Source organism: Carya illinoinensis, chromosome 5 (genome assembly GCF_018687715.1).
Source record: "Carya illinoinensis cultivar Pawnee chromosome 5, C.illinoinensisPawnee_v1, whole genome shotgun sequence".
In the NCBI taxonomy this organism is placed as follows: Eukaryota; Viridiplantae; Streptophyta; class Magnoliopsida; order Fagales; family Juglandaceae; genus Carya; species Carya illinoinensis.
Genome location: NC_056756.1, coordinates 39434953 through 39507041, shown reverse-complemented (window position 1 = coordinate 39507041; position 72089 = coordinate 39434953). Strand labels below are relative to the sequence as shown.

At 35.7% G+C, this 72089-nt stretch overlaps 5 protein-coding genes across 17 annotated transcripts in view; 1 reads left to right on the top strand and 4 right to left on the bottom strand.

The window, feature by feature from the left end:
• The window catches only part of LOC122311813 (receptor-like protein EIX1), a 3639-nt gene extending 1421 nt beyond the window's left edge, over positions 1–2218 (bottom strand). For all 3 annotated transcript variants that reach the window (XR_006242871.1, XM_043126502.1, XM_043126503.1), the window contains exon 1: positions 1–2218. This exon is cut by the window's left edge. Coding sequence is in view for 2 of the 3 variants with exons in the window: in XM_043126502.1 (XP_042982436.1) it covers positions 1–2151 (2151 nt within the window). In the remaining variant the exon portion in view is untranslated.
• Positions 2219–14521: 12303 nt separating this feature from the next.
• Positions 14522–18628, bottom strand: LOC122311362 (chloroplastic import inner membrane translocase subunit HP30-2-like). Its single transcript, XM_043125911.1, has 6 exons — positions 18183–18628; positions 17706–17821; positions 15820–15952; positions 15110–15258; positions 14950–15012; positions 14522–14869 (listed from the first exon to the last, which is right to left on the bottom strand). Exons 1-6 carry the CDS (start codon positions 18465–18467, stop codon positions 14830–14832), a joined length of 786 nt encoding a protein of 261 aa, XP_042981845.1. The 5' UTR covers positions 18468–18628; the 3' UTR covers positions 14522–14829.
• Positions 18629–27545: 8917 nt separating this feature from the next.
• On the bottom strand, positions 27546–30652 carry LOC122311600. 2 transcript variants are annotated; one of them, XM_043126207.1, is made up of 4 exons: positions 30462–30652; positions 28390–29710; positions 28254–28292; positions 27546–28152 (listed from the first exon to the last, which is right to left on the bottom strand). In XM_043126207.1, exon 2 carries the CDS (start codon positions 29636–29638, stop codon positions 29201–29203), a length of 438 nt encoding a protein of 145 aa, XP_042982141.1. In that variant the 5' UTR covers positions 29639–29710; positions 30462–30652; the 3' UTR covers positions 27546–28152; positions 28254–28292; positions 28390–29200. The 2 variants fall into 2 exon arrangements, with proteins under 2 accessions (XP_042982141.1, XP_042982140.1); XM_043126206.1 differs by having other exon boundaries at positions 28254–29710.
• A 19815-nt stretch (positions 30653–50467) lies between these two features.
• LOC122311495 lies at positions 50468–52074 on the top strand. The gene is made up of 2 exons (XM_043126071.1): positions 50468–50759; positions 51101–52074. The coding sequence occupies exons 1-2, from the start codon at positions 50589–50591 to the stop codon at positions 51665–51667; spliced, it is 738 nt and encodes a 245-aa protein (XP_042982005.1). The 5' UTR covers positions 50468–50588; the 3' UTR covers positions 51668–52074.
• A 1240-nt stretch (positions 52075–53314) lies between these two features.
• Positions 53315–70403, bottom strand: LOC122309686 (endonuclease MutS2). 10 transcript variants are annotated; one of them, XR_006242500.1, is made up of 21 exons: positions 70043–70402; positions 69811–69939; positions 69110–69277; positions 68932–69015; positions 68589–68639; positions 67887–67943; positions 67719–67801; positions 67437–67560; positions 67295–67354; positions 66664–66906; positions 65945–66025; positions 65668–65815; positions 59064–59191; positions 58160–58207; positions 57931–58061; positions 57658–57740; positions 56550–56653; positions 55968–56038; positions 54905–55209; positions 53882–54727; positions 53315–53733 (listed from the first exon to the last, which is right to left on the bottom strand). XR_006242500.1 is itself a non-coding variant. In XM_043123256.1 (21 exons), the coding sequence occupies exons 1-20, from the start codon at positions 70307–70309 to the stop codon at positions 54573–54575; spliced, it is 2520 nt and encodes an 839-aa protein (XP_042979190.1). In that variant the 5' UTR covers positions 70310–70402; the 3' UTR covers positions 53315–54462; positions 54547–54572. The 10 variants fall into 10 exon arrangements, 7 of the variants coding, with proteins under 7 accessions (XP_042979190.1, XP_042979189.1, XP_042979193.1 ...); XR_006242501.1 differs by having other exon boundaries at positions 53315–53554; XM_043123256.1 differs by having other exon boundaries at positions 53315–54462; positions 54547–54727.
• Between the last annotated feature and the right edge of the window lie 1686 nt (positions 70404–72089).

Sequence of the window (72089 nt, the reverse complement as noted above, 5' to 3'; positions counted from 1 at the left end):
TTTCCATACCAAGGATGCATAGTCCATATAAGATATGCTTGTATTATACCTGAACATGGCGCCAGACATTGTATCCATTGTAGTAGACATTGCAGTCAAATTGTATATACATTCTGGAATAGCTCCCCTGATCTTGTTCAAAGAAAGGTCCAAGATCTGAATATGTTGTAGATGACATAGATTTAAAGGCAAACTTCCAACAAACTGATTAGATCGTAGGCCAAGAATAACCAAATTCGGTAAACTATCACCAATCCATGGAGGTACCATTCCAGAAAAGTTATTTGCTCCCAAGTCAATGATTATTAACTGGCTACAGTTTTGAAGGGATGTTGGAATCTTTCCAATAAATCCATTGTTGCTTAAATGCAAAAGTTGAATCGAGACTAAGGAGCCCATTGAGTCTGGTATATTCCCAGAGAAATTGTTGTTGGCCAAATTAAGAACAACCAAACCAGAAATATACGTCCAGCAATCTGGAAGCCCTCCAGACAGTGTATTGTTTGAGAGGTTTAAAGACTCCAATAATGTTGAACTATTGAGTTCACATAGGAAGGAAACCGGTCCAGAAAACCTATTGTTCGATAGGTCTAGTGATGACACATTCACTAGACCTTCAAAATGTGGTATTAAACCGTCAAGACGATTGGTGCTTAGATCTATAATAGCAAACTCATGAAGTCTAGATGATGACAAGTTTGCTAGGTTCCCATGCAACTCATTGTTATTCATATTTAAAAAAGATAACCTGGGAGAGAAGTCCCAAAACCAAGCAGGGATAATGTCAGAAATTTCAGCATTAGAAATATCAAGCATAAAATAATTCTTTTGAGTTTGAAGCCACTTTGGAAAAGCTGATCCCAATCTGCAAGAGCTCAAATTAATAGCATCCAGTTGGAATGGGGGAACCCAATCGTTGCTGAAGCTCAAAATCAAAGAATTTGAGCCTAAATATAACTCTTTCAGTTTGCTGAGATTTGAAAAATGGGCATCAGAGATTAGGCCAGCAAGGGAATTCTTAGAAACATCCAACATATGAAGATTGGATAGGCTTCCAATACTCTCAGGCAATGGCCCTGTGAATCTATTGTTGCTTATTTGAAGATTTTGCAAGGAGTCCACTAAGCAACCCGACGCATTACTCATAAATTCAGAAAGATTTCCACCAAGATTGTTATGCAAAAGATACAATGAACCTAAGGAGCATAAATTCCAAAAAGATTTTGGAATGCCGCCAACAAGCTTATTTCCTCCGAGATATAGTGTTTTAAGAGAATTTAGACTACCAAAGGCATCTGGAATGGAGCATTGTAACTCGTTATCTCCAAGGTACAGATCGACAAGGCTTGTAGTGGAGTTGAACAACCAAAGAAATATAGAGCAGTTGAGATAATTGCCAGAGAGATCTAAAAGTGAAAGTTGTGATGATGAATTAGCAGTGACGGAAAGCAACTGAGGAGTCGTTGTGGAGAGACTGCACCGACTTAGACTCAAGTGTTTCAAAGAAGGAAGCATCATAACCTTGTCAGGCCAATTGACTACCAGGCTGAGGTTGACTGCATGCATGTCCAAGAATTTTAAGGATGAAAGATGAATTAACCAATCAAGATTATATACTTCTGTCAGATCATCATTCCATTTGAGATCAAGAGAAGTCAATCTCGAGAGGTTTGCTAATTGTTGTGGAATGGTTCCAGCTATACTGGTATATGAAAGATTGAGATATCGTAATCTAGTGAGTGAACCAATGAAGTTGGGGAACGGTTTCCCGAAAAAGTTATTGAAACTTAAGTCCAAGTAAGTCAAATACTGCAATCCAAGTAATGAAATGCTTATCTCACCTTCTAAATATTTAGTTGAACGTTCAGCATACGACCAATCTGACCGGAGATCAAGTTGAACAACATGACCTGTTTTGTTGCTGCAATTAATTCCTTCCCACTTGCAACAATCTTCACCACTGTCCCAAGAAGACAGCCAATGGTTAGGATCAACAAGGTGTTGTTTGAATTGGAGGAGTGCTTGTCGTTCTTTTTCTATGCATCTGACTTTGGAATCAGTATGCAAATCGAAACTAAATCCGAGTTTTGTTGCATTACATGATAAGAGTCCAAGTAGTAGAAGCAAAAATGGGAGATAACAACCTCTCATTGTTTTACTCTCTATTTGAAACAATGATAAGAGATGTTGTATCAATAATGCAACTTATATGGGTTTTGATATCCCAAAGAGAACTACTCGATTTATTTTTATACTAGTTTTACGTATAATGAACGTCTAAATTTGTTTTCAAACCCGCATGGGGCCTACAAACCGTGTGTGACCAATAGTTGAGAATTTCCATCTTGAATTCCTAGCTAGGACCTACATGAGTACATGATGGCTAACAAACCACTAAATAAAAAATGGCTGAACTTTTCTTTTTATTCTTTTTTATTTTCTTTCTTTCCTCTTTTAGTAATAAGGGTACTAAATCAAGTCAAATTGCGTGTAACATAAGGTCAATTATTTGAAATAAATGGTATTCATATTGATGTCATGATCAGCTGCAAATTACTTTTATATCAAAATCAATAATTAAGATAACAGATAAAGTGAAGAGATAATTCCCGAAAATATGGTTTAATAGTCGATGATGGTTATGCAAAATTTGTGGTAATGAATGTAACTTCTTTAAGTCCAATATATATTTATTTTTTTGTTCCAAATTCCCACTCATGCATTCACATGCACCAATATGTATACATTGTGTAGAGTCGTTGAGGGATGGAAAAGATGGGTCTCCTAATTATTCACTCGAATTTAATCGGTTTGACCGAGTCAATTTCATGAGCTCAATTATTTTCTCGAAATAAATATTAGGGGACACATTCAGATTCATGTCTATTTCAAACTTTAATATCTATTTCAAACGTTATCCATTCAACGTGGTACCCCCATCGAGTTATCAGCCATGATTGGAGTCAGGACGTTAAGTACCATAAATTTCGGTCATTTAAGTTCAAACACTTTATTTCTTGGCAAAAGAAAAAGAAAAAGAAAAAAAAAACTGCATTTTAGTTTTTATTTTAATTAATGTAGTTACTTAAACAATTTATGTTATTCATAAATTGGTTTTACTTTTAATTTTTTTAAGTTTCTGTGTTCTATTTTAATTTTATTCTTTTTCTTTTAAGAAAATTAGACATTTTATTTCATATATATTTTCCCTTTCCAATACTTTTGTAGAAAAACTCTATTGTCCGTTAAAAGCTTAGGGCAAACTCATTTAAAAATACTTCATTACCAATTAAGTATAAAAATACGAAATCGGTGGCTTTTATTGGGATGCATCCTTATCCTTGGCGGATGCATCATTTCCCATCAACCTTAGGGATCGCCATGGAACCAAATCGGCAAGTAAAACCAAATTGGTGAATGGACTCTATAAGTTCCAGTCTCATAACTACTTAAAAGGGACGTTTGGAGACAATATATAAATTTTTAAAATTTTTTATAATTTCATTCTCAAATATCTCTTAAAGATAACATTTTTCGCTTTCAAAATTTTAACATTTTAATCTAATCATTATCAATCATTATCAAAACACCTAAACCAATACAACTTTTACAAACTTAAAAATAAAATAGAAAAATCAATACGACTTTTACAAACTTCAAAACATAAGTTATATTGAAAAATTATATTCAAGCAGTTTTTTAATTTTATAATATTTTCGTTCAATTTTTTCTTTATCGTTTTTTAAAATCTAAGAAAACATTTTCACTAAAATCATTTCCCTATTTTTCATAAAATTCTGAGATACTTAAGTATCTAAATATGCCCATTCATATTTTTTTATTTATTTATTATTATTTTTATTTTTTTAATGTTTAAAAAAGTGATTATTAGTGAATTCTTATTTTCTTCTTAATAGTTAAGGATATTTAAAAAATTCTTAAAAAAAAGAAAAGAAAAAAAAATAACCCATTTGTACTGGTATGCACATTTGGTACTGAGTACATTTGATAGGCACCCCTAGTATTGTCCAAAAATATTAAATAATAAATTCCTATAAAATGGTTTAGAAATAATTTTTTTTTTTAATTCCAGAATATTGAAAATATAAGTACATATAAATAAAAAATACAAAAATCTAAAACTTACAATATCTAAGGTTCTTTTCTCGATATTATCTTAGTTCTTTTTGTTGGAATTTTTGGACACCAGTGAGTTTGATGTTTAGTCTATTCCCTATTTAGGTTGTTTGAATACAAGATGTCGCTTAACTGATTTCATATTATTTTATTTAATCATTATATTTTTTTGTAAACTCACACACATAATAAAATAAATAATTTAATTTTTCTAAATTCTAAAATAAAAATAATATAAAAAAATAATATTCTAACAAAATTTTATTTAATTTTTAACTTTCGTCTCATCTCAAATTTCGCCTGAATGATCTCATCTCAACTTTTATCTCATTTCATTTTATTTTTTTATTAAAATATAATGTCTCTTTCTTCCCTCCCTCGATCGTGGTGGGGATGCTCTTTAGATCGACTCATACACAGCTCGATGTATTTTTCACTGGTATTCAAGCCTCGAGCATTAACTACTTACAAAATATAATTACTTGAAAATAATTGTCGGACACTTTCTTGAATCAAACTTCTTCAATCGGATCCAATTGATCATTTCGCATCGATCCGTGAATAAAAGGGTAAATACAAGCAATTGAGAATCCGATTCTTTATTCATGATCCAGAAAATATTAAATTAAGAATCCCTATAAAATGATTTACATATAATAATTATTAGCTAGAAATTCCATTATACTGAATTAATTAATGTGTCATTTTTCTTCCCTCAATTAAGTGCTTGATGTTTCATCCAACTATTTTTTGTATTCATATTTCTTCCCTAATTTAATTACTTGAAAATAATTGCATGTGGACACTTTCTTGAATTGCTAATCTCATTAATTCACATGCACCAACATGTAACCATCTTTCAAAACACAAAATAAAAAAATAAAAAAATAAAAGGTAGAATACAGCGTCTAAAAGGGGCCAGATTGATCCGAGTCAATTCAATTTGCATGTAACGTAATGTCAATTATTTGGAAAAAAAAGTAGCGAAGACAATAGTTCAAACCTATCTTTATCTAAACCCTTCTACACGTTTTCATGCTCCACAATCACATCATCCATTTATCTTAACCAAATTTTCTGTGTCCGACAAATTTGGTCAGTTGAAAAATTATTTCAATTGATAAAATGTTTTTAGAGTCAATTATTCTACTTTAAATATTATAGATGAAGAGCGACAAAAATTAATTCATAATTCAATTCAAATAAGAATACCTTATTGCTGATTTCTCTTCTTGGGATCTATCTATTTTTTATTTGTTCTAATTTCTTTTAATTAGACCAATAGTCTTCATTTTTTATTTCTTCTAATTTCCTCTTTATTAATACTCTTGAACTACTGGCTTGTTGAAAGATGCCAACCTTAGCTAGGTAGTAAAAATTGACTAGCCTGATAAATTAGAGAAATTAAGACTACGCTTAGTTATACAGATTGAATGATACGAGATGAAAATTAAAAGTTAAAAGTTAAAAAAAAAATATTATTAGAATATTATTTTTGTTTTAAGATTTGAGAAATTTGAATTGTTTATTACATTTTGTCTAGACGTTTAGAAAAATTATAATAATTAAATGATATAGATATTTGTGAAAACAAACTAGCTTTAAGTCTATTTAGCAAGATAGCGATAGAGATTTTTTAATTCTAGAACCAATGCAATTAATTCTATTTGAAAATTTTGTTTTTATTTGAAAAAATAGATACCTTCCATGTCATCCGTCATCGCAATGGTAGGACTTTTAAATTTGCTATTAATCCAAAGTTGATCCCAAATTTAATTGGGTTGACCAAGTCGATTTGGCGTTTAACATAAGGCCAAGTACCTTTCCTAGAAGGAAATTATGTGAAAAACTTTCTCAAATGATAGTCAAAAAATATATAGAAGGAGAAAAGAACGTTAATTGGACCAATTGAGTAGATTAGCGTCTCGTAGAAGGCCAACCATTTGGAAAATTTCAGCAAAAATAAAGGAATTATGACGGAATTGTTGTTTTTACACACAGATTTCTTCCTTTTTTTCTTTTTTTCTTTTTTTTCCTTGTTCTGATCAGTCAATTTCATACGGTAGAACTTTTCTATCCAAACACTACTACACGTTTTTGTGTGTGCCTTGATTTTTAAAGAATATTATTTTTTAAATTTATATAAATTTTGTTTAATTTTTAATTCAAATAATAATAATATTTTATTAAAAGCTGTGTAAAAGTCATAAAATAATTATGTATTTATTATTTCGAATTTCCCGATTAACGATCACGTTATGTTTTCGGATATAATTTTATTTTGAGTATATATTTTTTTACTTATATATTATGTTTTACTTATTTGTTAATTATTTAATGGATGTTTAGATGAGAAATAATGATGAATTTATTTTTCTATATATAAAATATAGGTATTATAAAAATGACCAAAATAGAGAAACTTATTCATATATCTGTCGATTATAGGAATATAGAAATCATTTATACCAACCAAAAAATTATATGATCCACGTATATGCATTTAAAAAAAAAAAAAAAGCGTTAAAATAAACTTAAGAAAAATGATCATACAAAGGACTGAAAATATAAAAGTCTTGAAGAGCAAACCAAGAAAATATAGAGAGATTACACACTATGATCAGTGATTTAACTAATATTATACATTTTGGTTTTTCAAAAATTTAGAGAAATTAAGGGTTACAGAGATGGAATGAAATAAGATGGAAGTAAAAAATTAAAAGTTGAATAAAATATTGTTAGAATATTATTTTTTAATATTATTTTTATTTTGAGATTTGAATTTTTAAATTTTTTATTATATTTTATTTGAAAGTTTGAAAAAATTGTAATGATTAAATGAAATGAGATATATGATTTATAAAAACATGTAATATATATAGATTTGAAAACTTTGAATTGTTTATTATAATTTATTTTTTTTCTTTGCCTTTTTTTTTTTTTTTTTGTAATAAGGGTACTTATAGTAAATTGTAAATTCTTTTAATTTTTTCTGAATAATTAAAGATGTTAAAAAGAATACTTATAAGAAAATGCTAAAAAAATTTCAAATTTCAAATTTCAAATACACTAAGAGTAATAAATAAGTAATAAGAGAGTAGTAAGTCTATAGTTACTCCTTATAATATTATAAGTTTTACTATGTATAAGCGAACTTGCGTACCAATCTGCGTATTAATACTGATGGCTTCATATTCAAAATTTAAATTGAAACTATTTTCAATAAAATCTACTTTATGATCAATTACATTAGATGGATGCACGTATTGGTGCACTAAATCACTTATAATTAAATTTTTTCATATTATTAGGCATGTAATAAAGTTAATAGAGAAGGTGACGACCGTATTGACAGGATAATTCCTGATATCGACAACTTCCCAAATCAAATTCCACCATATTATTAAAGAAAATATGGTATAATAGTTGATGATCATGTTACTACAAAATGAGAGAGATCGAATGAATTTCAAAAGATTATTGAAGGAAGTACTAGTTTTCAGTTTGTTTTAATCAAATGGCAGTCTCATTCACATGCAGCAATATCATGAAACAATTATTTAGGAGTACTCGTCATTGATTTTCGATCTGAGTCCAATTTCACGCAAAGCTCACTCAAATTTAGTTGGATTGATCAAGTCAATTTGCATGTAATATAAGGTCAATTAGTTGGAATAAATGATAGCCAGGGAAACTCCAATTCCTACTACACGTTTCCTTGCATTTTATATAAATTTCTATATAAAATATAATAAATAATTTAACTTTTTTCAAATCTTAAAACAATAATAAAATTAAAAAATAATATTTTAATAATATTTTATCCAACATTCAACTTTTATTTAAAACAATCTCATCTTATCTCCGAATCCAAATGTCATTTGGATTGACAAGATTGATATAAACATAACTATTTTATAATTTTAATGTAATTTTTAAATAAGATTATTTTTTAAATTTATATAAATTATATTAAATTTTGAATTTGAGAAATAATTATATTTTATAAAAAGCTGAGTACGAGTCATAAAATAATTATTTATATTTATTTATTATTTTATATTTCCCAATTAACCATAAATTGCAATAAGCAATTGGGCATACAGTTTAACTAATTTTTCATGGAACTTGAAGTGGGGTTCTTAGACTTTGGTGATTTTTTGGGAGAGAATTAACTATAAATAGATGGATCGGAATGCTAACAATTTACAAGCCCCATTGTAACTTCTTGCAATTGATCAATCCGCGAATCAAATTGAAAATACAGGCTTGACGATCAATTTCTTATGCTCGTAAAGTATCAAAGGGTTTTGGCAGTTTGCACACTTATGAGTGCATCATGAGAAATGTTTGATTTACAAATTGAATTTATGATATAGACATTAAGTACTGAAGTTAAAACTAATTTCTTAATTTGTCCAGATCTAGAGACCACACAATCAAGCAGCAAAGCGTTCACTTGAGGCTTGCTTGATAAGTCACTCGGGTGAATTTTTTGGCTGATTTTTGCTCGAGACGAGCTCGACATATCGCTCAAGCAAATAATCCATAATTTATGAAATTAGAGTTTCTATCGTACAACCCTTATATATGTTTATTATGAACAATATGACCGATTCTAGGCATTGTATTTCAACCCACAACATATTTTGATATTCTTCAAGACTAATAAAATCTTTTGCAACTTTATAGACTTATGCACGTTGTCAAACTATGTAAATCTTTGAACCGTGAGTGTGTGATTATATTGATTGATTTTGCCTTATTTTCCTTGCATTGTTTTTTCACAGCAAATCCTACTTGCTAGACTCGATTTGTCTATTTCAATTAATGGTCCTCACACGCCTCCGGACAAAAAACTAATTGGCCAAAACTATTGGAAGTGGCCATTACCTAACCCAATATAGATGAAGTAGATGTTATGTCATGTGGACTCTTTATATAAATTAACAATTTAAGTTCCAAGAATTAATCATGTGATAGCTTTTTTCCATGGACTTCTCCCTACATCTTAAATCTTATTGGATGGTAGACTCATATTTCTCAAGGCCAACCCCACTAGCATCTAAATTATATTCTTTTGGCAGTCGGTGAAGATCATCATCATTGAGACCATCAAAAGATAAATTACTTTCCTTGTCATGAGTCGATTTCATACGGTAGAACTTATGCTGTGGAAGCTGATTTTTCTTTCAGTGATACAATCATGATCTAGAATATATTATGCACCTTGGAATTTTCTTGCTCAATAGTTGACTGTGGCCGGGTCGTCCTATACTCATTACGTTGCGACTCTGTTCCGGTCCTTAGTGGAAGAAGAAATAATGGCCCAAAGAACATAATGGACGTGAAGATCACGAAAGGATCAATAAACTGTATGCAGAAGAAATAAAGGTTATCTTTCATATATAGACAGGAGAGAGGTGACATTAGTTTTTATTTTATATTCAATATTCAGAAGCTATCTTTTAATTTTTTTAGTAAATAAGTTTTAGAAGACGAACAACTGAATATAAGTTCCACTAAGGATAATCATAATAGGATTTCTGGGAAAATGATTGTTTAAGCTTGACAGTGGCTTCAGGTGACCGCTAATAGCAATAGCCACCAAGGATTTCTACACACGGGCTCTCCCTGTGTCCTAACCAATCAGAAAAAAATAAAAAATAAATAAATAAATAAATAAAATAAAATAAAATAAAATTTAATGGAAAGCATAAAACCTGACATGGGCCACTAGAATCAAATAACTAACAATAACAAAACAACACAAAATAAAGCAATTGGGCTACAGGCCCTTAAGACTTAAAGTCTAACAAGGTTCATTCCAGCCCAGTAGAATCTAATAACTACGTCGGCCCATTATTAGTCCATCCAACGTTGCCTTCATTTGACCCACGTGTGATAGAATAATTTGACTGCAATGTCTCTAAAGAGTCCGTGTTCCAAAATTCTTATTGATTTATAAAAATGATCAATATTTCAAATAATGAATTACAGAGAAAAGTTTCATAAGGAATAACTACTCTAACAGAGCTGGTAGCTTTGAATTTATCAAGAAGCAATTTAATTGAATTAATCACTCCCAAGGTTGATCTCCTGAAAAATTTACAAATGTAGATTTGGTGTATTACAAAAGTTCATTAGAGGGTATTCATTGATCACTACCTCTTTGACAAAATTGTTGAAGAAAGACTCTTTCCATTGAACTCTTGAAGCTACAAAAGGTTTTAATGAGTTTAAAGAGGTTGTGACTCATCCACCAGTACTTAGGATAATAGAATTTTCCCAACCTTTTACTATTGAATGTGATTCTAGAGGAAGGGGCATTGAAGCTGTGTTGTTGCAAACTGGTCGGCCAATTGCATTCATGAGTAAGGCTCTCAAGAGGCATCATTACTTACGAGATATGAAAAAGGGTTAGTACTTGGTAATTGTTTTGTAGAAGTGGTGACCCTATCTCTTGGTTTAGGCTTTCAAGATCAAAACTGATTAGCAAGTCTTTTAGTTTGGCTTGAAAAGGTGGATTCCAAGCTATTGGGGTATGATTTTATTATTTATTACAAACGGGGCAAAAAAAAAAAAAAAAAAAGGTAGCTAATGCTCCCTCTCAGCAATTTGAGCAATATGATTCAATTAACAAGATGATGGAGTTACTTCAAAAGTTGCGAGAGGGGAAAGATGTTCCTTAGAGACATCCTATGTAGCAAAGGCTAGTCCTTGATAAAGGCATAATTGTCCCTGTCCCTACCTCTTCTTTTACAAAGTAGATTTTGTATTATATTAGCCATTCTAGGTCCCATAAGACAGTTCAATGGGCAAAAAGTGACTTTTTTGGGCGGTATAAGGAAGGACATTAAGAAAATGGTTCGTGAATGTGATGTTTGCTAAACCAATTAGACTAAAACTTTGCCTCCAACCAGGTTACTACAGCCCCTAGACATTCCCACTTATTATTGGAGTAATATTACCCTTGATTTTAGTGAGGGGGTGCCTCTAGTATATGGCTTTAGTGGATCGATATGTTAATTAATTTCCTTGCTGTGTCCCATCCTTATACTACTCAAGAGGGGTCTCGATCTTTCTTCTTAGGGACCTTTAAATTATGAGTATGCCTCAAACTATAGTCTCAAACTGAGATCCTCCCCTCAATTCTTTTTGGCAAGCCATGTTCCAGCTGCAGGGACTCCTCTTGCTTATAACTCTACTTACAATCCATGTTGGATGGTCAAATAGAAATTGTTTACAAGTGGTTGGAGGGATATCTACATTGCTATGCTGATGCTAATCCTAAGTACATAATGGAGTCAGTGGCTTCCTATGGTTAAGTGGTGGTATAATATAACCTATCATTCTTCTACCAAGACGACTCCTTTTGAAGCCCTTTATGGGTATCCCCATGGGCTTGTCTTATATTTCCGTAATGCTAATGAGAGTGTTGATTAATGCTTAAGGACTAGAGAATAAATCAAGGCCCTTGTAAAGCAAAACATACAAGCACCACATCATATGAAACATTTTGCTACCACGCATTTTGGCATTGGACACTGGGTCTATTAGCAGTTGCAATCATATAAACAGACATGTATAGCCATGCACCGTTATTTGAAGCTTTTAATTTCCATGGTATTTTGGGCATTTCAGAGTTGTAGCTTATCAATGAATCTCCCCTCACTCCAAAATCCATTTTGTCTTCCATGTATATATATCCTGCTTAAAGAGGGAGCTTGGATAGCATATCCATTCCAATCAAGAAGCTATTGTAGCAAGATGCCTGAAACGGCAAGGCCATCGAGCTACCATTGAAGACCTAGTGAAGTGGGTCGGTGCCTCCCCTAATGACAATACTTGGGAGAATGTCTGGAAGTTGCAATGCTTTATCCACACCTTGTGGACAAGATCCTTTGATGAAAGGGGGAATTGTTATTGGTGCATATATATGTAGAAGGAAGAAGCTGAGTCAATTGTTGACAGGTGAGGCTAAGTGTTAAGTGCATGTCTCTCAGTCGGCCATAGTTATTTGGCATGCAAGCTGCAATGCTAGCGGGAATAATATATGAAGAAGCACGTGTTGGCAAGTATAGTTAGTTAAAAGATTGAATAAAAAACAGATATATATATATATATAGGGGAGTCTCATTCATTGAATTGGCTTGTATTGTAAAGACTAATTGGAAGTTATTAGATCCTTGAATAATCCATATCAGTATAAGGATTTTCCCTCAGTTTCTCTCATCTTTCCCTTCCATTTTCTTTCTACATTTCATCATCAATTGCGTAAGTTCATCAGGCTAACTAACAGTGCGTAAATTGTATCGTTGCATAAAGTGAAGAACTAAAATTAATTCGGTCAATTTTTGTACATGTTCTACATCAAGCTGGGGATGTTAATCACCAGAGCCAAATTGACTTAGGACTGGAATTTTTCTGGTTATACGTTTGGTAAAATCTCAAGCTTTGTTGGTGTGTTGCTCTTTATATATTCTTGTGGAAATAAACGTCAAGATGTGAGCTACTATTCCATTTTTCAACTGTTTTATTGTGAGATTTATACCTTGGAGATTATAAAGGTGATGAGGGGTCACATTAAAACTATTCACTCAATTCTGATTTAGAATATACATTAATACTTTGCAACTTCCTTTTGCGTCATTAGGTTTCTTAATGGGTATCAAATATTTCTGGAAATCTTTTAGATCTCATGACATGCCTTGTGTGAATTGAACTTAATTCTCCAAACTTTCTAATATCCCACTAATTTCATGGCCATGATTAATGATCTCAAGGAATTTTCCTGTTGTGTTGGTGGGAGGATTCCAACTCAACGTGAATACTCGTATATGCAAATCAGCCGTCGCTTCCAACCTCAAATTGACCTGCATCCTCTGTTGGTTGTTTGGCTCCAATTGAGTTTGGCTGAAAAAACATGTCAGAATTACCATCTGAATGGACCTGGGAGAAGAATAAAGTTTTCGAGAACTCTCTTGCAATGTACTCGGAGTACCTTGGGAAAGAAGAACTATGGGAAGAAAATTTCTTCCTTGATTCCTACCAAAACTCCTAGTCAAATAAGCTTGCACTTCAAACATCTTGTTGAGGACATAGAGTTAATTGAATTTGGCCTCCTCCCGCCACTCCGATATTATACGAATGAGCATGCAGAAAAGAAAGAACAGAAGATGGATGAAGATGACGAAGATGGCAATAATCAAATGAGATCTTGAAGAGGAAGCAAAATCTTCTACAAGTGCGTAAAGTTGAGTGATAGATTTGTGTTTATGCAGAGAAGTTACAGCATATGCTACAAATTACTAACGAGCTTATACAATTATAGTGCTGGATCTTAGGTGTCTTCTTTTTCTGATTTATTGTTTTCTTTCAAGTTTTATAATAATTGGATGATTGTTGGAAAAAAAATATTGTTCTTTATACTTGTCATCTCCCATCACACCAATGTGACAGACTTTAACTTATTAAATTAAAATTGCATCACATCAAGTGTGAGTAACCCAAGATGATTAGTAACAAGAGAAATAAATGATTTGTACGGTCAAACTCTAAATCTACAATTCACAACCCAAAAAAAAAGAAAAAACTCACTTTTTAAAGAAAAATGAGAGCTTTCTAAAGACAAATGAGAGCAGTGAAAATTCTCAAGCCTGGTAAGTCTTCTAGATTGGTCAGGGTAGTTAAGAAAATCTCAAGCTTTCTAAAGAAAAATTATACGGCATTAAGTCAAAGTGGGGTCATTGATTAGTTAGCCAAAATAACTCTCATTTACCAGTCTCTGTGTATTTTGTGAAACTTATAGCGAGTCTCCATGGTGCATCAGAACAAAAATGGGGGCCAAAATAGCACCACTCTTTTTATCATGCAACTTGACCATGTCTACGCTGTTGCAATTTCGTAGTGTAGACAATTTCATGACATGACATTCTATGATAGGATGAAAATATCACGTCATGGACTAAGAAACTAAGCACACAGGGGACGGGGAATGACACATGGTTAGTAGTTTACACAGAAAATTCCCGCAAAACGAAATGGGTTTTATAATGGATACCTGAAAAACTTTTAAAAGCAGGCTAACCTTCCGATCTGCCCAAAGAGTCATTCTACAGCATAATTCCAATGTGATGTGCGCACTCACTCCCTCCCCAGAATGTTCAACCATCTTCCACCTCCATCAACTTCGACTCCCAACTCGCACTTCTTCAAACCACCAATCTGCTCCATCACTTTAGAACTTACAAACTTACAAGGCCACCAAAACTCCTCACAAAGTACAACCACTTTGTGTGAACAAGGCAGTCTCAATCTTATTGTTTATCTCCTGCTAGTCTGACTGTTATATTAAAGCCATCAGGCATAGACAGTAATCATGTTTCGTTCTAAAAAATAGTGATCAGCATATATTATTCAGAATACCACATTCAAGATCATAAACAGTATCGTTTGAGCCAATTAACAGCACCAAAACTACCAAGGCACAATTTAAAGTGATTTTTCTTTCCTTTTTTCTTTGTTCTTTTTTATCTCTTTTTTTTTTTTTTTTTGTCTTTTTTTTCGATATTGGGAATTTAATCTGTTAGACCACAAAAACTGTCATCTCATTGCAGGTAAGATTCCTATCTTTTCTGAGGTTTAACAGGCAAAACAGTAGTGGCAGACAACTGGTTTGGCAGTAGGAAATCAACGACCCCTTCCTTGCCTACTTCTCATCTCCGGGTCCCTGAAGTCAAATATATCCAAAGGTAAGATGGATCCAAAATTCAGGAGAAAGAATTAAGATACATATATAATAAGTCAGACCTCTGAATGTGATCAAGAATGAGAAGTCTTGGTCCAGGAGGGATTTTTGCATCTCTAAGAGCACTGAAACACATCATGGCCATTACAGCATAAATTTTGGGTTAAGACATCTTTGAGAGAGATACAGAAAGAGAGCTTAAGAAGATGCAAATCCAATTACCTGTCAGTGAGCAGAGGTAATGTGCTATCCGTTAACAAGCCTTTCTTGAAATTCTTCTCGAAATTCTGGAGGCCAAGGTTATACAACATGGATCTTGTTTTAGTATAGAAGACATCTTCAACTGGAGGTTTAGAGAACTTTTCCCCTAGCTGCATAACCGCATGGATAAGTGCTCAGCATAATAAGTGTGTGCCAATAGAACACTACATGTTAACATCTCATACCACAAAGGGAAAATCTAAGGTGTCACTGCCCCCATTGTCACCCATTATACATTAACTTGTGAGACTATTGATTCAAACCGCTCACATCCATCCACTTTGAGAATATTCTTAACTTCTCAACATTGATGTAGGGGAATGGTATTTATCTTTAGCTTTTTCAAATGTAAACTAAGGCCATAGATTGCAGAAAAATATTTAAATGCATTTTATTGATGAAGATGACCATATTTTCATACTCATGATTTTTTATCCCTCCCGGAAGGAGTCAATATATGCCAGACGTCTGGAAATGCTTGACTGCAATCAGGGAACCCCATGGAAGTTCATTAATGAATGACAAGCAGAACTTGTTGATGTGACATGTTTGACGATTCTACAATATTCATCGGTTTCATAGCAGTTATTGATGATTAAGACTAGAATATAGGCACACTGTCAAACTTGAGCCACTTTTGAAATGATAATTTCCTTCCTCTAATTGCTCACCTTGAAAAGTCCACCTTGGACAAGAGCAAAAAAGAGGCCAGAAGTGATTGCATTTGCTGCTTGATTTGGGGCACCCGCCCCCATGCCACTCACCAATGTAAACATAGCTCCAGAACCAAAAGCTGCCACCATGCTGCAATGATAAACTCCACTAATAAGAAAGTACATGGAATAAAAATAAGGATAACACGCAACTAAAACACAATGTTGATCTATGACCCCCATATTAAACGGAAAGTAAGCCTATGTCAAATCTGTGGCCCCCAAATGACAATAAAGCACTCTCCACATGAAGTAAGCGAGCCATTCCCAGTACCTCTTGTCAATACATCAGAATTTCAATGGCAATATTTATTTATATCACCATCCAAGGTCGTCTTCCGATATACATTCAGGAGATTCTCATATCAATTTTCAAAAAAGAAGACTCCTCAAGTTTTCTCAGATTCATAAAACTGGAAGATCACATCTAGATTCAAAATAAAATGAAATATGAAGTTACAGTACGTGTTAAATTGATGTCCGTTAGAGTAGTTTATATAAAGCCACAGTGCAGATTTGCTGCCGGATATGCATCAACTAACAAGTGCATCCCATCAACATTTGTTACTGTTAAAATGTAATAGCACAATAGATGTTGTAAAAGTTGGTTTTCATGATTGCATCCATATCAGAATTGAAAACAAATTAATAAAATCTGTTTGGGAAATATGTGCTTCATGAAATTACATGCAAAATGAATAGACTGACAATATCACATTGCAGACTAGGATGATGTAAAATAGCTAACAGATCAAGCATAAAACTTCTGGTTCCACCCATGATACTTTCACTTTAGACCCACAAGCAAAACATTTCCAGATTGGGCCTCAACAATTTCACATTCAAATCAAACAAGTGTAGGTAAACAACAATCTTCCCAGTAGACTATCAATGTTTACCAGTACTGAAACATGCATCCACATTGAAATGGTCCAAAAGCTCGCATTTCTTTTCCCTAAACCATTTAAAAATAATGTAGAAACACATAATATGTAGCTGGTGCCATTAATGAGGCCACCTAGATTCATCAGAAATAATTTATCCATGGGTTACATTAAGGGAGGACAATCAGCCTTAGATTTACCATTTTAGTCAGTTTATTCTTTTTATCTTATATAAGGGAGAGAAAAAACTGTTGTGGAAATGAGAACTTGAGTTGGTTTCTGATTCCAATAGTAGACTTCAATTTATAATCTCTGTGAAATATTTCCTACCTACCAACAAAAACAACAATAAAAGCTCAGAAAACTTAATTTTGCTGGAATAGTCCGTACTGCAACAGTAATAAACAGTAAATTCCATCTTGCCAAGAGAAGTCTCTACACCATTATTGATTACGGTGATTGGATTGCTAATTTACTTCATATAAAGTATATGTAAATTGAGTTCTTATATCAGCGAACATATACAAATATTTGTATGAGCCTTGGACACAAAATATAAAACTGGGGGAAGGGGGAATCTGGGGGCTTCCCTGGTCCCACAGCACGGCCCAAATATAAAATCTTTGCCTTATATCCTAATTGTCAAAATCTGAGATGTAGATCCCAGCAGCATCATTAATAACATATCACCAAAGAAGGATATTTACACACTAAACGGAATACCAGAAGCTGTAAATTTTTCCGGAACATAGAAATTATTTCACATTTGCTGCCAAGGCAGGCTAGAAGACGGGACAGGGTAAAACAATGCAACCAGTTCAAGTTGATTAAAGTAAGTATGGATGTCATAATCACTAAAACAAGTCCACTAGGCCCAAATTCCAGGAAGTTGAATATGCACATCCCAAACAATACAGCAGAAAGAAACCGGAGAACAAGAAAGGAGTAAGGAAATCTCACCTAGACTGGACATCCTCCTTGCCTCTAAGTCGTCTCATGACGGAGGTGATGCCAGCATTGACACCTGTTATCACAGCAAAGTTGCGAGCTTGTACCAACGGACCCCCAGCAAGAGACTTTAATCAAAGCAAACCATTTGTAATATTATCAAGGAAACACCATTTTTTCTATAAATCAACGAAACCCCTTACAGAAAATGAGAAGTGTTTACAATGATATCACGTATTATCTTTGGAGTCTTATTAGTAAGTACAAAGTTGTTATCCATAGATACAACCATAGTTCATAATATGGGCAAAATTATCTTACCCAACAATAAAAACAACATCAAGGCTTTAACCTACAATCGTTTGATTTCCTTCAACTTTACCCTAATCTACCAAGCCAAGAACCTTTTTTTAGTACTTCTACTACTCTGATATGAGAAAACTATAATGAAAAGAGTACAGAAGAAAAATGAGGAAGAGGGACTTGAACCTGTGCTTGCTGGAAGGAGGCCATGACTTGGGGGCTGCCCTGGGGGGGAGTGGCTGGGAGAGAGGAAGGCATGTCGTTGGTGAGAGTGCCCATCAGGGCGCCTATGGCAGCGCCCTGAGCGGCGCTGGTGGCGGTGACCAAGGCAACCTCCACCGGCAGCGACTGCTTGGCCAACCACGCCTTGAACTGAGTCTCCAACTCCTTGAAGCGCACCTGAAACTGCTCAATTGGGTTCTGCTGCAGCATCATCTTCGCCACCATCACTCCCTCTTTTCCTTGCTCCATTCGGAGTATTCAATAGGATGGCTCTTCCTTTCTTCCTTACTCTTCGTGTATAAAGATTCTGCTGCCTCTGGTACCCAAAGCCGATGCTCGCCTGCTGCTATCGGAGTATTGTGGATAACCAACTACAGTGGCACCTTGTCAATATACTGGCTTCGTATCTCTCATTGGGTTATTTTTATTATTACTATTATTCTTATTATTATTATTATTCTTATTCTTATTATTATTATTATCACCGCAAAGTTGCAAACTTGCAAACCTTGCTCTTCGACTTTCTCGGACGCAATAAAATCTACGGCTACCCGCATACCCGAACAGGGGCGCGCCGGGCGCCCATCCTAGGTATGGGGTTTGCCTCCTAGAATCCGACATCGCATCTCTTGGGCTGGGCCTGTTGTACATGTGCCGGGATACGGATTGGATCAGGGGATCCGTCCGCAGTCCCCCCGTCGGGCCCAAATGGATCCCTGTCCCACTAGATCCAGAGCTTGTAAAATAGCTCAAAAATGGCCTAGAACAATTCTAAATGGCCTAAATTTAAAATAAATTGAAAAACAATATGATAAAATGAAATAAAACTTGTTAAAGCATAAAACATAAAATTCAAAGTTCTAATTAGTAAGATAGTAAATATTAAGTTGTAACTAATAATTATAAACTATTATAAATTAATCTAAAACTATTGCAAACTAATTTAAAGATATCACAAATTTTTAAATAATTTAAATGAATAATAATTTAAAAAAAAATTGTAGCAAGATGATATCATTTGACATTGACTTTGAGTCGAGATTAGAATTTGGAGGTAGTGGGCAAGTGAAATTGTGAGATTATAAAACTTCAAAAAAATTAAAAAAAAAACAAATTAGAATTATAAATAATATATACATGTGTGAAAAAAGGTTAAAAACTTAAACTACAAATATAAACCAAGATGAGATCATAAGCTTATGGTTGTAGGCATTTTTGTCAAAATAAGGTCATTGGGAATTAAGAATAAACTATAAAACCTGGGAAAAAAAAAATCAGAAATACAAACATTATATAAATATGCAAAACCTTTAAAAACTTAAATGTACAAACCAAGATGAGATCATTGGAACTAGAATTGGACATGTGATAGTAAGGATAAAACCTGAAAAAAATAGAATTACAAATATTATATACATATGTAAAAAGTACAAATATAGACAAATTATACAAACCAATGGCAAAGGTGGATCAAATTCATACTGCAACCAATGTAGACATAGCCTCATTTCTCGAAGTTGTACCTACAACAATTGAATTTGAAATTAAGTGCACCCAAATAAATATAAGTCATACACAATATATTAGAAGCAAAAGCAAATTAATGAATTAAGAGCAATTACCACATCCAGGATGATCACCACCCTCTTGGTCAACTTATTCAAAGTCTACCAAATTCGAAATATGAATTGGCTTCCCTTTAGTTAAATTCTAAGTGTAAATTAATGCCTCCACAGTAGTAAGAGACAATGAACTTTAAAATGAATCCAATATGCGCCCCCAATGCTAGTGGCCCACTCTGAGACTACTGTAGTAATAGGGACGGCGAAAATACTGCGAGTTATATTTCCAAGCATAGTACACTTGATGGCATTGATATTCCACCAAGATAAAATATCAAACTACTGCATAAATGGTTGAATCTCCGCTACCAAGTATTTATCCAACTCCGATTGGCCATCTATAGGCTTCTGAATATCGCAAATGGTCTCATATCTCTCAACCCACTAACGCCTTTTGAAACCTCGGACTTTGGGAAGAGGCAATGCAATAGGTATAAAAATTGGAATATTATCACCCCTAAGTGCGACAAACTCATCAAACAATCTATTGAGGGTTTCCTTAACCCTTGTTGTAATATGATCCACTCATGCCTTCTCGTTGACTATTTTCAGTTCTTACACAATGCCATCAATTTTATATAAGGGGTCAAGAACAATAGTCACATATAGAGAAATATTTATACTACTCAATACTTGTCATACTTAGGCCTAAGTTGTTTTCACAAACAATTTCACCTAATCATTATAATGTTTTCAAACTTCTACACAAAATACAAAAACTATTCAAATTTTTCAAATTTCAAAACAAAAATAATATTAAAAAGTTATATTCTAACAATATTTTATTCAACTTTCATCTGATATCATCTCATCTTATCTGTGTAACTAAACGAGGTGTTAGTCCGCATGATCATTGCCATATCCCACAACCTACTTTGGTCACTCCTGCACATTTTATCCAACTGATCTTCACCTGATATACTTGCTGACAATATTTATTGGATGTAACGTACAAAGACTCGAAAATGGCGCTTTTCATAGAAAAGCCTAAAAACATCTACAAAAATCCCCACCACTGCCCAATCATCATCCCTAGGACACCCCAATGGCCCATCATCATCAACGTGTTTGATATATTGCTTGTCCTCATCAGCCAATAAGTCAATGGCCTTTATATACTATTGGATCATCTCCAACATCAAGAAATGTAAGTTTCATCTTATAAAAACATCAAGACACAACACATTCTTGCATTCAATACCGGTACCCCTCACAACAACCTTGAATTTATCAAGCCTAGTGAGTGAAGATCTCACAAACCTCATCGCACTTCTAACATTTACAACCGAATCATTCACATCATTCAAAACGTCAGTCATAATAAGATTTGGGACATGTGTAGCACATCTCACATGTAGACATTCACCACTCATGATTGACTTATTGTCATCTCTAAGTTTATTTTTAAGATTCTCAAAAGCAGTATTGTTAGAAAAGACATTGTCTATTGTTATTATCACAACTCGTTCCAACCTCCACTCTTTTATTTAGGGGTGTAACCGATCCGGTTTGGTCCAGTTTTGAACAAAATTTAGGACCGAACCGGTATATACCGATTTTGTATTTTTCAAAACCGATTACGCACCGGTTACCCTCCTAAACCGGTACTCCGGTTTCCGGTCCAGACCGGTCCGGTTTTACCGGTTTTAATGTACTATATTATATATTATATATTATATAATATATAATATAGTATATAAATCTATAGTGATAATATATTGTAGTATATTATAATTGTATTATAGACTATAATGATATATTATAATATATAATATAATGATATATTATATTATATTATAATATATAGTGATATAGTATAAGTATAATTATTAATATACACTATATAATATTACTATAACTATTAATACAATAAGCAAAATTATATAAGATTTTAAAATTTAATATTATATTAATTAGTAATTTATCATATAGTACAAAATTATTTTATATATAGTTATTTATTATATATAAATATTATATATAATATAAAAAATTAAAATATATATATAAATCGGTCCGGTCCGGTCCGGTTTTAGAAAAAGAAAAATTAGAACCGGACCGATTTTGACCGGTTTTAAGAAAATTAAAACCGGTACCGGACCGAACCAACCTCGGAACCGGACCGATGCCACCGATTTGGTCCGATCCGGTCTGGTTTACCAATTTATCGGTTTTTTTTTTTACACCCCTACTTTTATTGGGGCCTCCAAAGCCTTCCTAATAGTTCACTCTTGTGATTGGAAATTAAACAAAACTTGAGAATCTTTTTGTTTAATTACCAATCACTATCCACAAAATGTATCGTAAAAAACATATGATTCAAATTTTGGACAGATGTTTATGTATCGGTCATGAGGCAAGCTCACTGACCTCTCAATTGGTTTCTCAATAATTCTCTATATACATTGTATAGTTTAATAATATCTTTTCCCACAAACTGAATATGCTTGGAACCCTTGACCCTCCACAAACTGAAAGGGTGCCTCATCTATTATGACCATACAAGCTAAGTGTCTCATACACTCCTCCGGATTATTCTTTGTATACACCTTGAATCTTCTCCCACCCCCACCCCCACCACACTACTCCCATCTACCTTTAAAGTCAAATATCTAGTCTAGATTGACTACTTTTTTATAAAAACTTCTAATTGAACTCTTTTTGCATTGTTCTTTTAAGTGGACCTTTAATTGGGATATATCACGAATTTTGTAGTGCCATACACCTTACCATAATGGTTACACTTAGCTTGGGGTCATTTGGATCACCACCCTATAATTTGATGAAGTGAGTCCACACAGTAGAAGCTTGTTTCTTCTTTGGTAGGCCATAGGTGGTGTAAAGGTAGGGGTTGGTCTAGAGGTACTGGTATGGGTAAAGGTAGGGGAGCTAGCGCTAATGCGAAGGATTGGACTTGACTCACTATCCATTCCTGTTGACTCACAAATACTTGACATGATGAAAAAACTATACAACAAATAAAATCATACAATCATGAACATCACATATGTTTCAAAATTGAAATCTCAAATCATATTTGGTTAGGGTTTCAATTAAATTGAAACCCTAACATAATTTAAGGTTTCAGATTTAAACCTCAAATTAACATTCATACAATACAATCACAATCCATTCTCCAATACACACAAATCATAATCTAGTCTCCACAGCACACAAATCACAATCTCAACCTCCAGATCCAGTAATTAATCACATCTTCCATAGTCTAATCCATTGAAAAACTAAAAAAAGTTTCTAGAAGGGTTTCAGATTTCAAGATACTTACAAAGGTTGAGAACTTGAGAGAAGTGCTTGAAGATGGTGTAGAATGCAGACTTGATAGAAACGGGCAATGGAGAGAGAGAGAGAGAGAGAGAGAGAGAGAGAGAGAGAGAGAGGGCTACGAGATTAGAAAAGAGAGTAAGAGAGGGTAGCATAGGAGAGTTTTGGTTTTACAAGGATTATTAAAACAATGATGTTTGGGGGATAGCCAAAACGGCATCATTTTAAAATATATATAATTATATATACATGGGCAGATAGGGGAAAGATGGGGGCAGGTGTGGGCCTAGCCTGCCCCCGCTGCTTGCAAAGATGTAGGCCGATACCCCTGCCCTCATTTGATGAACGAGGCCCCCTCCCCTTCCAAACGAGGGTCGGATGGTTGTGGTCAGGCTAGTGGTAGGCTCCAACTTCAACGAACTCAAATTCCTCAACTGCAAACTCCAACTCCAATAAGAGTCGAAGTCCAAAAACAACTTTGATTCTGCTTTGCTTGGTTAATGTCGAAATGGAGCCAAAGTTCCCATTTGGTCCTTTGGAGTTAGGTTTTTTCTTTCCCAAATTACACTTTCCCAACATCCAAACAAAGATTTGATGCGAAGTTGAGAAGGCTCCGCTCGTATCTGCACACCTGCCACCCTATGCCTAGACAACAATAAGAGCAAAAATCAGGATGACGATTAACAAAGACAAGCATGAGAGACTCAAAGAAAGAGAGAGCATGTGAGGCAGAGAGAGAGAGAGAAAAGTTAGAACAAATATTCAACAAAGTGGAGGAAGAGAGAGAGAGAGGGGGAGAGAAAAAAACATGGATGTCGGCTAAGGAGAATTAAATGTGTAGGGCTTTAGCTAAAAGGAATTAGATGAATGTATATAAGAGGAGAAAATGGTATCGTTTTAAGATTTTCATAAAAACTTTATAAAATAAAAATTTGAATGAATCTGGTCATGTGGGGGATCAATAGGTTTACAAAACATTGTCCCAACCATTAGGCCACTCAACCATCTATTAGTTATATTGCATTATAAAATATATTAATTATAACTATCTGAGTCAGTAGTCCAGAGTCTAGTTCAAATCCAAATTCTGACTCTATGTTCAACTCCGACTATTTTTCACCCTTCAACTCTAACTCCGACTCCAAACTTTGATTTTTTCGACTTCGACAAAGTAGAAGAAGGTGTCAGATAGGGGTATAACCGATTCGATTCGTTCCAATTTTGGACAAAATTTAGGACCGAACTGGTATACACTGGTTTTGCATTTTTCAAAACCGATTACGTACCGATTACCCTCCTAAACCGACACTCCGATTTTACTGGTTTTCGGTCTGGTTCGATCCGGTTTTAATGTATTATATTATATATTATATAATATAGTATATAATACTATAGTGATAATATATTGTAGTATATTATAATATATATTATAATTATATTATAGACTATGATGATATATTATAATATAGAATATAGTAATATATTATAGTATATTATAATATATAGTGATATGGTAATAGTATAACTATTAATACAATAAATAAAATGATATAAGATTTTAAAATTTAATATTATATTAATTAGTAATTTATCATATAGTACAAAACTATTTTATATATAGTTATATATTATATACAAATATTATATACAATATAAAAAATTAAAATATATATATAAACCGGTTCGGTTTGGTCTAGTCCAATTTTAGAAAAATAAAATTGGAACCAGACCGATTTTGAACGGTTTTAAGAAAAATAAAATCGGTACCAGACCGAACCAAATTCGGGACCGGACCGATCCCACCGGTTTGGTCAACTGGTTTACCGATTTATCGGTTTTTTTTTTACACCCCTAGTGTCAGATTAAGTCAGAGTTATGGAGTTTTTGCTTAACCCTAATAAAACCTTCAAATTACAATTACATTAAAGGCTTATTTGAGAATACAATTATTTTCAGGTATTCTCAGATATTTTACTTTCTAAAATATCACTTAAACACAAAACATTTTTCAATTTCAAATCTTTAACTTTTTATCTAATTATTATCTAATCATTACAACTTTTTCAAATTCTCAAACAAAACACAAAACTCTATACAGTTTTTCCAAATTTCCAAATAAAAATAATATTAAAAAGTTATATTCAAACAATTTTTTAACTTTATAATATTTTTATTCAACTTTTTATCTCTTCTTTTTCAAAACCAAGTAAAGCATCTTAGCTTAAATTATTTTATTGCTATTCATTAACCATTTTTCTAATATTCATACATATTTTAAAATATTCTTAATATCCATACGAGTCTTAAAGCCCTTTTAACATACAATTACATTAAACTCTTCAATGACAAACCTTTGAAGGGTTTTATTACACTCAGGAAAGTCAAGAGCAAGGTTTGCCGCTTTGTGGGTGATAATAATAATAATAATAATAATAATAATGAGAATAAAACCCTTCTCAACTCCGTCTAGTAGGGAAGACACTTTCCAATCCACTTCCTGGCCCCATCCTGCACATGCAAGTACTCCCATCCGGAAGCTAGGTTGACAGATGGATTTGCAACCCATTCGAAATCCATCAAACAACCCAAATCCACAAATCTATTCACTATATCTATAGATCCATCCACCAAATTCACATATCAAACATGAACTAAACAAATCCAACAAAAATAATAGCTTAAAAAAAATAAATAAATAAAACATCTAAGTAGACCACAACCACACCGTGGTCTGAGCAAAGAACCATGTGCATGAATAGATGTGGTTCTACATAGAGACACACGGGCATGCCATGGCTTGTGGGTTTGAGTAGAAAACCATGGCCAATTATGATTGTTGGTCGAAGCACCATGACTGGGGCCAAGTATCTCATGGAGAACTACCTTGAAGAAGAAAAAGTGGAGGAAAATAGAATAGGAAGAAGAGGAAGAAAAGAAAAAGAGGAGGAAGAGATGAAGATGACAGGCTAGGCCAACGACAAAGGAGGAGATGAAGAAGACTAGGTTCAGGGAGAGGGATTGAGAGAGGAGAAAAATAAAGAAATGAGAAAATTAAATATATTTTTTTTTATTTTACTTATATATACCACCATATGCAGGCAGGCAGGCAGGCAAGTGAGGCTACCCACCCTCACATGCTTTTTAATTTTTCACAAAATCCCACCCACCCAAGCCCATTCAAGGGTGGGCCAAATGTAAGAGCCCAGCCAGTAGGCCTATATAATGTCAATTGATCTCCAAATTAAAAGAATTATTGTTTAACATCCTAACTTCAAACATGAGGTGCAATATGTATTGTTCAAATTTTCAAAGATCGTATCAAATCATGCATAAATTAGTGACTAGGTATCAATTTTAATGATTGACAAGAGTAAGAATGACATCTCCTTGTAAGGGTGGGCAGCGGGTGCCCGTTACCAACTATCCCACCCTCGTCTACCCCACTCCACAGGGAGAATGCCCAGCAGGGACAATGTGCAGGATGACCCCAATGGGGCCCGCCCTGGCCACCCCCCCTCCCCAGCTCTGCACTGTATATATATAAAAAAAAAATTTATATTCATATATATATATATATATAAGTAAATATATTGTATATAGATATATACAATTTTTAAAGACTTGAAATCGTATTCAAGTTATTGAAATGTTGGATTAGGAGGCCAAAACAATCCAAAATATAACTCAAATGAGTTTAAATTCTTTTTGTATTTATAAGTTAAAATTTATAATTGAAATTATATTATAATTTGGATCTAAAAATATTCAAGCTAAAAATATTTTTTAATATTTTTAGACCTAATGGATTAGCCTAGGCAAGGGCGGAGCAAATGGCTTTTTCACCCTGCCCCCCAACTACACCCCAACACCCCCCTCCCCCGCACAGGGCGCCCCGCACCATGTGCATGGCACCATATCTCCTTGTGTCAATTTCACTAACATATTTTGGGATATTAATGGTTACTAGTACTAAATTTGATAATCTAAAATGTCGAGAATATTTTTGTCATCATTTTCCTCTGTTTTGTTTGGGTTAATGAATTACTGCTCTACTCAAAAAACATTCATTTGCTTTAGCTATCAAAATAATGAACATTTACTGCGCTTATTACCAGCATGCCAACCTGATTACCCAGAAATGAACATTTTAAACTAATACAATTTGTAAACTTCCAATAAAAGTTGGCTTCCTGTATACTTCAATTCCACGACTGTTAGAAGCTTTGTGACCAATTGAAATACATGATAAAGGACATTTTGACAAAATAAGCACCAACTCATGTACCAGCTGAAAATCTACAAACGACAAGCCTTCTAGTTCTCCTTTGTCTCTCCTTTTAGCAGTCCCCTGCTTGATTCATTCAGATTTCACTTCAAATGGGTAACTGAGGAGTGTGAAAGGCTAGTGGACAAATAGTCCATATTCACAAAAGCAACTTCAATATGAGTGTAAAAATGGGCATTGGAAGGGGGAGGAGGATGATTTACGAAGAAAACATCCCCACAACATCCCCACCGCTCTACTCTTGAATTGGAGCTACAAGTGCATCCTACAGTTTTTTCATCCTGCATCACGAATTATTCTGGAATTTCAAGTTCTATGGTGGGAGTGGCAGTACATGAAATCATTTCAAGCGGGTGAGTTTGTAAGTATAAGGTTAGAAATTGTACCGTCAACACTAGAAAAGAAAATAATGGCATGATCATTAGCCTAGCATGTAAAAGTGCTCGTCAAATCATCGAAAGCATAGCTATAAGACCTTGGACATGCCCTCCTAAAAATTGTCATATACAATGAATGTGGCATGTCTTTGGGTTGGCAAACTCTCCACTGCAACTGTACCAGTCCAACCTAAATGCCTCAAATGTCATTAACAATATTGGCTTTTAAGTCTGGTAGCTCAACCCCATATGATTCCACATTATACTTCCTTATCCACATGCTTGAATTGGTCAGACATGATACCATTGTCTTCAGTTCATCAGCATTACCTGGTTCAGTTTGTCTCCCATAAAAAGGGCAGGATTACCTGGATAGCAAAGGAATAATAATCATACAAGAAAAAAATACTAATTATCATCAGAACTTCTAAAACAGAAGAATCCATTTTCTTTAGTTCATCAGCATTACCTAGTGCAGTTTTGTCTCCAAGAAATAGGGCGCGATTCCCTACATGACATAGGAATAATAATCATACAAAAAATACTAGGTTTTATGACTCATGGAACTTTTAAAACAGAAAAATTGATCCATTGAAGCAACAAACATTTCTTAATCGCTCCGGTATGGTACACTCTTGAAACCTGCAAAATTAACAATCACTTCAGAATAAAAAAAAAGTGAAGCAAAAACTAACAAAAAGAACAAAAATGAAATATGGGGTATAAACCAGATCATTCCTCTGCAGGGCAAAGTAAGGCAACATAACTAAGTTAAGCTTTCGTAAATGATAAAAGGCAACATAACTAAGTTAAGCTTTCGTAAATGATAAAAGCATTCCACCAGAATACAGAATTTGAGAAACTTTGTAGATGGATCTACCAACTATAGAGAATTATTTATATCAGAGCGTCAATATAAAGGTAATCTCATAGTTAAATATAATACATCTGAATACAAATTAAGTTTCTACAATACAATTTACTAAAAGAAGAAGAACCACTAAAAAGTAATCATAGAAAGGTAGGAAAAAAGTCAAATATAAGTACACCACAAGAATCATCACAGCAATTTCGAAGCAAAACCATGATTCAAGTCTCAAAAAAGACTTGAAAGCTGCCTCTAGCCATTATAGTTCAAATCTCCAACCAGCAGAAAAAGAAACAAAATTCATTTTAAGTTAAACAAGTGAACAGAGGCTGTTTGACATCCCTATTCAATAGTGAAAGTACTGAAAGAGCTAAATTGCATTAAATCAGACTAGATATATATAAAGTTCCGTAGGACACATCTGATCCATCATTGAGCTACGCAAATTAGATTCTATTGTCCGTAACTGTCTCATGAAAAGAGAAGAAACAATTTGAAGGAAAATGATTAAGCAAAATGATAGAAGTCTTGTCAGTTATATTATAAATCTAGCTCAAATCCATGCCATCTCCAACTTGGCTGCAGATTGGCCTGACAGCAGAGAAGGACTTCTCAAAAGGAGAAGGATGGAACCGTGCATCCCGTCTACGCTTAAAAGCACAGCTATCAGTGGGGGAACTCTCTTCCTCAGGCTTCCTCCGGACGCCTCTAACTGCCTGTTGCTCCATGGGTGTAAGGGGGAAAATTTGCCCACTTGCTCTGCAAAGGGAGCTATGATTATCGTACAAAATTCTCTGGTTACAGTTTTTGTCACATATGTGAGTCAGTCCTGTTAGTTTGCACCGGTACATATTTCCAAAAACATGTTCATTTTCACATTTCCAGTCACATTTGTGGACTGATACTGGCCCGTCTCGGCCTAGCATGGTTGACAGAAAAATAACTTTTGTGGGTCCAACCACCATAGATTTGCCATATACCTCCATCACTTTCCACGAATCGACTTGTTAAGTTCAAATTTATAGATTCCAAAATCCAACACCTCTGTGCCAAACACTCTGCAGAGCCCACCAAAATGGAAAACTCGTCAAATTTGTTGATGTGAAGGGATACATTACAATACCAAGCTCTCTGCACGAAAATCTATCTAAGGTGGTCTTTCTCTCCATCTCATATCAATCATAACAAATACCAGTATAACTAAAATATATATCCATCTCATACAGTAATCTCCCATAAAAACAGGATAGCTGCTCTAAAGCATTTACCCACATCTATTTCTTTTTGGAAAAAAAAAGGGGGGGGGGGGGGGGGGGGGGAGGCATCTTGCCATCTACCCACATCCATATTCTTTTGTTCTCCCTAAAATTTTCCTCAGATTTAATTAGCTATTATTAAGCTACAGAAGAAAATATAAGGAAAACGGCACAAAATACTTCACAAAATTTCACAAATTTACAAATTTTCTCTTGCATTTAAATATTTCAAACAATTAATAACTTAAATATGTCATAAAATTACATCTTTTCATCAATGAATCACCATGTTCAGGTAAAAGTAATTTTAGCAATAGATCTTAGCAACTGTCAACTGAAAATATCTTAGCGATAAAATGCAACAACCGACAAATGGGTCGTAAGTTTCTATGAATTGGGATAAAACTAGGATATTTTATTCCCAGAAAACCATGAAATCAAATCAAAACCACACCCACTAACTGAAAAAAATAAAATAACTTTTCAAAGAAAAATAATAGCCAAAACACAGAGACAAAATTATCTTTACAACAATAAACGAATCAAAACTCACTTGGTTGTCGTTCCAAACTTCCAACGGTGAAGCAGGCAAGCCTCCTCAGAACCTGTCAAGAAAAAAATAACGAAAGAATAGAAAGGAAACCTAACTATAAGACACGCACTCTTTCTCTATCTCAATTGTGCCTGACTTTAAGGAAGCTATAGGGGAGAGAAAAATGCGTAAAGGGCGCCAATGCGTAAAATGCGTAAACAATCTATTTATAGAGATTGTGGGTCAGGCTGGATGGGTTCGTTGGGAAAGATAGACAGATAGAATGCACGTGATATTTCGCGAGTTTCTAGACGTTAAGGGCTGAAAAATATAAAAATTAAAAAGGGTCGTGTTTAGAAAATAAGATAATTTCAGATGTTTTATAAATAATAATAAAAAAAATAATAAAAATATATTAAATAATAATAAATAGTAATATAAAATTATAAAAAAATAATAATAAAATAAAAAATAATAGCAAAATATTCTTTAAAATAAAATATTTCACTACCAAAACCAGACTTCTAATTAATCGAATCGAACCGAATTGGTTAGTGTAAAATCGATTTAGTCTAAGGCCAATTTTAATTTTGCAAAACCAATTTAAAATCGATTCAATTCTAGATTTATTGTTTATAAGACCATATTACATCTGAGCGAACCAAACTAGTTTATATATATAATTTTTTTTATTTTTTTATTAGTATTCTTTGTAACGGTTCTGTTCGATGCCTCATTTCATAGAAAACCTCAAAGCGGTTTTATATAAATTTTTTATTTTATTATATATTATATACTAAATTACTAATTAATATAATATCAAATTTTAAAATCTTATTATTCATATCTAATAATATAATAACATAAAATTAATATAACATTTGATATAATATAAAATTAATTTTATAAATCTCAATATAAGTTATAACATATAAATTTTAATTTTAGAACATAAAATATTAAAATTAAGATAATATAAAATTCTAATCTTAAATATGTTATTAAGTTATTAATATAAACCTACTTTTGATAATATTATATATATAGATCAAGGATAAATACATTTTATGGCATAATAAATTATAATATATATATTTTTTTATAAATACATTACTACACATTTAATCATATGTATTAAGTGTGTATTCTTAGTTTCGTAAATAATTGGACATAACTCTTGCTATCTTTCTCAGCTCTATAAAACTTTGTGAGATTTTCATCATTAAAATTATACCAAAATGGATAGTTATTCTGCCTCGTTTTTCCAAGTACACCGGGACACTATTAGAGCTAAGGTGTGTAACATGGTGTTACAATTCCTGAATTCTGGCACTTATTTAACCTCCATTAATGACCTATATCACCATTATTCCTAAGCTTAAAAAGCCTACTAAAATGACAGATTTTCACTCTATTAGCTTGTGTAATATAGTCTATAAGATAATTTCCAAAGTTTTAGCCATTAAACTCAAACTTATATCCAATCAAATTATCTCTACTCATCATAGTGCTTTCATTCTTGGTCATCTTATTTGTGATAATGTGTTGGCTACTTATGAAACAATTTATACTATAAATTCTTGTTTGAAAGGGAAAGAGGGTTTTGTGGCTGTGAAACTTGATATGGATAAGGCTTATGATAGGGTTGGATTGGGTTTTCTTAAGCTTGTGATGGAAAAAATGGAATTTAGGCAAAGATGGGTTAGTTTGATTATAGAATGTGTCTTTTCTGTATCTTATTCAGTTTCAGTGAATTGTAACTCTGTATCTTATTAAGTTTCAATGAATGGTAAATCACAATAAGATTTTTAGCCTTCAAGGAGTCTTAGACAGGGGAACCCCCTCTTCCCATACTTATGTATTCTTTGGGCTAAGGTGTTTAGTGGTTTTATTTCACCTGCTTATCGGAATGGTTCTCTCAATGGTGTGCCAACTGCAAGAGGGTTAGTTAGAGTATTACATTTATTTTGTGATGATGATTGTTTTCTCTTTATTAAAGCTTTTTCATTAGAATGGAGTAGATTACAAGATATTCTATTGTGTTATGAGAGAACTTATGGATAGAAATTGAATAGGAATAAGACATATGTACAATTCAATACAAAATACATAATGGGCAATGAGGAAAAATATCAAAGAGATATCAGAGCTTCGATCTACTGGATGTTTGGAAAATTACCTTGGCTTTATATCATTGTTTGGTAGAAACAAAACTATTGCTTTCAAAGGTATTGTTGATAGATTTTGGGGAAACCTCAGTAGTTGGAAATCTAAGTTCTTGTCCTAGGCTGGAAAAGAAATGTTACTTAAAGCTGTCATTCAAGCCCTTCCAACCTACTGTATGGATATATTTCGATTTCCCAAAACTCTTTGCTATCAGATTAATCAAATGATGCAGAAACTCTTTTGGAGTCAAAAAGAAAACAACCATAAGATACATTGGTTGAGTTGGAAGAGAATGAGTACTGCAAAAGAACTTGAGGTTTGGGATTTAGGGTTTTGAAGGCTTTTAACGCAACTATATTGGCTAAGCAATGGTATAGAATATTGCAACAACTTTCTTCTTTTCCTACTGAGATTCTCAAAACTAAATATTTTCCTAGCTCATCTCTTTTTTAGGCTATGTTGCCTAGATATGTTTCCTATGCTTGGAAAAGTATTTTTTTCAACTCGAAATTTATTGAATGAAGGTTTGTGATGGAGAGTTTGGAATGGTAATAGCATTATAATTTGGAAAAATAAATGGATCCCCAAACTTATTACTCATAAGGTTCAATCATCAGTTTCAGTTAGGGATGATATCCGCATATGCGGGGGCAGGTTGCCCCTTCCCCGCATCTTGCCCCCCATATGCAGGGGGTGGTGTTTCCACCCCCGCACCCCGCTTCATGCCACTTCAAGGATACTAATGTCCCATTGGGCCAAAAAATTATTTCTAAGTCCAAAAGTATTTTTGTGACTCAAATTATTATATAATTTAAATTTTAAGTTAAAATTTATATATATAACAATAATTTAAAAATTGATAACACAAAAAACTATGTTATCAATTTTTTAATTTTTTAGACTTGCTTATAAGAGAGTTAGACTTATTCACAAGATTGTATTGCATTGGCCTCCTAAACTAACTTTTATATAGGAGGCCAAGACAACACAAGAGTCATACTTGAGCAATGTGAGACTCACTATTTGAGTCAATATGGACTCACTATTTGAGTCTCACATTACTCAAATAAAACTCTTGTATTGTCTTGACCTCCTATATAAAGGTTGGCTTAGGAAATCAATACAATACATGTATAATTTTGTGAACAAGTCTAACAAATTGTAATATATTTATATAAACAAAATTTGTAAAATATAAGTGGGGGGCAGGGCAGTGGAAATGTAGGGAGGGGTTGGACCCTGCCCACTAAAGGTCCAGATGCAGGGCAGGTGGCCCCGCCACCCTCATCTAATGGATAAGGCCCACCCCTAATTTCAATACTCAGTGAAAATGATTTGGTTGCAAAACTTCTTCTTTTAGGTACAATTGAATGGAATAAGCCTATAGTGAATACTATTTTTAATGAAGATGAAGCTGACGTGATTCTTAATATGTGCCTTAGCCCTTTCGCAAATGATGATAGATTGGTATGGAGGTGTACCAATGGTGGGAGGTTTTCTGTTAAAAGTGCATATTATATTCAACTCGAATTAAACTCTAGCCTTTCCTATTCCTCTTATCATGCTACTGTGACGAATAATTTTTTTATGAAAGTTTGGAATTCCAACATACCACCAGTGTTGAGATCTTTTACCTAGAAAGCTTTTTGTAATATACTTACTACTAGAAGCAATCTTAAAGTCTAGCATGTGTTGTAGGAAGACTTTTGTCCTATCTATGCAACTGAAGTGGAAACTGCGATACATATTCTTTGGGATGCCCTTCTGCTAAGGATATTTGAGCTCTTTGTTGTAAAAAGATTCAAAAGTGTAGTCTTCCTTATCTTAGTTTCATGGACCTGGTTCTTACCATGGAAGAGTATTTAGAAGTAGTAGATTTTGAACTCTTCTTAATTATTGTTAGATTTTTGTGGCTGCGACGTAATAAACTTCTATATGACGGTATTTTTCAGCATCCTTCTCAGTTCTTTCAGATGGCTAATGTTTCTTTGGAAGAGTTCCAATCAGCTATTCAATCTTCATTTCTTGATACTCTGCAAAAGCAAGCTCCTGTTCAATTTGGCCGCAACCTTCATTATCAAATTTTATTAAAGCAAATTAGAATATTGCTATGGATTTTTATAGCAAGAAGATGGGTATTGACATTATTCTAATGAATGAGAATGGCTGTGTCATTGCTTCAAAACAGCTTTTCAAGTTGGGAAATCCTACACCTCAGATTGCATAATCTTATGGAGCTTTCTTAGCTGTTGCTTTTTGTTTGAGTTTGGCTTTGACAAAGTGATCTTTGAGGGAGATGCTAAAAATGTCGAGAATCTTATTAAAGCTCTTGCAAGTTTATATTGCTCTTGTGGTCATCTCATACAGGATATTCTAGCTTTGCTGTCTATCTTTTCAGTTTAGGACTTTTGTTATGTGAAAATATATGTCAATCATGTGGCTGATCTCCTAGCAAAAGCTACAATTTCTTTAACTAGTAATTCTGTATTTTCTAACAATTTCTTGATATCAAACATCTTGTAATGTCTTATGCAATCTATAAAAGCCTAGTATGAATTTCTCTAAATAATAATAATAATAATAATAATAATAAATAAGAGGCGGCATGATTGAAAATATGTAGAATTGAAGTACTTCTAAATTTTTATGAAGAGTTCTAGGAAAATGAAATAGATACAATTACTACTCTAATAAATTATTATTTTGAAAATCCAAATTCATCAAAGTCGAAAAAAATTTCAATAAATTAGAAAAGATAATATTTTATTAGATAGTTGTGTAATAATTATGTAATAGTTTTCATGTCTATGACTCTATATCATTTATAGTTAAGTTTGACTTTTGTTGGCTTTGCTTTTGTTTAGAGCTAGGAACTATGAGGAACTTTTTTATTTGTTTTGAAATAACTTGTGAAGAATTTCTTAACTTTTTAGCTATGGGTAAGTGCAAAATGTGTTCAACGTGTTACGTTACATTTCATTCATTGATATTTCCAATTTAGAGAGGTTATCTATTCACGTTTCATTCAAAACCTATACATATTAGCATGCAATTAGATAAAAATAAAAAATAAAAAAATTTCCTAAAATTCTTAAGAAAATTTGATATCTAAATTTTGGAGAAAGATAGGTATAACATACGAATCTTACAAAATTTAAAAGAATTCATATATATAGTAAGACTCACATGTAATCTCTTTCGTATAAGAAATTCAAACCTTTGATTTTCTTAAAAATTCTAGTTGACATTACAATATATGAAGCAAACACAGCATTCTTAATTTTCATGATGAGTCTTATTTTTTGGATAAAGAGCACGATGTTTTTCTTGATGTTCAAAGAATACTTATGGTATGCTAGTGGCACACTGAACTTTTCCACTGTCTCTAAACGCCAATTTCTTTCTTTATACTAAGGAAGTACAAAGGCTTGTAAAAGTGCAACCTTGAAGTGGGATGGATGACCTAAAATTGAGCATTACAAACTTGTAGTAGGGTCTGTTGCTTAACCAATGCTTTTCCACATATGCAAAAATAGTCTCCAAATAAAAGTTTTGGAGCTAGCACTAAAGTTCTATAATTATGATGATCCACTACTAGTTATGATTAGATGATAGTTTGAGAAGCAATTTGATTAGGACTGTTCAACGGAATTCCGAACAGGGTACCCTAGTATACTCAGCTCAGGTTAACCCCGTTACAAACCTAAGCAAGAAATTCGGATTCCAGGTTGTATCCAGATTTTTTTTTCCCAAAAGCTTGTATGTTATTTTTTTTTCAAAAAAAATATTATTGAGAAGCACTCTTTTTAATCTAAAAGCCTAAAATATACCAAATGGAAAACTAAATTTATTTCAAAAATAGCTAAATGTAGAAAATTAAAAATATAAACAACTAAATGCATGTAAAACAAATAATAATAATAATAATATTCATCATGTAAAATGCATGCAACATACCCGATACAATCCACTATATATTACATTGTTTGAATTAATTTTTTAAGATCATTACAAAACACATAAATTGAATAAGTATGCTGCATGCAACTAATTAATTCTCTTAACCACATAAAATGGCAAATGGTATCATATCCAGAAGTACTATACTAGGTAGAGTGACACATGATTAAGGCTTTCTTCTTCAGCTTCGTCATCTCTTTGAATAATATTTTCCATCAATTTGCAATCTTCTAATTTTCGACCTGTTTAGTCCATTAAATGAACCATTATGATCCTCTGAGTACTTTTCAAATATCTAATGACAAGTAAGTGCCAAAGATCCCACATCCAGTACCTAATTAATTAATTACGATTAAGATGTAATATATTTGACATTTACACACCACTACACCAACATTATCAGTATGTCCTATTTCAAAACAAATAATATCACATTCCAAAACAAATTATTTAATAATTAATGGATTTTGTGTTATAAACATCAATAAATATTTCAGCATGAATGGGATGAGAGACTCATAGTAGCCTCGATTAAAGATGAAGGTAGGTAATCATCTAAAACAATATTAAAAACTGAGTTAGATATATAATAAACTAGTTAGATAGATATTAAAAAAGATATTTCAACTTTCAAACTTATCTTTAAGGCCCATCGATTGTATGTATTCTTTCAACTCCTGAATGATGAATACAAAAGCAAAATGTCGTATATGGGTGGCATGTAATAAAGGTCCACTGGTCGAATATTCAAATAAATTAAACCATCACAACTAATTAAAAACTCAAAGACTCACAATTGAATGTAGCATCTATAACCACAATAGCCACCACCAAATAGAAAAGCATCATTTTCTTTCTCTATGTTTTTTTCCTTTTTTCCCAAAAAATACAATAAGAACAAATTCAGGTACATGTTTTTGCTTCAAAAGAATAAGAACCAAGTGAACCAAGACGCTTCACTTGCTTCAAACCCATCCCCCCTCCCCCCCCCCCCCCCCCCCCCGCCCCTCTTTCTCCCTTCAAAAGGGGAAAAACAAAAGTGTATTATTAGAGACAGAAGACGTTTGGTTATTAATTGAACTTTTCCAATGTCTCTAAACGCCAATTTCTTTCTTTATACTAAGGAAGTACAAAGGCTTGTAAAAGTGCAACCTTGAAGTGGGATGGATGACCTAAAATTGAGCATTACAAACTTGTAGTAGGGCCTGTTGCTTAACCAACGCTTTTCCACATATGCAAAAATAGTCTCCATAGCACTAAAGTTATATAATTATGGTGATCCACTGCTAGTTATGGTTAGATGATAGTTTGATCAGCAATTTCATTAGGACTGTTCAACGGGGTTCCGAACAGGGTATCCTAGTATACTCGACCCAGATTAACCTCGTTACAAACCCAGTTAGGAAATTCGGATTCTAGGTTGTATCCAGATTTTTTTTTTCCCAAAAGCTTGTATGTTATTTTTTTTTTCAAAAAAAATATTATTGAGAAGCACTCTTTTTAATATAAAAGCCTAAAATATACCAAATGGAAAATCAAATTTATTTCAAAAATAGCTAAATGTAGAAAATTAAAAATATAAACAACTAAATGCATGTAAAACAAATAATAATAATAATAATGATATTCATCATGTAAAATGCACGCAATATACCCGATACAATCCACTATATATTACATTGTTTGAATTAATTTTCTAAGATCATTACAAAACACATAAATTGAATAAGTATGCTGCATGCAACTAATTAATTCTCTTAACCACATAAAATGGCAAATGGTATCATATCCAGAAGTACTATACTAGGTAGAGTGACACATGATTAAGGCTTTCTTCTTCAGCTTCGTCATCTCTTTGAATAATATTTTTCATCAATTTGCAACCTTCTAATTTTCTACCTGCTTAGTCCATTAAATGAACCATTATGATCCTGTGAGTGCTTTTCAAATATCTAATGACAAGCAAGTGCCAAAGATCCCACATCCAGTACCTAATTAATTAATTACGATTAAGATGTAATATATTCGACATTTACACACCACTACACCAACATTATCAATATGTCCTATTTCAAAACAAATAATATCACATTCCAAAACAAATTATTTAATAATTAATGGATTTTGTGTTATAAAGATCAATAAATATTTCAGCATGGATGGGATGAAAGACTCACAGTAGCCTCGATCAAAGATAAAGCTAGATAATCATCTAAAACAATATTAAAAACTGAGTTAGATATATAATAAACTAGTTAGATAAATATTAAAAAAGATATTTCAACTTTCAAACTTATCGTTAAGGCCCATCGATTGTATGTATTCTTTCAACTCCTGAATGATGAACACAAAAGCAAAATGTCGTATAAGGGTGGCATGTAATAAAGGTCCACTGGTCGAATATTCAAATAAGTTAAACCATCACAACTAATTAAAAACTCAATGACTCACAATTGAATGTAGCATCTATAACCACACGAGCCACCACCAAATAGAAAAGCATTATTTTCTTTCTCTATGTTTTTTCTTTTTTTCCCAAAAAATACAATAAGAACAAATTTAGGTACATGTTTTTGCTTCAAAAGAATAAGAACAAAGTGAACCAAGACGCTTCACTTGCTTCAAACCCATCCCCTCCTCCCACCCCCCCCCCCCCCCTTCTCCCTTCAAAAGGGGAAAAACAAAAGTGTATTATTAGAGATAGAAGACGTTTGGTTATTAATTGAATGTTTTGGGTTTGAATATTGATTTAGGTCAAGAACTTAGGCTGGTCTGAATGTAGTACTAGAAATTATGATAAACATGAACTTGGACAGGCTCTTACATTTGATTTAAACTAAATCAAGCCTTGGATCGATTTCAACTCTGGACATTTTTTTCAGTAAGTTAACCCAAGTTTCATAAAAAAAAAAAAAAAAGGACTTGTATGGAGTTAGAATATAGACCCAACAGAAATACAATGGCAAAAAGCATCAAAAGATTGAGCCATACAAAACCTATTTCAAACACAACCCAAATTGAAATAATAGCACCAACATAGAGAGAGTGCATGTGTGAAAAGGAGAAAAACTAACCTTGGGTTATAGAAGTCAACGACAGAGTGAAAAGTGGAAAACGACGGCCACAAGGAACTAGGCTTCGATGGGCAGAGATATGGTGTTTATGAGGATGATGGGGATGACGGCGAGTCGGTGATGATGATGATGGGGTCATGAGGATGACGGAGGCTAGGGGTTCTATAATCTGCATAGAGAGAGAGAGAGAGAGAGAGAGAGAGAGAGAGAGAGAGAGAGAGAGCTTAGGAGTTATCTAGTCTTCCCTTCCAAAAGATCCTAGAAGTTGCTTCAGGCTTGGTTTGGTTTGGCATCTCATCTCATATAATTATTATAACTTTTCTAAACTCACACACAAAATTATAATACACAATTCAACTTTTTTAAATTTTAAAATAAAAATTATATTAAAAAATTATATTCTAATAATATTTTATTTAACTTTTAACTTTTATTTCATCTAATCTGTGTAACGAAACGGTGCCTTATTATCCTATTTTAGAGATGTTTCTGGTCTTGGAACTTCTTTCCGTCTACCCTGTACGTATCCCATGCCTCATGGGCTTTGAAAAGTTTTCCAAGTATGACTCTTGATTTAAGATGGTTAGCCTTATTAGTTATTCCTATCCCTGATTGGCTCCAATTCTGCTTTTGTTGGCAACAAATTAAAACCCAGCATATATAGAACTTTCTTTCAGCTTTCCTTATGAACTTTATTATATATGGGCAATTTGAATTACACTTGTGATTCTATAATTATATTTTAAATGTACAATAGTTATATAAAATATTTTTAATGAAGTGGAACAATTATTAATTAGTTTATTATAAATAAGTTATAAAATAATTGTAAAATAAAGTTATAAAAGTATCAGTACCCTTGATCTAAATCGACGCCTCCAATCAAACGGGCAAAGAGTAATCTAGTTTGTTCCTCCATCTTGAACCTATTTACTGCACTCACCTGATTTACCAACTTAATTGTAGGTCATTTTCTTACCTTTACATGCATTGCTACTAGCTTTCTTGCAAATATCCACTATTCTGTAAGCCCCTCCATCTTGAGACTAGTGAATAAAATTTTTCTATAATTAACGTATCACATGCACGTTGTTACACGTTAAAGAATGTTGTGAATCGAGCATGTACGTACCAAGCTTTAATTAGGAGTACTGATAACCTAATTCATCAATAAGATGTTATTTTGAGATCACTACTACAAGAGATTGAAATTTTTGCTATGAAAAACTTGCAATAACTTATTTTTTATTGCTAATAATGCAACAATTTCTTTCATAGCAAAAAGTCCAATCTACCTCTTGTAGTAGAAGGACTCTAATTTAAAGCTCTCATGATCTAGCAATGACTCTAATTTAAAGCTTTCATGATCTAATTTAGGTACTGTTTGGTCACAAAGAATTTTTATCTTGAATATAAAATTCTGATCTCATCATTACAACTTTTTCAAATTTTCATACAAAATATAATAAACAAATTAAATTTTTTCCTACTTTTTAAAATCTCAAAATAATAATAGTATTAAAATATAATATTTTAATATTTAATCTTAAAATTCAAAATTCTAATCTGAAAAATCTCAGTGGCCAAGCAGAACCTAAAGTCCAATCTACCAAGGATGATAGAGAGATGCTAAAAGTGGCAACAATTTGGTTTCAGAAATTTGACCCACACGTGCTTCCCCAACATTCATTTTGTGTTTAAAGATGTCTCACCCACTAATTCATCACATGGCAAGTGTTTATATTATTTTAGTTAACAAATTTTTGGAATGTAATATGATGTTATTTATGTAATTTGCATGACTAGATGATATTAGCAATTTAATAAAATGAAATTACGTTATTTATGTACAACTAGTTACTATCTAAACTGGTAATTGTAATGGCAAATGGGCAACTAGCTAAGTATATGGGTGATTGCTGCCCATGACATGTAACATGTTAATATATATATATATATATATATAAATATATATATTTATATAAATGCAATGCAGAGTCTGTTTTGGCTAAATCAAAGAGCAGAACATGCAGAGTATATGTCAGCAATTTGTAGATATACTTGGTGATATGTATTATTGGAATTGTGTAGATAATTTTTCTGCTGGTATATAAGATTGCAGAATGCCTGTAGTTAGCATATTTTTGTCATGACTTTACTTAGAAAATACAGGAAATTTCAATGGGTTGATTTGATTGATAGAATGATTTATTTGCACCATGGGAAAACTACTATATAGCCTCATATATAGTTCGGTTGAAAACATGCAGGTTTACGGAATGTGCCATGCTAATTGCTATATAGTAGTTTCTTCCAGTTTATACATTATAGGGATATATATAAACTAATTAATGGGTTTTTTTATAACATTATAAATATATATATATATATATATATCTTAAACTATGTATATGTTTAATTGTCTTAGCCAATTTGAGTAGTAAATATTTGGAATCAACTTTGACACCAAAAAGGCCAGCAGTTGATAACTCTCCAAATTAATGATTTATATACTCTTAACAGCTCAGCTCAAGCATGTACAGTACGGATTGTTGTAAAATTAGTTGCAGGGAATTGGATTTTGGATGATAAAGATATTATGTGCATCTCAAAAAGTCTAAACCATCTAAATGTTTTTAATTATGTATTTGCATCAACATAAATTTGATGCAAAATTCACAAATATGCAACGGAAAACTGATAAATGGTAGCACCAATTGCATCCAAATAAAATTATATTTGCATCGAGTTATTGTGGATGCAAATGTCCATTCGTATCCAAACCAATTTGTTGCATCGACTCATTATGGATATGAAATAACAACATGAAAAATTGTTTACACTAATTGCATCAAAATATAGTTATTTTGCGGTGAGTTTTTGTGGATGCAAACGTCCATTTGCAATCAAACTTTATTTATGCATCTAGTTATTATGGATGCGAGTGGACAAATAAATGAACTATTTGCACCAATCGCATCCAAATGAAGTTATTTTGCATCGACTTATTGTGGATGCAAATTTTCATTCGCATGAAGTTATTATGGATGTGAATGGACAAACGTGATAAACTGTTTACACCAATTGCATCCAGCTATCCTATTTTTGAATCAATTTATTATGGATGCAAATATCCATTCACATCCAAAGACATTGGCGGTGGGGATGAGTAATTCCAACCAATTTTGGGTTTTTTTCAACATATAAAAATTGATGCAAAAGGTAAGGTATTAGCAAGCATTTCATTAAACGGATACTGAAACTTAAAAATAACTAAATAATAGCATCCAAGTGTCGACGATTAAAAATTGATGCAAAAAGATATTTGCATCGATTTTTCCTTATTTTTGTAACCAAAACTTGCGATGCAAATGACCATAATTCTTGTAGTGTCTATATGTGCATGTAATGATATTATGCTACCAAAAAATAACCATGCGCTTCACATATATAGTCTAATACATTAATTGCTTAATTTGTACCTTATGATCTATTTATTTGCTTTTATGAGAGGAACATATGCATGGGGGATGATCATTAATTAATCCAAATATCTCTTGTGAGATTAGGAAAAAATACCAAGATCATTTGACCTATATATATATAATATGTATATATATGTACATTCATAAAACTAAGTACTAGAACTTAGTCCTATACTTGAACTTAAAAGATTGGAAGTATAGTGACCTTAATTAGTTTGGGGCACGAACCGAGCTTTATATATGTTTTAGGGATTAATTATAACAAGTCCGCTTTGCAACGGTTCATCTATTGTTAAGCCATCAACAACATCCAATAAAAATCCTCCACATAAGCAAGTCCATTCCCAAAGCTCCTTTCTTGCTTGCTAGCTATATACCTCGGGTCCTTCTTTGTATTAATTTCCATCAAGAAGATTAATCAATCACACCAACTTCCATCGCCAACCTCCCATCGCAAGCATGGGCAAGATCGACGCCCTCCGTCCATCGTCAACCTCCCATCGTAAGGGTAGATATAGCTGACATATTTCCAACTGAAATCAACATACAACAAAATCCCAAAAAGAAGAAGACAAAGGGTTTGAAGTGAGCCTAATACCTAATATAGACTTTTTATCTGTTTCATAGGATCCCAAAGGTTAAAATGATGTCTGATTTCTTTTTCCTTCTCTGTTAACTTGCCCAGGTTTTTTTTATCTCTTTGTTAATTTACTAACATTCAATAGGGGGAAAACATAATTTGCCTCTGGAACCAAATTTGCCTCTTTGTTAATTTGCCTCTTCTCCCAAATTCACAATGAACAAAAATATTTTGCACAAAAATACCATAGAGGAATTACGTCGACACCATCTAGTCTAGGAAAGGGTGGGTGGAGAGGGGGTGGCTTTCATGCGAGAGGGTGGGAGACAAGGGAGGGAGGGGCGTGGGGAGAGGGGGGGGGGTGGAGAGGGGAGATGATGGGTTCAGTGGGTGAAACTTTTCACGTAGGATGCAACGCATGAGAATTAAAATAGGAAGTCTATTTGTCAACAGACTATGGATGGCTGTTATTTGAGGTTTATTAGACTGATTGGTCTGAACTTTTTCTCTAATTATAATATTTAATGTTAATTATCTACAACATCGTGAACTTAATTTCACAAGTATCTATCTGAATTATTCAAGCATCTTGATGTAGCTACAGGCGAGCTGAGAAACCAGAAGCACTTGTGCAATAGTAGGAATTAAGAACTAGTTTATATATAATTAGGGACTCTAAATATTTTTCAACACTAGTTGCCAAATCTCCTGATCAACAATTAGGCCTGCAGCCTAGCCTGGCACAACCAAGCATGTGCTCGACCCAACCGTCCTCATTTAAGAATCCAAACCGAACCGACTAGATTCAAACGAAATAAAATCGAGTTGAACCCAAAAATCTCTCTATGATCTGTATCTCAGATATACAATATCAATGACAATAAACTAAAAATCAACTTCGATCTCAAGAAAAGACAAAAAAAAACAAAAACAAAAAACAAAAAACAAAAAAAAAAACAAAAAAGTGAAAAGAGCAACTACTTACATAATGGAAGAGCCACTTGCAGAAGGAAAATAAATAAATAAGAGAGTAAAAGGGAAACGAAAACATCGTCATCACCGTCATTAACGCCAAACATCATTCTCTCTAACAGTACTCCACTCAGTCACTCACTCAGTAACCTCTCTCTCTCCCTCTCTCTCTAGTTGTTTCTGGGTGGATGCTAGTTGGGAATTGAAACTAAACAAGCAGAGAAGAACCCTAGAAAAATTAATGGTTGTTCTAATCCACATTCCCCATATCCCCCCTTTAACTCTACTCTTTTAGCTGCTCAACCTATTCCATGCAACTCTGCCCATCCTCAAGTACATTTTTGTCAAAAATAATCCTTTTAGTTGTAAAATTTTGATCGTAAAAACTCGTTTCTCTTATAGTGGCAGTGAACGAAAATAAAGAGCTTCAACTTGGTCAGCTTTATTTTACTTTGCCGTTGAGTAAGCTGAAGCAACCACTCCAACATGAGGAAATCGTTGCATTGGAGGTCAAAGCTAGCTCCACATTAATGAAGGTATTTGGTGGTGAGAAATTTGGGTGTGGCTGGAAAGCGGTTTCTCGACATTGGTTTCTCCAATGGTTTTTCCCAAGATGTCACTAGTAACTTAAAAAATGGAGATAGGAGGCGAGGGTTCTCATCGACTTGGGATTTGGGCAGCTAGAGTCTGAGTCTGAGAATTGAAGATAAGTTTGTATTTATACTCGGACGGGTTAACACCAAAAAATAAATAAAAACCAGTTACTAGTCGGGTTGGAGACCCGATCAAATAACAATCTAATAAATTAGCTGATTTTGGTCGCGTCATTTTAATCAAGTCATAACGGTTTTTTGAATCATGTGCACAGCCCTATCAACAATCCAACTTCCAAAAGACTAGGGAATCCTACATATAATCCTGAATTTTCAGCACTTCTCAAATCATTCGAAGCCACGATTAATGCGTCAATTTCAAAATTGACTTGCACACTCTACGACACCATAAACAATCAGTACCAAATGTCAGTTTGGTAACCGTGCATATATATCGTTCAATGAACTATAATAGAGAGCGTCCTCCAATTCAATTGCAACATACACCAAATGATCTTGCTCCATTTTAGTTATTTTTCGAGTGATTAGAAAAAGAAAAATATATATGGTTAATTTTTATAATGAAAAATATTACAGGTCGGTCGCGCGCATGCTATTTGGATCACTACCCTTTGGAATATTGCATCACCCACCCTTTACAAGTACTAATGAATCACGTCTTATGTGATTACCTCGAACAACCTGACACGACAGTACTGAATATATATATATACGTACTTAGATGCATTTAATATAGTACAAATATTGGTCTGATATTAATTAATTGATATTAGAACTAGTTTTTCATCTGAACCTCGTAACATTCAAAGTGGGCGACAGGAGCCACAAAAGCATGTAGTAGCCATTATTCTTAGTATTACTATTCCTTAGCAGTACTGTCCATTATTAATTTGAACAAAACAAAGAAAGAGTACTTCTGAGAGTTGATTATTCATCAAAGAGGAAAGGGAATAGGAGTTAATTAAAAGAGGTAAGTATATGGGTGTTGGTGGGTTGGTGTTGCTGATCGATCAAGGAAAACAATACTAGATGGGCAGATTATCAGTCTCTCAGCCCCCATATATATATATACACGTGGATCCCATTTAATTACCAGCTAATTCCCTCCACCTAGCTTCCACGTAATTGGCCAGTGATAACAAGAATGATTAAATTTATCACAGATTAACGTTAGACTACTATATCTATCACAGAATTATAAAATTCAAACTCATGCTTGCCACTGATTTATTAATTAAAAAAAACTGAAAGTAAAATAAAATTAATATTTATTATACAGGTGATTGTTGTGCTTCCGTCCTGTCTGAAAATCATAGAAGACGATATTTAAGTAGTTCAGCAAATTACCTACGTTCACTGAAGCCTCTTTTATAGAATTTGTACAAGATTTACAAAATTCTACAAATTCTCATCTCTCCCTCACGTCCCTCTTTCTCTCTGTTTTTCTTTCTCCCTCAAAGCTGCTGCCACGCCCCTTGATCTCTCACCGTAGTGAGGATGACCTTAATGTTCAGCAAATAACCTCCTTCTATAGGAGGAGCCATGGGGAACAAACTCCCACAACTTTTGACCAAGAGGGAGGCTTCTTTCGGTGCATAAATTTGCTGCAGAAATCGTGTGGGTGATTTGATGGCTGCAGTTGGTACCTAATACAACAAAGTACCAAACGGTACATGTGCAGCAGCTATACATCATTTACATTCACACTTGGGTTGACTCAACAATCACCCCCTCCACCCAAGTGTGCCACACCAGACTGCTTGCAAACTGATTCATTCTTCAAATGTGCAGCTCTTTCTTTGACATGAGAGATTTCTGCTACCAAATGCATCTACAGGTACGTCTTCAAATGGATGTCCAAATGCCTCTCCAAATGCATCTTCAAATGCATTCGCATCGTCTACATCCATGGAGCTTGCAAGAAATTTTCTTTAGAGGAGATTTACAAGTGCTTTACTGTACAATCTCAACTCTCTAGGATTCTTCTTTTGCTCGAGTCCATGAGTCAGCACTCATGTACACCTTGAGCAAACTGAGCTTCGCTCGAGCCACAACTGAGCATACAATCTACCTGGTGCCTTTACAGCTTTCAAACCAGGCTCCATGATCCTACAATCACACCAATCTCCAACTTGGAGACTGGTTCTCAACATGCTAATCTCTATCTCTAGCATGATCCCTTATCATCTTTACAATTTTACAGCTCATGTCTTCAAGTCAGAAGACTAACTAAAGTGATATATAACTTTAGTTTATCACGTACAATGCCCTTAATCAACACATCTATATAGGGCAACACATCTCCCACTGCACTGGGAATCAATGATCTCGCACGGACCTTGACACATATCAGAGAACCTGTTGCTGAGGTCTCCTTCTCTGATCTGACTGACTCATCATCCTGCTATTATCTTCAGTCGATATGCCCATCTTGTGTGCAGTCTCTGACTTGCGTAATCTCCCTTCTTGCAAGATTTTTCTTCATACCGTAGTTCACTACCTTCATTTAGCAGGATACAATTTAAGGTAGTAACCACCATGGAGGTCTGATCGTCTTGGTAGTTATGTGATCACCAACTTTAGGTGTAGATATCCCTGGAACATCTGACATTTTGTTCCCATCTCTCACACCTGTACTTCATGTCGTGGTCTAGGGAGATTTCTTCAGATTTAGATGAGGAAAAGTAAAACTGACTTCTTTTGACTTGCTCATCTAATTCACACAACCATTACCACGAGCCAAGACCAATGAATCATTCGTGACATTCCACGCATTTTTGAGAAAACACACCTGAATGACTGTTGTCTTCAAGCTGTCTTTAACAGAATTGTGCACTGCAAAAAATACAACGTCTTGTATTTCTTCAGTCACCATATTCACACCATCATTCTCAGTTTTCTCCTGATTTTAGCAGTTTCTTGTGGTCTGTCTTGCCACAAACTCAAGATCTTGCCAGAATCTCTTCTGCACACCTCCTCATCTAGGATAAGATCTCTTACATTGAGAAACTTCAACTTCGACCTCTTTGCAGAATTACTTATAGCCATTCTCATGACCTCCCAACCTTTTGACCAAACGTCAAATGCTATTGGGCAACAATAGTACCTTCTGCCTTTTCTGAAGTTGAACTGTTTCTTCATCTGCACTTTGTTATTTGCAATTGGCTTTTCAAATAAAGTCACAATGAGATCCGTTGCGGTTCTCCTCTTAATAACATTATGCTCCATGAGTTGTATTACTGCCAAAACCTACTGATATAATAAATTAATCAGCATTGTCCAATGATCTGAAGTTTGCGGAGCAAACTTCACGATCCCAACTGGCTTAAATCAAGCCCAACTGAACTGAGTCTATCTCGACTCCAACTGGCTACGATCAAGCCCACAGCAAATGAGTCCGTCACGACTCCAACTAGCTACGATCAAGCCCACAGCAAATGAGTCCGTCACGACTCCAACTGGCTACGATCAAGCCCACAGCAAATGAGTCCGTCATGACTCCAACTGGCTACAATCAAGCCCAAAACAAATGAGTTCATCACGACTCCAACTGGCTGCGATCAAGCCCAAAAAAAATGAGTCCATCACGACTCCGACTGGCTACGATCAAGCCCACAACTGATCTGCAACTATGAACAGTTCAGATCGAAAGTACCGATGGCGAATCTCAATATTTCCACCGTACCGATGAGTCTGGAATGATCCAAATAGTTTGTCAGCACTATTTAATCATTGCAATTGAACCCCAACTGGCTTGGATCTAGCCTAAAATGATCTGCAACACGTGAACGGTTCAGATCGAAAGTACCGATGGCGAATCTCAACATTCTCACCGTACCGATGAGTCCGGAATGATTCAAATAGTTTGTCAGCACTATTTGATCATCACAATGGAACTCCAACTGGCGTAGATCTAGCCCAAAATGATCTTCAACATGTGGACGGTTCAGATCGAATGTACCGATGACAAATCTCAATATTCCCACCGTACGGATGAGTCTGGAATGTTCCAAATAGTTTGACATCACCATTTGATCATCTCAATTAGACTCCAACTGGTGTAGATCTAGCCCAAAATGATCTGCAACACATCGACAGTACCGATGGCGAATCTCAACATTCCCACCGTACAGATGAGTCTGGAATGATCCAAATAGTTAGAAAATACTATTTGATAGTCGAAATCGGATTCCAAATGGCTTAGACTAACCCAAAAAAGATCTGAAAAACGGACGGTCCAGATCATCTGGCGCGTGAGATGCACGGGCAGTAGCAGGGCATCTTGGGCGCGTGGGGGCTCGTGGGCGCGTGTCCCACATGCGTCTTCTTCCTCTAGCGCGCGTGAGGCGCGTGACTTGCAGCAGATGCACGCATCGATCTTCTCGGGGCGCGTGTGGGCACTTCCGACCTCCGTTTTCGATTCTGTTTACGGCAACGGATTCGTCTCGATGCGAGGAACACCCTGGAGTTGTCAAAAATTGATTTTGACCAACTTGAATTTTCAAACAGTTCGAACCAGAGCTCTGATACCAATTGTTGTGCTTCCATCCTGTCCGAAAATCACAGAAGACGATATTTAAGTGGTTCAGCAAATTGCCTACGTCCACTGAAGCCTTTTTTATAGAATTTGTATAAGATTTACAAAATTCTACAAATTCTCATCTCCCTCACGTCCCTCTTTCTCTCTGTTTTTCTTTCTCCCTCAAAGCTGCTGCCACACCCCTTGATCTCTCACCGCAGTGAGGATGACCTTAATGTTCAGCAAATAACCTCCTTTTATAGGAGGAGCCATCGGGAACAAACTCCCACAACTTGTGACCAAGAGGGAGGCTTCTTTCGGTGCATAAATTCGCTGTAGAAATCGTGTGGGTGATTTGGTAGCTGCAGTTGGTGCCTAATACAACAAAGCACCAAACGGTGCATGTGCAGCAGCTATACATCATTTACATTCACACTTAGGTCGACTCAACAGTGATCACGTCTACCAATCAAATGAAATTTGTAAGATTTTTATGGATTCCTATGCGTTAAACCATATGATCTACAAAGCCATGCGTGGTGCTAATTATGAAAACCAGCCACTTTACCCTGGTTTTCCTCTTTGTGGTATTCCCCACTTGCTCAGTCGGCAGAAATAACAGTACTGCCCTATTACGCTTATATAAGGCGCTCTCTCTCTCTCTCTTCGTCCCGCTCCAGGTGCTCCCTTCAAGAGCAGACGAAAGGGTTGGTTGTACAGAGGGACAGATTGAGAGAACGATCACGTATATTCGAGAGTACATCATTTTCAAATATATATGATAATGAAGGAAAAACATGATCTTGATTACTTGATAGTTCCTACAGGCCTTACAGTAATGTTGGCATATCACATGTGGCATCTCTATCGAATTGTGCAGCACCCCAACAAGACTGCCATCGGCATCAACGCCATCAATCGCCGGCTCTGGGTCCAAGCTATGATGGAGGTAAATTCTTTTCTTGTCCTTCTAGGTCGTGGCATTTCTTAGTACTGTTACATGCAAGGTTGATCGATCATGATGATGCATGCCGGATTCTCAAAAACATAACAAATGTGATTTCAATTTCTCACTTTAAAATTACCACTCTTGAAACAAGAAAATTTCATACGTGTGCATATGATAAGAAAAATTATAGTTGCTGTCATGAGTCCGTATAATTACTTTTGACAAAAAGTGAATAAATACTAAATTTATATAAAAAAATAATAAATTTTTAATAATTAACTCCAATCTTTTCTGAAGCAACTGCATGGTATTGACATAATATGGTTATAATACGCATGCAGGACTCGCCCAAGAATGGTGTTCTTGCCGTACAAACACTGAGAAACAATATAATGGCATCGACCCTATTGGCTTCCACCGTTATAATGCTTAGCTCCCTCATTGCCCTCTTGATGTCCAGCAGTAGCTGGGAAAAATCGTTATATCTTGTGTTTGGGGACAGAACCGAGCTTGGCTTCTCCATAAAGTTCTTCTCCATATTGGTCTGCCTCTTGTTCGCTTTCCTGCTCAACTTGCAGTCTGTAAAGTACTACAGCCATGCAAGCATCCTCATCAACGTGCCTTTCAAGAAGGTGTCATCGAGTCCGCACTATCATCATCTCGCAGCTGAGCATGTTGCCAGGACTGTGAATAGAGGCAGCTATTTCTGGTCTCTAGGTTTGCGTGCCTTCTACTTCTCTTTCCCTTTGTTTTTCTGGCTCTTTGGGCCCATTCCCATGTTGCTTTCCTGCTTTGTCCTGGTTTTCATGCTCTATTTCCTTGATGTCACACTTGAATTTGGGAGTGCGGTTGCTTGTTCTGACCATGACCACCGCAAGGATAAGGTGGCACTTGGGATGGAAACTTGAAGACGTTGGTCCCTCATGTGGTTGGCTTATGTTGCCATTTTCAAGCACTTCAGCATGGAGGGAGGCATACCTTAGAATAGCTGCACGCTAAGACGAAAGAAGAGGGTATTCCAGCCAAGTACTTAGGTTTATAGGAAGAAAATAAGCGCAATCCCTATTCAACTAAAGTTGAATTAAGTTGCGCATGATCCTGTTGTTATAGCTTGTAATAGTATATCTTAATATTAGTACCTCCTTGCATTTATGTTCAATTATTTCCGCTTTCAGATTTGGATTGATGCAACAGAAAAAGAAACGCGGTGAGAAAAAAGAATTATCAAGAAACTATTCTAATTCTTCCCCCTTTTCTTCTAGATCATGAGAACCTTTACTCCTGTAATGGATATTACTTGATTGCATGGGAACAATTCTTTCCATAGATTTTGCAGAAGGGAAAGATATATGCCTGCATAATATTCCTTGCGAGTCAATATCATAGCCCTGTTTATGACACTCCTAAACACTAATTAGCACCTCGAAGTTTCTTAAGTAGCAGTTGTCGTACTCTAAAAAAATGACAATCAAGATAAAAATTGAGTTGACAATTATTCTCACATTACTATTAATTGTAATTGTAAGGAAAATGCTAATATACATCACGAGTGTATCTTCTCATTTTGACCGCTCATATATTTATTTACTTAATGATTAAAGAAATGATTTTTAATACATTGGTGTATTTTTTTATTTTTTAAAAATATTTAAAGATGTTTAAAAAGTATAGTGGGCGGCACACTACCAGCACTCTAATTGTAATTTTAATTATTTCCAAGGGCTGGCTTGGTGGCAGTTTAAAAAGTCTCGAATGCATCAATGTTTAAGAAGCGAAGTCAAGACAAATATGTATGATGGCAGCCTCCACTAGCTATTTAAATTGCACAGAATTCATCCCAAAACTTGCGGCCCCTACTCCCTCACAAGTTTGCGATTTCACTTCAGTAACTCAGCTGGAAACACACAAGCTAGTATCAATTAAAGATACCTTATATAGCGTCTGATGTTCATCCATTTGATCATTAATCAATCATCCATTGTGATTTGTCAAAGCAACTTGGAAGCGAGAGTTAGTTATAATGCATCGCATGATTTGCATATTTTAAGTTGGAGAATTTTTGGGTCAGATATTATATAGTTCTCATGCAACGTAAATCCTATCCGAGGTTTCCAACCACCATGTGCTTAATCCCAACGCTCATGATGGCAATTAAATAACCTTAAGACTGGCATATAATCTACAAGATGTACAAATTAATAAACCATATGCACCTTTTTTTTAATTGATGCTAGGTGTTCAGAAACAGCATCTTGACTAATCTCGAGAGTGTATAGACCCATGACAATAAGTTTTTCCAAATGCACCTCGGATAATTCAAAAAGAAAATTTTTCAATCTAATAGCCCCTTAAAATTGTTTGCATCCAAGGGAATTTGAACTTTAGATTTGGGGGGAGCACACCACCAAGCCCAAGGCTTTTACCACTTGGGCCAACTCTTTGGGGTTATCAACCATATACATGACTTCCACGAACCTGTGAGAGAATTCTCAAGTGATCTAATGCATTGAGTTGGCTGAGACCAGGTTGTAAACGATGCAGTAAACAAAATGGTGTAAAAAACTGTAGTTATATTGTTTCCTTTGAGAACAAGACGGAAAGACTCACGTACCTAATCACATACAAAAAGTTAATTTATTCAAATACAAACAACTTATAAATGCTGGTGCGTCTAGCTTGTATATATTCAAGTACAATCCCAAATATGCAATAGGGAGCCACTGTCATCCCCGAACGAGAATTATATTTCTTCCTTTCCCTCCTTTTCCTTGATAAATCTTCCCAGCAAAGTGTGCCTTGCCAAAAATGCAGCAACGGCAACAAAACCGACTTTAGCATCCCAATGCAAATGTTCAGGATCTACTGTCAAAAACAATAAATATGGCCTATGGGACGCTCAACAATCACACACTTTTACAGCTTCAATCCATTTTCCAGGAAGTCAAAATAAACTTACCATCTAATATAAATTTTCCTGTCACATTTAAGAAGATATAATCATTAATCATCTGATCTGAAGACCTACCAATAGGATATATAAATGGGGTTCTTGCTGTGACATTCTTTAGATTTCTATTGTTCAACTAAATAGAAATTAAGCTGAACAGAAGTATACTGTGCACCTTTTCTTTAGCATCTCTGAGATGTCACAGTTCTTTTTTTTTTTCTGATCATTGTGAAGCCTCCACTAGCATATGGGTTTGCATTTCCAAGGATATCTTTACACTATGAATTGACTCATTGAAGTATCAAACATCTGGTTTTGGAAATTCGCATTTGAGTTTCAGAAAGTTTCTGGCCATCTATCTAATATTTCTTCCAATGGTCCCGCTCCTTGAGTACACCAGATAAAAAAGGGTGTCCAACATGATCTGCCTTCCCGTAAGGCTTGACATATAAGTCGGAAGATACCTCCATGTATATATATATACACACACATATATATGAGTGGTAGAAAGAATATACATCAACACCGAGTTGCTGAGGTCAGACAATGGGAGAAAGATTCAGTTCAGAAAGGGTAGCGGAGACTCAAACTTATAGGACCATAATGTCTTTGGAGCATGGCTGAAAATATGAGGTACATGAATTCCAAAATCCATGATGAGGATCTTCTCACCCTGTCCTTGCTGATAGATTCTGTTAAACACTTCAGTTATTGACTAATGTATGGTGAAACAAAACCAATGGTACATTACTCAACCTGTCAATGTCATATTGCTCATTTGGACAGGGCATAGAGACAGAAGGCCATCTAAGTGCTTTGCACTAGAAGAAAAGGGCTTACCATATTCAGAAGGCTAACCTTGTTAGTCATGTCTGAACATCACTGAGCTTTAACTTCAGCTTCATGTTACCAGTTTGCACAACTATTTCATCTTTAGATGGCTCCACTCTTAAAACTGTCACCCTCCTCCCAAGGGAAGAAACATACGCCATATCCCCAATCTTAGGAAGCTGAGACTTCTCTGCAACATATATAGGTGAAAGAAAATCTACTCAAACATCATTAAACGACCTTCTTAACCGATACAAGATTAAGATAATCTCTTTCTTGGAAAAAAGCTTCAGTATGGTAGGAAACTATTTCTTGCAAGCACTTTTAAACTAGAAGCAGGGAGAATCTCATAAATTCAAAAGAATACCTGATGGTGATTTCTTAATATCTTCAACAAAAGATGCACTCTTAGATGTGGTAGAAGGTTCACTGTATTCTGCTGTGTTATGCTGGCCATTAATTCCCAATGAACGCCTGCTTTTATCATCTGGATTTGGCTGTGAAGATTGAATTGCAGATGCACGACGCTGTCGCACTTTCCTGTGAAGAATAGAACGTGCCACTGCTGCAGCCTCATATATTTCACGCATCTTCCTTAATCTTAGATCGGTGCTATGTTCCATTATCTTCCTTCTTGCAACCAACAGATTTTCATAAAGATTCTTTGAGAGCCTATGGTCACAAACACAGAAATACCAAGTAGAGCATCCATCAGTGCATAGATTTTTCTGCTACTGTCAAAACAAGGCTAGCCATTTTAATGATGAGTATCAGTCATTACAAAGCAAGTTTACCAAACAGGAATTATAATTATTTGAATAAGTGAGAACCCTATGGAAAAGGCCCGTTCTTGTACCGTTGTCAGAATTAGGGCTGGTTTAGATTCATAGATGAGAAGAGGTGGTTTCAGATGAAAGTTGAATAAAATATTGTTAGAATATTATTTTTTAATATTATTATTGTTTTTATATTTGAAAAAGTTAAATTAGGATTTGAGAAAGTTGAATTGTTTATTATATTTTATGTAGGAATTTGAGAAAATTGGAATGATGAGATGTGATGAAACGCTTTCCGAATCCAAACGGGAAAGTGTTCACTAGTCCAAGAAAGATAAACCTAAAGTACAGCAAGTAGACCTCAACAAATATTCCTTCATATTTTAGAACAATGGTTTATATCATACTCAATACATGTGATACCTAAACAGTTTTCCCATCAATGTCTCTTGGCAACCGTTCTAGATGCCCAATAAATTTGATAATTGGGACACCCAATTTGTATATAGCATCAACAATCAAAATTATCAATTACATTTAAACAGGATAAGTTATGGTTTAATTAGCAGTGCTCACCACAATTCTATTTCTATAAGCGAAACTGTGGGACTAGAGTACATTAATACTTTTATTTTTTAAGCAAAAGATTCTCACAGCACATGATGTTGCACTTCCTCTAATTGTTCCTTGAAATCTTGCTTGAACCTTTCCATATCAGTTATGACCTGCATTAAAATATAACAGAAAGTATATGGGATATAGATGACATCTTGGTAATATACAGTTCGACGAATTAACTACAGACTACAGTTATCTGGCATCTATAAATGCAATCTTGAAATAGTGACAAGGGACTGCAATTTTCCAACCATAAAATATTAAACTTTGCATAACCTAATTAATTTATGTCTGCATAATGAATTCAGTTAGATGATAAATCATGTAGCCCAAGCAAAATTCCACTTTTAAAATAATAAACTCTGCTACTAATCCTATCTGGAACAACAATCAAGTCATTCTAGAACTCCTTTTCTGGTACCAACAATTAAAGAACAGATGGGAATTATTTTAGCACAGACGAGATACCTCAAGTACTTGCTAGAAGTTTTCTTTAGGTGTATATTCAACGAAGAAAAGCCAAAACAACTACACTATTCTGCAAGTTCAAAATGAAACTCTATAGACAAATGGAATCCCAAAATTAGATAAGAGAAAGTATGAGCTCATGTGCATTACCTCATCTATCTCGGCACTAGCTGCACCATATAGTTCACGAGCATTATCTACAATGGAACTGGGGAGTCCTAACCTTTCAGCAATATTGATTGCATTTGAACGCCCTACAGTAAACTATCACTCGTTGAGCTGTACTCAGTAGTTTTATCAGAATAAGATGAGATCAAATAAAGCACCTAATTGCCATTGGTTGTCCCTCAAGAAAATTAGTCTGAAAAAATTCTTAGGCACAAGAAGTGGTTCACAAATTCACAGACTTTACAATTGTTTCAAGGAGTGGAAAGAACAGTGCATCAATTTAGCCAATGCTCTCTCCTCTCTTCAGCCATTTAACTGTACATGATTTGTTTCAAACTGCATTTTCCTCAATTACAATCAAGTTTCTAGTCATAAAATAATAAATAACTGGAAGGTCTTTTTATATAACTAGAGATGCACCATTTTAACAAAGTGCCACAAGGTAGTTTATTTTTTTATGAATAGTACCGCTGAAGGTAGTAACAGGCTAAAGACTAAGTAATCACAAATTAGAAGTAACTAAATTAGTATTTGCTCATTTACCAATAAAAAAAAAAGAAGTATTTGCCATTCATGCTTCTCGTAGTAGTCACTATCAAAGTAACTCCAATTTAGGAACAAATCCCATGCACATAACACTCACACTATTAAGACAGGAACATGATTATGATTCAACTTCTTGATATAGATAATATACGATTTCTAATAGAAGCTATTATGCTATGTGGAACAGAAACATTATCACTTTTATTATCACTGTTTTTCACCAACATTGGAATGTGGTAGAAAGTGGCTGGGATCACTTCGTTGGAACATTATAAGCCATTTCCTACATACATGAGGGCTTCCATTTTGTGGAGAAATTAAAATACATTGACATGAAACTTTTCCATTAAAATATCAAACACAATTTTTTATGAAAAATAATGAACATAATAAGATTTGGAACTTTTCATCTGTTTGGGAATCGTTCTTACCTTTTTCCATCTTTTTAACACTCACATCAAAACCAGATTAAGGAGAAAAAAGAGTACGCAAAAGGAAAAGGTAGCAGCATGAATGAGAGAGGTCCAAAAGTGACGGTGAAAACCTGGTACACCCCAGAGAATCTTGAATGTTGGTTTCAAGTTGACTTCATCGAACTCCATGCATGCGTTTTCAAAGGAGTCGTTACTGTTAAAGCAACAATCTCAAGAACATGATTCCATGAATTTAGGGCAGTCAACGAGCACGAAATTGAGGAATAACTTACTTTCAATTAACTTCAACAAGACTAAATTTCCTTTCTAAACTAGACACGTTAAGCAAATGAAACTTGAGATTATCAACATGTCAGCTTGATCTTTACACGAACATTAAGTACCTGTATTTCAGGGTTTTGAGTTCACCATGATGTGTCGTAGCTATTGTCAACAAAGCACCAGTTTCAGCAAAAGACTCCAGTAATGACATACCCAAAGCTGCACCTTCAAGAGGATTGGTTCCCGCACCAACCTTACAAATACAAAAGAAATGTAATTTATATAATGTCATCATAAAAGTCAGTTTCTTATTCTTCTGTAGTTTCCTTTTGAAGCAATTTTTGCACTTACTTCATCTAGTAGCACCAATGACTGACTTGTTGAGTGCAATTGAATGTCCTGGAAGATGTTATAAAGAAATTGCATGTGACCTTTTCATATGGAAAGGTAAATAGTGTATTACATCCACAAGGAAAATCACCATCACATCCAATTATTTACTCAAACCGCAAAAACAATCAAGAGTCTATTGACCTAAACAGCTGTTCGAATTAAAGTTCATTATACCAAAATAAAGTCATTATTGGAGCTCTCAATTGTTCATGGGAATTGTACATCCTTTGATAAAAAACTGTGAAGAATAACAAATTATTGTTCCCAAGATTAAAATGCCCATCAATTTAACAAACTCTGAATAGGTAGAGAAATTTACAATAAAAAAAAAATTAAAAAAATAAAAAATAAAAAATAAAAAAAAAAAGAATAACAGTGGCTTCTATCTCAATTACTAGCAGACAATGAGCTGCAAGTAGAAAAATAAATCGACATGTACAAGCAACCTTGCAAATTCGGTAATGGGAATAGAACTGTGAAGGGATGCAGTAAGGAACATGGCAATGGTGATAATATACCAGCATTTAAAATAGAAACAAAATCAACAAGAAGAATATATTCATAAAATCACGCTATGAACCTTCGTAGCTAATGACTTCATGGCACTTAAGTTTAAAATGTACACTAACAAAAGAAACGTGATGAAAACTTCAGTACCAGACGAGCATATGGAATCAGGTTGAAAAGTCACTGATGGTGAACAGAAGATGTACAATCTGCTGATGAATTACATTGAAGAAGAGGCATATATCGAATCTTAAGCAACTTCTAAGAATTTTCTAATCTCTAGCTGGTAATGTTGATAACACATAACATTAATTCAAAGAGAAAATAAATGTTCTTTGAGATATATTATCCTTACAATTATTCGTTTCAAGTGGCCAGAGAAGGTAGATAGAGACTGGGACAAGGACTGTTCATCCCCAATGTCAGCAAAAACAGCATCAAACCAAGGGATTTTTACAGATTCAGAAGCTAAAACATGAAGACCTGCAACAATAGAAAAATGATCATGACAGTGAGGTGGTAAAAATCTCGAAATGATAGAAGAAAAACAGACTATGTAGTAGAATTATGATTGAAACTGAAATTAGTGAGAAACTCAGAGTAAACTTGGTATGTGTAACCTGAAGTAGCATTTTGGACTTGATACATTAATTCATGAAAATTCTTGACCTAGATCTATGACAAGTTGTATTTATTTTCTGTAACTGTATCAAGCTTACCACAAATGTCTAAATATCAAAATATTTAGATTGAGGAAAAAGGAAAAGACTCGAGCAATAATATGCAATGGAAAATTCTATATTCTATACTACCATCTTACTTTCATCTCACTAAATAAGATGCGGTACATTTATCACCATTAAGTGATCATTTATTGTATGCTTCCTTATCATCCAATATTGATGAATGTGCCACATCTTACTTAGTAGGATGAAAATAGGATGAGAGTATGGTGTATAGCATTACTCATATGCAATAAGTCCCTGCATAGTAATAAGTTATTAGATTTGTATTTAGAATTCCATCGGCAGTTTAACCCTTTTTCATTTAATAAATAAAATTTATTAAACAAAATATATAGGGTGCATCCAGGTACGCATGATGTATTTAAGAGAGTCCCCTATCTAGAATTAGAAAATGATACAAGAAAGTCCCGCTAGATTCTATAGAGGCTGTCCAATGGAAAAGATTTTTTTTTTGTAAGTAATCAAAATTGTATTAATTAAAGAAAAGGCTTAGCCCAGTATGTACAAGAAACTACCCCTTTAAGCGGGGGCAAGAGAGACAAGAAAATCATGGAGGGCCATTCCATTGAAATCAACAGCAATGGCCCAATTACAAAGCGTACTAAAAAACAAAGTCAGCAGCTCCTCTACTGTTCACTCCATGTCTTCGAAAGTCCTTGCATTCCTCTCCTGCCATAAAGATCACATGATACAAAGTGGTATCATCCTCCAAACCGCTGAAATCTGGGGCTGGCCTCCTATGTTGGGCCAGCAGGCCAAAGCTGCCGCCACTGTCCCCGGCATAGCCCAGCCCAACTCCACTCTACTTAGCACCTCATCCCACAAAACCCTTGCAATCTTGCAGTGTAGTAAAAGATGATCTACCGACTCGCCCCCTCCCTTACACATACAGCACCAATCTTGCAGTGTGGGACCCACCATAACCAGTCTTCTTGTTGATTGCTCGGCCTCATAGAGTACAAGAGACTATAAAAATCCACTAAGCTATTCATCTCCCAATCTTGCGCCGCCTTGCTAAAAATTATGTTCCAATGAAAATGTCCCCCCAACAAACCCATAACCTCCGCTACTGAAGCCTCTTTATTGCTGGCAAATTGATAAAGAGAGGGGAACAACTCATGTAACGTCGTATCACCACACTAAATATCTTTCCAAAATTTGATCCTGGTACCATTCCCCATCTGAAAACGGGCGTGCCAACATAAGACTGTCCAACCTTTCCTGATATGTTTCCACAACCCCACTCCATCAACTCCTCTAACTTCTTTAGTACACCATCCCCCCCATAAATCTCCATATTTGCATCCAATCACCCCTCACCATAAAGCATCCGGTTCCCGACTATATCTCCACAGCCATTTACCCAAAAGTGCCTGATTGAAAGTCTTCACATTTTTTATACCCAGACCACCCTTAGAAAAAGGACGACACACCGTTCCCCACTTAACCAGATGGTACTTGAACTCTTCCCCCAAACCGCCCCACAAAAAGTCTCTTTCTAATTTCTCAATACGGCTTGCTACTCTTGCTGGAATAGGAAAAAGAGATAGGAAATATGTAGGCAAATTAGATAGAGTACTCTTAATCAAAGTGAGTCTTCCTCCTTTCGACAAATACATTCTCTTCCAACTCGCCAACCTTCTCTCGATTTTTTCAATAACTGGTTCCCACAAGAGAGGCGATCTTGCCCCTATCCCCAATGGAAGACCCAGATATGTCAGCGGGAATGAAGCTATCTTACATCCTAGCGATCGAGCCAGTTGTCGTAACTGTGGCACTCCTCCAATAGGTACTATCTCGGACTTATCAAAGTTCACTTTTAATCCAGACACTGCTTCAAAACACAGAAGCATTGCCTTCAACGTCCGCACCTGACTCTAATCTGCATCACAAAGGATAAGGGTATCATCTGCAAAAAGTATATGAGATATATTAATAATGCCCCTCTCCTGGGTTCCAACCGAAAAGCCGCCCACCATGCCATTCCGACTTAAAGCCGACATCATCCTGCCTAGTCCCTCCATCACAACAATAAACAGTAAAGGCGACAATGGATCACCTTGTCTCAGGCCTCGTGAGCTATGGAAGAAGCCAGCTGGGCTCCCATTTAACAATACAGAGAACTTAGCCGTTGACACACACCATTGAATCCATGATCTCCACTTCTCCCCAAAACCACATCTCCCAAGAATATATAGTAAAAAATTCCAGTTTACATGATCGTATACCTTCTCCATATCCAGCTTGCAAATGATTCCATTACCACCATTCTTCATTCTACTATCCACACACTCATTTGCAATAAGTGCCGCATCAAGGATTTGTCTACCTTTCACAAAGGCATTTTGAGGCTTAGAGATAAGCTTCCCTACCACTTCACTAAGCTGGTTTGCTAATACTTTAGAGATGATCTTGTAAACACTACTAACTAGGCTGATGGGACGATATGCATTTACCTCATTAGCACCCACCTTCTTTGGGATTAAAGCAATGAAAGTTGTATTTAGACTTTTTTCAAATTTTCCAGCCACGTATAGTTCTTGGAACACCTTCATAATATCTTCCTTAACCACATCCTAGCATTCTTGAAAAAAACCCATAGAGAACCCATCCGGCCCCGGAGCCTTATCCTTAGCCAATTTTCGCACAACCTTCGCCACTTCCTCTTCCTCAAAAGCCCGTTCCATTCGACAAACATCACTCTCCCCAATGGAGTCAAAGACCAAACCATCAGGAAGTGGTCGCCAACTCATCGGTTCGGTAAGGAGTTGTTCATAAAAGCCAACTAAATGGGCCTTAATAACACTTTCTTCCCTGCACTCCGTACCCTCAATATTCAGCATCTCAATATTATTGTTTCTCCTATGAGAGTTTGCAACCCGATGAAAGAATTTGGTGCAACAATCTCCTTCCCTAAGCCACAAAGCTCTTGATTTTTGCCGCCATGATATCTCTTCCATCAGGATAATTCTCTCCAGCTCCTCCCCCAACAATTTCCTCCGTTCTACTTCTACTTGGGTAAGGGGTCTAACCTCTTGGATCTGCTCAATTTCCTGAATCTCCCTCATCTTTCCTTCTTTGTTTTCCCTCAGATCACCGAAAGACTGTGTATTCCAAAGCTTCAAATCTCTTTTTAATGCTTTCAACTTGCTAGCAAGGATAAAACTAGGAGTACCCTGAAAATGATACGACACCCACCATTGTCTTACTCATTCCACGAAACCTTCTGGCTTTAGCCACATGTTCTCAAATTTAAAATATCTTCGCCCACTTCTCAACCCTCCACAATCAAGCAAGATAGGCCAGTGATCTGAACTAATGCGAGGCAGCGCCTTTGCCAGACATCAGGAAAATGGCTTTCCCATTCCGGGGATATGAGGAAACGATCAAGACGGGACCACGTTTGATTGTTAGCCCACGTGGCGGGTCCCCCAGCTAAGGGCAAGTCTACCAAATTCAAATCAGAGATGCACTCGGAAAAGTCAATCATAGCTGGCCGCCCCCTTCTATTACCAAAAGACTCACTTGGGAATCTAGTAACGTTAAAGTCTCCCCCGATACACCAAGGAAGATTCCACCAACTATGCAGACCGGCTAGTTCTTCCCACAAAAGTACTCTGTTATATCCAAATTAGGCCCATAGACACCTGCAAAAGCCCATAAAAAGTTGTCTGACACGCTCTTAAACAAGCATGCTACTGTGTACCTCCCTATGACCTCTTCCATTTTTTCCACCACTCGCCTATCCCACATGACTACCACTCCACCTGACGCCCCGTTAGAGGCCAAGTAAACCCAATCTACATGGACACCACTCCACAAGCTTCTCACAAGTCGCCTATCAATCAGCTTCATCTTGGTCTCTTGCAAGCAAACAATGTCTACCTTCCACCCCCGAAGCAAGTTCCTTATCTGCAATCTTTTCGTAGCCTCATTTAGTCCACGGACATTCCATGATACAATTTTTGGTTTCATGGAGAATGGGCTGGCCCCTTCCCTTTCGACCTATTCCTACTAGAGCTACCCTCAGTATTCAAAGACCACATCAACCGCTTAAGCTCTCGCTGTTTTTTCAAGACGGATTTCCGTTGTTGTTGATGCCCTGCTTCTATAACTGTCAACAGGGCCATAAACTGTTCCTCATATCCCTCGCACTCTAGTCCCACTACTTTTTGAATCTCCTTCACCTTATCGAACACCCATCCGGAAACTCCAGAATTGATAGGAAACAAAAAATTTAGTGGTGTTAGGTCCACCTCTCTAGTTTCCTCTACCCCAGAAAAAACAGTCAAATCCAGTTGTTCCATCAAAGCCAGTGCGTACTCATCATCAGTGGACAACCCTTCTAGAGACCCCTCCACTTCCGAGTCTTCCAAGCCTTCCCCATCCCTTGCCACCACCTCACAATCCCCCACAAGTGAACCAGAATGAGCCACCGGCGCTCCACCAACCTCCAGGGTCTTCACAGACGCAAGCACCTCTTCCTCTATGTTCACAGAAGTCATCACATGCTCATTCACCTCGGGAATAAGTCCAGAAAGCTTCGTCGAAGTCTCTGAGCTCCTCATCGGCATTTTCTGGGTCTAAAGAGATGCACCCGACCCTTCCTCTCGTTGCGCCGTGTCCCTTACAAGGTCCACCTCCATCACATGCTCATTCACCTCGGGAATAAGTCCAGAAAGGTTCACCGGAGTCTCCGAGTTCCTCATCGGCGTTTTCTGGGTCTGAATAGGTGCATCCAGCTCTTCCTCTCCTTGCGCCGTCTCCTTTACTAGGTCCACCTCCATATTCCGGCCATCCCACACCTGCGTGCCGTCGTCGGAAAGGTCCACCCTCATTGCCGGCACAGTCTGTTGCTCCTCCGACGTCTCCCCTTCCGGCAGCAACACGGCCGGCGTTGGTGGCTGGGATTCGGGTTTTTTAGAACCCGTTAAAGTCTGAACCTTGCTTACTGGGTCCACGGGCTGTGCCCCACCCGTGTTCAACGAGGCTGGATCCGTCAGTAATGGGCCTTTGTCCCGGCCCAAATCTCTTGCACCCATATTAGGCCTTTTGCTAGGGCCCGGCAGCCCATAAGATTTATTTTTAACCACAACTGCCCCACCCGACTGCCTGCCTCATGTATCCGTGGGCCCTTCTCCCAACCCACTCTTTTCGGCCCACTCACTTCCTTCCAGACCTCAACTCTTCCTTTTTTCACTTGGGCCTTGTCTTTAAACAAGCCCAGCCCTTCAAACTCAGCATCCCTACGGCTACAAACACAGCCTTCCTTATTTCGCCATACAAAAATCTTCAAAGTCTCCATCTCCCTCTGCAACTTTCATACTTGCTCCTGTAGCTCTTCCATTTTCCCACACGCAACCCAGTCTTCCCCCCTGCCACCTTCTGAATAATGTACTCCTTGAGGAGCTCGAGGCAACTGCTTGTCAGAAAGCCTTACTCCATCACTTGGTCCCTGCCACCCTCTACTTCCCAACACCTCCCTATACGTCCGTGTCTTCCCCGCCAGAGGCCTTTCACCGTGAAGTCCTCCCTGTGTCCTCTCCTCCTTCAGCAGCTCCCCCAAGGCCTCCTTCAGTCTCTTCCATCCTTTCCCCCCATCCCCTTCCGGGAAAATGATAAGCCTCCTTCCTCCACCCTCTTTGTATTCTGCCACCTCCAGAAATCTACCCCTACTGTTGGAGCGTTTTTGAGCCAAATAGCAGGAGGATCCCTCTCGAATGGAGCTGTAGAACTCATCCTTCTCCCTACTCAAGCAACTCTCTAAAGCCTTACACAGCCACTGTAAAATGTTCTGCTTCACTAAGAGTTCCTATTGCCTCTTCCAATTTCTTTCTATGATGCGAAGCTGGGCTCCCTCTTTTACAAGAGTGAACAATTTTGAATCTATTCCCACCTCTCTAAAAAATCCCATTGAAACCAACTCACAATACCACTAATCTACTGAACTTTAACCAGATAATCAGACCTTGACAATAATCAAACCAACACACCAGCCTACATTTTAGAGAAACTCTCTCTAGAATCTCTCTCTAACCAGATAATCAGACCTTGACAATGCCTCTTGATTAGAAAAGCAAATGCACGGTAATTTCTGCAAAAAAACTAAAGTTCTGCCTAGGAAGATTTCTTGAAAAATAAATCATGTTAATGTTTAACTGGAGGTTGGCAGATAATAAGAACTACAAAAACTAAAAGAAACGTTGCATCAACCTGATTTAGCCATCATAGCTGCCAATCCAACAGTCTTTAAGCAAATGGTTTTGCCCCCAGTATTAGGGCCAGTTATGACCAAGACCCGAGTTTTATGATCTACAAAAAAGTCAACTGGAACAGGTTGAGCTTGTTCTAGCGCGGTAACCTGACAAGCAGAAGGGAATTTGTCTTGAAACAAATTATCTGACTATCATCCAAGATGCAAAATAACAAATGAAAAATACTTTAGGAAACTGGTAATAGGAACTTCCAACCCATATTAGTGAAAAGTTACCTGCATTTCTAAGGATAAAAGATCTATATCTGTATCTCCCTTTCGTGCTATAATCTCGCCTTGCTTTTGCCTCCTGATGTCCTGAGGAAAAGAACGTAACTAAGGCCTGGTTTGGTTTCACAAACCATCTCAACATCCAAACACCATTCAAACACCAACATTTTTCATTTTCAACTTTTTCAACTAATCATTACCTAATTATTACACCTTTTCCAAACTTCCAACAAAAAACAATTCAACTTTTTCAAATTCCAAAACAAAAATAATATTAAAAATCATATTCTAATCCTCTTTTAACTTTACAAGTTTTTTATTCAACTTTTTCTCTCTCCTTTCCCAAAACCCCATAAAAATCTTAACTCAAACCATTTCACTACTATTCACAAATTATCTCATTACTATTTACATATTTCTCATCTCATCTGTGTAACTAAACGAGGCCTAATAATATCTAAAACATCAACTCTTTGCATAAACCAAAACATAAAGGTGTAATAACTGGTAGCAACAACCTGAAAATATCTTTTTCCAACAAAGTCAATGATCGAAGCATTTTAAAAATAGATAAATTCTAATCTCAGCATGGAGTACTTTACTATAAATTCATGTACCAAAATCCTAATCAGGAACAAACCCCCTTCCCCCAACAAAAAAATTAAGTAAATAAAAAAAGTAAAATAGAAAAATAAAGGCAGTGGCTTTAGAGTCCTATAACTTACATTAGTAGCATTACTGACATCCTTCCTGGCCTTCTGCAAAGTTTGCCGGTGCTGCTGAAGCAATAAAGGGTTATAAGTTTTTGGCAGATACAATGTCCACTCCCTCTTAATCGGGTAAGCCGCCTTTGAAGATTTGATCCCTGATAGGGATGCAACAGAACCAGAAGTGCCGTTGCCTCCAGGGAGAAATAAATCAGGACACGTGCCTCCAAATGAAAGACTATAGGTTGCTCGAGCATTGACCTACATGTTAAGGAATCACCAATCTTTGAGGACTTGCCAACTAGAACAATCCGATGGTTTGTGCATGCACACACCAATCTTTGAGGCACTAACCTCATACAGAAATAGAAAGGAAGTTTTCTTGCCTCTACACAATATTATTGCTTTCTTTTTCCAAACTTAAGTCTAAAATTCCATAATAATTGCTAAATGGATTCACTACTTGACTTAACAAGACCATGGCTCAAACTTTATAGGCTGGCTAAAATACTCTCATTTTCTTTTCATGCAACTCATGGCATTCAGAAAGAAAGTGCATAAAGTAGAGGAGTTCGTTTCTTCTAAGATCTAGAGAGAGAGAGAGAGAGAGAGAGGGAGGGAGAGGGGAAGAAGGGTATCAGACACCTACCACATCCAGCCGAATTATAATGTTCAATAACTGCTCAATGGCATCAAGATCCATTTGCATCTGTGCAATAAACAGTGACATGAAAACACAATAATGTAAATATTTTCGAATGAAAATAATTATCATACAATAAGACAAAAACCTTTTCTGACAGCATTAAGAGCACATCTGCCTCAGCCTTTGCTGCCGATGCCCTTGCTTGCTGCAGTTCATCATTCAAAGGAACAGCAGAGAGTGGTTCTACAATGCTTCCTGTGACTGAACCACTAAAACAGTATACACCTCTCAGGAAAGGGTTATAATGTATGTGGATTATTTAGCAAACTAGGATTCCTTGTCATCAAGAAAAAAAATTCAAAAAGCAAACCCAAATTGTTTGCATGTGCAGTGTTGACTGAAATTTATACAACAAAATTTTATGGACCTGGATAACAGTAGACCCTTAAAACTTGTCAGTCGATCAGCCGCTGATGTTATACACCACCGGCCATCAATGTTACTCACTTCCTGAACCAGTAATACTCTATTTAGTAGGAAGACAAGGGAATAATGAAGATAGAGAGACATAGACTTCTGATCTTATGGTTGTTACCAGAAATGATGCTTCACTCTTTTCGTTCCTAATTAGGCTCTCCATTAAATGATATATCTGAACAGAGAAGACAACAACAGATTCTTAAGATGAAATTGTTGATAACAATCTAGAGAAATGCTGATTTTAAGCTCTTGGCCAGAATGATAACAATGAAAAATTTCTTGCAGGTCCTGCCAACAACTTATATGCCTGAAAATAGGACCCAGAGGGCGGTCCAGCCCTTAAGCAGTTCAGACAGGCACTGCAGAGTTCCCAACAAGCTGCTTGACTCTTGCTTGGGCCCTTGGATTACCTACCTATTCATAAATCTTTTTTTTTATTTGTAAATCCTATCCATAAACCTTAATTGCTAACAACAGAAAGATCAATGATAGAAGAGCTCCCCAGCGTCACTACAATGCAAAATCTAAACTCAACTCAACCAAACTGTTAGAAGCAATATTAAAAGTTTCAAGAAACCACCATTGACGCCCGTGATAATGTTCCATGCTGACAAGAGAGACATTGGTATGGGTGGTTCTATGTTCAGGGGCAAGATGGTTAAAGATATCTTCTGGCTGATGGCTGCACTAGACTTGCTTTATTAAGTACTACACTTAATATGCTCATTAAGTACTACTCTTGATAGCCCTCCTCAAATAATGGCTGGTGACACCTAGAAGTTTCCCTCTAACATTTGGAAAAAATATTTGATATTACCTTTCTCTCAAGCATCCTCACTCGATCACGTGCATGTTTCAGCATTGAACTCTACAGTGAACAAAATTTGAAAACCAAACTAATAAGATTACGGAAATCAACACTGATGAACCAATAATAATTTCAGCAGGAAAAATGACAAAGAGAACCTATCAAAACTTGTATCGCAGCAGAACAGGAATTATAAAAGTTTCAAAAATGTTTTGCAACAAAAACACAGTTTGGCTTAAAAATTAGAAAGGCATCACAAAAGCTATCTCAACTATAAGAATCAACAGAATTGCACCACCGAAATATGTATAATGGCAATGATGGAAATTCTATGAGGTAAATATGTACAAACCGCAGAGTCCTTAACCGAACCATCTTCATCAATTACTTGCAATATGAATTTCACTAATGATCGATTTATAACCAATCCCATTATCTGCATGCAGAGGAAGGGAGAAGTAAGGCCATGAAAGCATTCAAAAGATAGGGAGATGGTAGGTTCTTAGGTTCAATCTTAATGCTCCAATTACATCTTCTGTGAGAGGCATGAAGCGTCTGTACCAATCTTCGTCTTCCTTGATGGCAGCTTTTAGATTAAACTGCAGAGTGTCAGCAAGCTGTAGCAGAGCTGCAACAGCCATAGCCTTATTTCCATCCACCGGTAAACTTCTCCGTGCTTGTAGGATAGCAGATTTCACCTTCAAGGACAACATAGCAAACACTTGGAGGAAAGGCATGAATGGTAAAAAGGGAAAACATTCACATATTTTTTAACAGAGAAATAAGTAGTCTTTCATTTGCAAATGTTGAAGAGTTATTCTGAGAAGGTGTTTTGATTCATGAAATTAAATAAAGAATCTTAGGTTCATTGCATTCATTAGTTTCTTTTTTATAACACAAAATAAATAATAGAAAAAGAAGATAGCCCACTATTAAATTCCACAAATTCTAAAACAATCGTAACGGTTTCTCAACGAACTAGAATGAACCCAACTCTGGACAAAAGCTGGATAAGGCCGTGCATGGATTCATTAAATTCGACACTACATGTATGACCGAAAGCCACAATGAAAAGGCTGCCTTTAAGAACAACCATTTTGTATCTGCTCAACTGAAACTCAGTAATACTAACATATCGACTGCGAAGAGATAAATAAAAAAAAATTAAAAAAATTAAAAAAAATAAAAGAAGAAGAAGAAGATAGCAGCGAAATAAGAACAGTGCCCTCACAAGAATTGCGTCGATGCCTCCGAAGTCCAACCTGCAACCACCGTGCTTGTGCATTTCCACGGCCGCATTAGTCTCCTCCAGAAGCCTCAGGCTTTCCTCGTAAGTCTGATTCAGAGAGCACAGCTGTGCCTAACAAAGGAAAAACAGAACCAAATGCAAAGAAAATTTGTCAAACAAAGCAAAAGAATGAACATTGAGGACGAAACAGACAGATGGAGAGAAAGGGAGAGACTTTTGTAGCTTCGCGGCCCAAGGAAGTGCCGGCAAAGGATGCGACGGCGTCGCAGAGACTGCCCCATTCTAGAACTCTGAGACTGTCGTGGTGAACCGAGGATCTCTTGTTGGTAGCTTCGTCGTCGTAGGTAATAGAAAGATTTGCGGAGACGGGGGCTTCTTTGAGGAAACATGGGTATTTGAATCTAACGGATTTGATGATAGTAATCGGAAAAACAGAGACAGCGATGGTGTTGGGATTTACAAACAATGCGCAGTAAGCCATTCCCCCGTCTCTCTTTGGGCTTTTGCTACTGAAACCGTTGGTACGTGGAAGAGATACCTGGATATAGATACTAGAAAGCAAAAAGTGTGGCTAGATTTACCGTTTTAGAGAATTTATTAAAATATAAATCATTAATTGATCACCAACCGGTGGCCGCCGATCAACCGCTACATTATGTAATGGCCATCGCCCTTAATCTGGCTACCATAATGTCACCACTTAGGTTTTTTTAAAGAATTCCTTAATCTTCTGGAATTTCTTAGTCTTTTGTAATCTTGTAGAATTATGTGGAGTATTCTAGAATGATGTAGAACCCCCTAAGGAATGGCCTTTTAGACAATTCTAGAATAGTAATCTAGAAAGTTCTTTACCCTTGAATTGGTGACAAGTGTCACCATCCTAACCATTCTTTATACCAAGAGTTCTCTATAAATAGAGGGGCTCTCATTTGTGTAAATCACCAAACAATAAGAGAAATAAGTTCTCTAGAGCTTCTCTCTCTATCTTCTCTCTCTAGTTTTATTCTCTATTGTCTTGAGTCATTTAGAAGGCTTACTTAGGAGCTTTGTGGCGAGAAAGCCTCCTAAGGCCGCACAGAACGTGTGAAAAAATTCTAAATCCGTGACAGTTGGTATCAGAGTTATCCAGGTTGGGATGGCAGATCCAAGCGAGATCACCATGGAGCCCCAGGAGACACGAAAGAGCAAGAGGTCGAAGGACTCAAGCTCATCTATGGAGTCTCGTCTCGATGGCATCGAGAGAGCCATGGCCAAGATTGAGGAATGGGATCAGTCTCACAGGGAGGTGAGCACTCTTGACAACACTGTGACGAGAATGGAGGTGGCGGTAGCGGATGTCAGAGACCGACTTGACATCTTGGAGCAAGGTTTGGAAGAGTTAGGATTGGAGGGACAATCCGAATCGCTCAAGGAGTCCATTCTGAGCGTCGTCAACCTCACCATTGAGGCACAGCGTGTTGAGAATGTTGCTTTCCAAGACCGAGTCCAGGGCTGAGCACCGACGAATCGGAGTCGGTATTGGAGCCATCCGACTCCGACTCCGATTTTATCGGAGGCCGAATCTGGCCTCCGACTCCGCCTCCGAAGGTGTTAGACTCCGCTCCGGCTCCGGCTCCGACTTGTCGGAGCGGAGTCGGGACGGAGTCGGTGAGAAATCCTCAAAAAACAAACCCAAACGACGGATTCGGCAATCGGCGCAGGGGGAGGGGAGGGAATCAAAACCAAAAAATGAAAATACAAATCAAAACCAAAACCAAATCCATAACAGAAAAGAGAAATCAAAGAGTGAGAGAGAGTGATTCGGCGCAGGGGGAGGGGAGGGAATCGGGGGGGGAAGAGGGGGGGGGGCCGGGAAACCTAATAATAAGGTTTTGAGATGAGAGGTGAGAGAGATCGGGATGAGAGGTGAGAGGTGAGAGAGGCAGAGAATCGGGGAGGGGAGGGAATCGGGGGGGAGAGAGAATCTGAGATGAGAGGTGAGAGAGGCAGAGAGGGATTCGCTGCATTCGCATTCGGCGCAGGGGGACTCGAAGGGATCGGGGGGGAAGAAGAGAAAGGGGGGGGGGCAAAAAGACCTAATAGCAAACACTGAAACGGCGCCGTTTGGGGCTATTTTCACCCCAAATGGCGCCGTTTCAGTGACAAAAATCTGAAAGAAAATAAAGGGTTGCGTGAAACGGCGCCGTTTCACGCAACCCAGTTTCCAATAACGGCGCCGTTTAAGACTTTCTACTTCTAAATTCTACTTCTAAACAATAAAA

Coding starts and splice junctions, on each gene's coding strand:
- LOC122311600 (XM_043126206.1), bottom strand. CDS start 29,638: ATGGAGGTATATGGCAAATCTATGGTGGTTGGACCCACAAAAGTTATT.
- LOC122311495 (XM_043126071.1), top strand. CDS start 50,589: ATGATAATGAAGGAAAAACATGATCTTGATTACTTGATAGTTCCTACA. Junction 50,760..51,100: donor GGGTCCAAGCTATGATGGAG/GTAAATTCTTTT, acceptor ATACGCATGCAG/GACTCGCCCAAGAATGGTGT.
- LOC122309686 (XM_043123254.1), bottom strand. CDS start 70,309: ATGGCTTACTGCGCATTGTTTGTAAATCCCAACACCATCGCTGTCTCT. Junction 69,940..70,042: donor TGGGCCGCGAAGCTACAAAA/GTCTCTCCCTTT, acceptor TTCCTTTGTTAG/GCACAGCTGTGCTCTCTGAA. Junction 67,802..67,886: donor AGAGTGAAGCATCATTTCTG/GTAACAACCATA, acceptor TTACTGGTTCAG/GAAGTGAGTAACATTGATGG.
- LOC122311362 (XM_043125911.1), bottom strand. CDS start 18,467: ATGGAGCAAGGAAAAGAGGGAGTGATGGTGGCGAAGATGATGCTGCAG. Junction 17,822..18,182: donor CCTCCTTCCAGCAAGCACAG/GTTCAAGTCCCT, acceptor CTTTGATTAAAG/TCTCTTGCTGGGGGTCCGTT. Junction 14,870..14,949: donor ATTCTTGATCACATTCAGAG/GTCTGACTTATT, acceptor ATTTGACTTCAG/GGACCCGGAGATGAGAAGTA.